Here is a 70,345-nt window from a genome sequence, read left to right on the forward strand (position 1 = left end):
TCCTGGGATGTAGTATTTGATGAGGGAAGCACAGCAGCAGGCCTAGATCGTGTCTGGATAGAAGAAGATCCTGCAGGCATGGTTAGTAAACCAGCAGACATAAGAGGGAATGCCCAAAAGGGCAATACGTCACACCTGGATACCATCAGGGCTTTGGGCATGGAAGGCCATGCTCACATGGAGTCTGATGATGGGGATCTCGAGTCTAGTGAGGGAGAGAGTGAAGATGTTGTCCATGAGGTCGAAATCAAGTCAAATGATGCACCTGATCACTCAGGATCAAAGGTAGATCATTCCCCACAGCACTCAGAGGGTAACATGCCAGGCAGTGGCCAGAGTCCTAAAAAAGCGCTTGAAACGGCCTCGAAACCATCAGTAAAGTGAGCTAGGACGATGCCGAAACCTACCATGCATAAAGCGACACCCCCACAGCCCTATCCAACTCCAATTCTGCCTCGAGAGACCCACAGGTCCACCAGAACATGAAAAGTGCCACCTAGAGATGATGATTATCGCTTTTTCATCAATTCCTATGACAGGAAAACCTTCCCTAGTCAACAGCTTGTGGCGCCAGAGGGTTCAGGTGCAGAGAGTGAGGGTGGAAGCCCTGTCGATGAAGTCGCTCGAGAGCGAGAGTGTGCGTGTGGCAACAGCAAGGCTGAGGTGGCTGAGATGAATGAGGAAGTGGCTTACAAAGCATCCACAACACATGACAATGAACCTCGCTCATTCAACAATCACTGCGGAAACGGGTTTTTAATCAGGTCTGGAGATAGTCGGGTCAATGACAATAACCGTCGTATATCCTGAGGGTAGCTACTCCTAATAATATGTCTGAATATAGTGCTGAAGTGTTCTTGTTTTGGAGCATAATCTGGTCGGATTTGCATGCCTATCACCATGATGATTTTTACCTTTGCGACAATAATCAGATCAGATTCAAATGTGACTATGAGCTATGTACACCGAGTTAAATCGTATAAATGCAATTGATCTTCCTGCCTTCAGTCATGTTTTTCAGGATAACCAGATCAGATTATATTTGATGAGTGCCTAGTACAACACGTGCTTCCAAAATGCCTACCCAGTGCCCCCAGCCATGCAAAAAAATCGCCCACATTTGCTTGCTCCCCTCCTTGGTGAATGGCAGGATATGATGCATTCACAGAGGCTCACAGGTGGCGCCCCACCGCTGATGCCTGGGTCCCAGTTGATGAGCCAGGAGGGAACTCATCGCAGTCATCACATACCACAGACCCAGACACACATGATGCCCTCCAGTTCCTTGCACCTTCAATGCCAAAGACTTCCGAGTGGTGGAGCGATACCTGGATCCCAGTCATTGAGCCAGAATATTAATAGCATCACGTGTGGACATCACGTACCACAGATGAACATGGCACCCTCAAACACCCTGCAGGGCACTCGCCTCCCTTCTGCGCCAGGCCTAGATGATCCATTTGGCCCTGGCCCTGCTCAGCGAAGAGACCACGGTGGACCATCGGTCAGTCAATACTAATCATTGTTGTCAGTTGATCGATCAACTCACCCTATCTGCCAAGCTCTTGTCACCCGAGTTCTCCTTTGATATGATGGAGCTGACCAGTGCCGTCGATTTGCAGGGATCGCAGGACGAGGTATCCTATCCACACCGAGGAAACCAACCAAGCCAACATCTTGGCTTCACTCCTTACCATGGGGGTGTCAACGGTCATGACGAAACGTCCTTCTCGTATGCTGGAAGACCTTCCCATAGTCAGTCAAATGGCAGAGGACGTAGTGAGATGCCAATGGAAGACTATCAGACTTTATATTCAGCATCCCGCTCTCGAACTGGATCTTACCAAGGAGACCAGCTTAGCTTGCATGCTACGGTTGCACAGCTCACGGCTCATGTCAAACACCTCAGCGAGGCCAACACCAGCATGGAAGAACAGCTTACCAGCATCAGGGAGGCAACTGAATCTCTCATTTTGTGCCTTGAAACTGTCGAGCAAATGCTTAGAGAACTGCAGGAGAAATGTGTGGATCAACAGAAGCATACTTCATCGAGAACAAATTCAAATGACCATTCTGTTCTCAAGGTATGTTATGCTATCGTTCAGTATCAGAGTGCACACTCACTGGGCACCAGTCTATTATCCAGCCGCTCTTCTCTCACATGTGTGGAATCAAGTGTGAAGGGACGAAAAGAAACCACATCGCAGCCCTTGCTGCTATCAAACCACTCGAGAATGACGAACCTTTCATATCAACGAGTGACAGCACACGTCTTTGGCGCCCCAACTGGCTCGGCAATGTAGACGACAAACTGAATGACATGTTCATTAAAGAAGTCGCCAAGCATGTCTTTAATAATGAAAAGGTATCATCTGGTAGTGCATGAATAATATGAGAATTGCAAGCGCTCACCTGACATGCAATAGAGCCAGAGGGAACAGCTCCAATTAAAAACCATACCCGACAAGTCTTTCAACCTCCAAATAATGAAAGATTGCGCGAAAACATACTTCTGCCTCCAACTTAACCCCACCAGTACCAACGTTAGCACCGAAGTTGACAATGCATGCTTGAGTTGCATGAAAGGTATCATTGCCAAGCTCTGGTGACATTGTCGTTAGGGAGATTTCTATGGTCTGGTGTATGGCCATGAGTGGAAGACACATGAATGGTAATTAGCCACACATACCACAGGGCCTTGGGAGTTTGGCTCGAAAGAGAGCATAATGTTTTGGACACTGGTTGGGACATGAAGTCAAAGGATGTGTGGCCTACGTTTGATGACTGTCGGGGGACCAACAAACTTGGTTTTGTTGGCTTGTGAGGTTGGAACCACCTGGTTAGCATCGATATGGAACTTTTGGAGGTGAGTAGATAGGCTGGAGGACTTGAGTACGACATACCTTGGATTGGTTCATGGTGTACATGGCAAACCGGTGAACTTGGAGACCAAGGAAAATTTTCGCAAAGTCCATTATTTTTTCTGAGGGGTGCAAGGGTGGCAAGAGCCACTCTTCCGATGGTATTATAGTTGGACTATGGCCGATGGAGTCGAGCATAGTCGGGGTGGGGAAATGCACGTGCGAGAGGTCAGGCTATTGGTGTATTGCCTATATTCGGATCTTGCCTATGTCGGATTGTTTGGATATGTTACTCAAAAATTGTTGAGTCGGACTTTACTCAGACTAATAGCTATATCTTACAAAAAAAAATCAAGGTCAGATTATCTACATTTGGAGAATCTGGTTATGCCCCCTGCTAAAATCTCATTTCTGCAGTGAATGCAATGCAATGCACCGATGCAGATCAGTGGTATGCTGCAATGATTGATGAATTACAGACCTTTAAGTCCATTGGACTGTATGAGGAAGTTGCCCTGCCCCCTGGCCATGAACTGATTGACTCGAAATGGGCCTACAAGATCAAGCAAGGGCCGACCAGTGAAATTGAGAGGTACAAGGCTCATTTGGTAGCCAAAGGCTTTACACAGGTACACGGGATTGACTACACAGAGATGTTTGCACCTGTAACCAAGTTCACAACCATCTGCATACTCCTGGCACTTGCCGCTAAGTATAATCTCGAAATTCATCAGATGGATGTTAAATCTGCATTCCTAAATGGACTGTTAGATGAAGAAATATACCTTCGCCCCCCTCCGGGCTTTCCTCCTGACAGCAACAAAGTCTGGTGGCTGCTATGAGCACTCTATGGCCTTAAACAGGCCCCCAAGTCATGGTACTCTCACCTTTGGACTGTTTTCGAATCCCTGGGTTTCACTCAAAGCCAGGCCGACCATAGCCTCTTCTTTAAAGTCGAGAATGGCATACTCATTGTTGTTGCTGTCTATGTAGATGACAAGCTAATACTCTCAAAGTGCTGCACAACCATTGAGCATGTCAAGGCTCAGCTCTCGCAGGAGTACAAGATGAAAGATCTGGGGGAGGCACATTGTATTTTAGGAATGGAGATACTTCATGACTGTGATAAAGGTATCATACAGCTCTCACAGAAGAGATATGTTGAGAGTATTCTCGAGTGCTTTGGAATGAGCAAGGGGCAAGCTGTCGCGACCCCCATTGAGCCTAACCTAAAGCTCAAAAAACTAGAAATTCCAGAGGCTGACACCAAGTCATACCAGGGCGCTCTCAGAGCCCTCATGTATGCAATGCTAGCAACGAGGCCTGACCTTGCCTTTACTGTAGGTGTGTTGAGCTGTCATGCTGCATGCCCTGGGCATGAACACTCTACTGCTCTAAAGTGTGTTTTTTGCTATCTGCAATGCACCCCCGATGTCCACCTTACCTATAAGTGAGACTCAAATGCATGCATGATTGGGTATGTAGATGCAGATTGGGCAGCAGATATCAATGACTGCTGCTCTGTTACTGGCTATATGTTCATCCTTTCTGGTGGAGCTGTTAGCTGGTCATTGAAAAAGCAATCATCTGTTGCTCTCTCAAGTACAGAAGCTGAGTACATGGCTGCATGCACTGCCATGAAGGAAGCTATCTGGATTTGTACCCTAGTCCTCGAACTCGAGACTGTGTCATCACATGAACCCACTCCCCTCCTCATCGACAATCAATCTGCTATCTCACTGGCTCGAAATGCGATGTTCCATGACTGCACGAAACATATTGCAATCCATCATCACTTCATATGAGAGAAGGTGGATTCTGGAGAAGTAGTCATCAACTATGTGTCTACCAATGACCAGGTGGCCAATGTACTGACTAAGGGTGTGTCTAGGGAGAAGCATGTTCGTTTCTCTGAAGCTATGGGTATTGTTTTCTTTTAATTCCTTCTTGACTATACTCGCTGAAGGGGCATGTTGGAGTTTATCACCTTTACCTTAGTTGTGGTTCACCGAGCACAGCATTATGTAATCCAAAAGCGGACACTTAGCAGTTTATTTTTCCTTACTGCACCTCAGCTTCAACCAACTTGAAGTCTGAGGTGGGACTCCTTCCATTCATTATATTGGAACACTTACTTACCTACCTACAGTATATTCCTCTCCATAGGTAGTTCATTGTTTAGCTTCAACCAACTTGAAGTCTGAGTATATTCCTCTCCATAGACTTGACAATCCTGCAGCATGTCATCCTCCAAAACCAACTAGCCTGAGAGACATGCCTAAGGAAAATTAGTAGTACCATAATCTTCCACATGCACCCTCACCTGGAGCATGCGTGTCCTTGCCTGCACTTAATGGAGGCATGTCTGATGCCATGGGTTTGCCTACAAAAAAAAATAGTAGCTTCACAGACCTGTACATGTGCTCTTGGCTGGAGCATGCATGTTGTTGCTTGTGCTCAGTGGAGGCACATCCAATGCTGTGGGCTTGCCTACAAAAAATTAGTAGCACCAAAATTGTATATATGCAGTCTTGCCTGGTGCATGAGCATTTTCATTGTTGGGTGTAGGGACACCCTCATCATTAGTCCAATTGAAGGTAAGCAGCAATGAGTTGGAATGAGTAGTTGGAGATGGCTCATTTGGCATGTCAATCTGCAGACTGTCACTAGCACTACCATCGCCCTCAGTCAGCAATTGAGACCCAAGAGGAAGTTTTGGCCATTTGGGTGTTGGTGATACCATGTTCTCTGCTGTTTCAGTCTTCATCTTGCACTTAGCAAAGCTGGCAACTTTCTCATCTGACCTGTTAGTGAACCAAGTCTGCTTAAAGGATGAGTAGTGTTTCTTTGCAAGCATATCACTCTTCCAGTGGTCTGCACATAAGTTGAGTTCTGGAAAAGACTGCATGATCTCAAGGTGGAATGCCTTCTTGAGTGTCAATGGCATCGAGGACCAAGTTGTCTGAGCATTGATGAGTCCATATTTATGGAACTCATGCCAGATACTTCGCATTGCCTGGAGGATGTTAGTGATCCTTGCAGCTGGAAGTGCTTCCCCATTCTTGTCCTCAAGAAACGACATCTGTGAGTTAGCACCTTGTCCTTCTGGAGTCATGCACCACCTTTTCCAGTCTTCCTCGGTCCAGCAACGAGTCTTGGCATAATCTGCATGGTCAAGCTGAGGGGGAGAGTGTGTATTTAAAAGCATTGGGGCACTGAGAGGGGGTGATTGTAGTGTGCTTTTGATAGCACCATCTGCTGACATAGTACTTGTATCTGACTTGTCAATGTACAGCCATGCAACCAATGTATTATATGCATTCCTGTAATCTGTAATTGAAGTACCATCATTACTCCGAAGACATCTTTAACTCAACTTACTGCATAGTGTTTCGTTCTACCTTGAGTGAAGCATTCTCAGTTTGAAGTTTGTTGATCATGTCTTTAAGGCACTGGATTTCTACCTGCATATATGTGCAGTAAATGTTATTCATTGGGCACAAAAAGTAAGATGATCACTTATGCTTGATGACATCTCTGAGATGCCTTGGTTGAACATTGGGGTATTATTGGACTGAATCTGTAAAAGATGTGATGAGAGTGATTATGTACATGGATTCAGTTGTGCCTGGTATGCAGGTCCATGTGACATATGCATATGCTGATTAGCACCCCATGACGAGGTATTGGATGCTAGACTTGGAGTCTGGCTATTGCTACAGGTAAAATAATTGTTGCTCAGAGAATTAAATGGGTCTTCTAGGGATCCTGAGCAAAACAGACACGAATTTTGGCCATCTGGAAGCAGTGGTAGGAACGATGAATGGGCGGAGGACATGGTGGGTGGAGGGAACGATCTGTTTGACATTGTTTGTCACTTCATGCTAAGATTTCTCCAAGTCCAAATTCCCAGCATATATCCTACTTGCATGTTGACATGTCCAACCCAAGCAACAACACAACTCTCAAAGTTCTGGAAAACATTATCATACTTGAGGTTGATAATATACTGGAAGGATGGCCAGCATACATGATCAATTTTACTCCAGAAGACACCAGTCCACACGTATGGATCATTACACTGTCTTGTTTGTTGCCTCACTGCTGCTCTACAGAAAATCATCTTACATCTCAAGAACCCATCAAAGTCTGTCACAATAGACTCAGACGATGGAAACAGTGATCCTGAAGGCCCTCCAAATGAATATAGTAAGTCACATACCACACATATACTCATGTTTTTGACCGAGACACAGTGAAGTTGACAACTAATCACAAAGCAAGCATTATGGTCCCAAAGCCACAGTAAGTTAGATCACACACACTTTCTCAAGCTTATGTTTTCAGCAACAATCTGGCACCTTATGAAAGTCCCAAGGAGTCTTCTGACAATGGTGATGAGATGTCTTCTGATGATGATGAGGTCCCCCCTACCACCATCAATGCAATCCCAGTCCATCTCTGTGGGGTCCCAAAGGATACCATCCCCATGAAGCACAAGAACAAATTTGACCCAAACTGGCCCCCTTGTAGGCCTCATGCATTCAAGGTGATCTTGCCAAACAGCTTGATTGTGTCATATGAAGCATTCATGATGTTCCCAGCAGCAGTCAAGTGTAAGGAAGATAGCTGCCATGGTCCAGAAGGGGAGAAGGAAAACCAGCATGCTGTTAAGAATTGACAGTTTCAGCTGCCCAGTGTCTTTTATTGTATGTAATTAACTGTGGACATACACTTCTCTTCTTGCTTGGTGTCATGTGTAGCTCATGTATTTTGAATGTTAACATGAAAACTTTACAAAGTTGTACAAAGTCTAGCAAAGCAATGTAAGTCATATGTAGGCCTACTCATCATCATTTTCCTCCAAGCCAAAATGTGCAATCTCCATGCCTGTCTTCTCAACTAAGAAGTACCTATCCTCCATGACTCCATGTACCACAGGACAGTGGGGAACCATTGCAACGACTGACTGAACCACAGAAATTTCTGGCAATCTGGCCATTGGGCAACTGAAGGCATGCCCAATGCTGTACCTTAGGTGTTTGGGGCAGTCTGAGATATGCTGCAATGACTCTTGCCTCTTCTCCTCGAAGTATAATTGGTTTTCTGTCATGTTTGGCAAGAAGGACAAAGCTGTTGCAAAGATCAGTGGATGCATGTGGGTTTTTATTCTTGGGGGGGTCAAGATGTGGGATCATGGCCTTCAAAGTGTTCACTTGACAGCATCGGATGCCCTGTTGTGCAAGGTTGGAGAAAGGATCAGATGGCTGATGAATCTCTTGGCCAAGATTGCCAATTGTCCTCTCCATGGTCCACTGAGAGGAATAAATTGGCAAGCCAACATGTGCCACTTCAGAAGCAAGATGGCAAGTAAGGTGGACACATGGACAGATAATTGGGATGTGGTCAATGTGCTGCTGATAAAATATCTGTTCAAACTCAGGTTCCCATTCATTGAGGAGTTGACAGGCAAGCCATAGTTGCATGGGGGTGATACTGTATTGGGACATGATGTGAAGTCCAGCAACAAATTTACAGAAGTTTCTCCAAGGGATTTTGGGTAACATGTTGTAAAGTAGGGCTGGGCATAAACCATATATCCAGGTGATGTATTCAGTTGCCTTGTACCAGGAGTTCAAGTGCAGACTTGGGTCATGAGGTGCGACGTCAAACAAACCAGGTAGATACATCAGTAGACCACTTTGTGAGCTGGTAGTCCTAGGGAATCTGTCCAGTGCTGGACAGCTCTGGACAGCTCTGGCCAACAAAAGTGATTTACTGATGTACATTTTACATGCAGCAACAGCACGACCATGGGCTTCCCAAGTAGCATTGTCCTTGAGGACAGCCCAGGTCCAAGTGCTTCGATTGTCACTCGTAGCACAGTCAAAGGTGCCATGCCAGAGATCGAGCCAGAGTGCAGCCATGTTTGCACTGCTCAAGTGCATCATTTTGGATGAAAAGACTTCCAGAATCCCTTGGATGAGCTCTGGCTGGAGGCCAAGCAAGATACTTGGACCCACAATGCCAGTCTCGATGCACCATCCTTCATACATACTCTGTGTCCATGAACCAAGGAGATATTTTAATTGTTCAGTATACCTCTGTGAATTGCCTGGCCCAATATTGCAAATATCAACATCAGGATGGTCACATCCCACTAAATTGTAGTTATCTGGCTTGAGTAGGACTGGGTAATACTGAGATGCACCAGGTTTACGATGACCTTTCATTGGGCAAAGCATTTGACAACTGTTTTTTCCTTGATGGCCAACAAAGTTACTTAATGTTAGCAGTCCTGGCCCATCAGTGCATGCAAGAAACAAAAAGAAATGCGAAGTAAAGTTGCAATCTCATGAGGCATCCCAGATACAAAGTCCCTCACACTGCACAGCAGACAGGTGATGTAAGCCTGGAAAAAGGAATGAGTTGATGATTTTTGGCTTTTTGGGGCCAGGGATAATCATGCCTGGAAGGACATGTTTCTTCTTGTAACAATTGTCAGGGGAAAGCTCTAGGATGATCCATATATAGATCCAACAATCAGATTCTTTGCTGTCATATAACTGTGCACCATCGATTGAAATCATAAGAAGGGTGTCATCTCACTGGATCCTGTTGTTGGCCACTGCATCCAGGTAGGAATAGCCACAAAACACATCATCATAAGTGTCGACCAGGCCATCATTCTTCTGGAGCTCCTGGAATATCTGTTGAGTTCATTTGTGCCAGTAGTGCATCTTCTGAGCACTCTCAGGATGTCACCAGAGTGACTGAAGTTGTGGTGCAATTGGGATCGTATGGAAAATGGCACAAGGATGCTTGATCCTGCCATTGCTTCTGTGGAGCTTGACTTGGTCATAGCACAGCTTGGAGCATTCTGGGCATATCTTGAGGTTGGACAGAGGACCTACATATGCAGCAGAAGAGTTGATACACATATGATTGGCTACAGAAGTGATGCCACTGAGATTGGCAAGGAGATGTTTTGTTTGGTGGAAGCTTGGGAGCCCTACATCAGGGAAACACTTCTGAATAGCCTGGCAAATCTTCTCATATGTACTTTCAGAAGAGTGTTCTAGGGCGATGAACATGGAAAGCACAAGTTCAGTGCACTGGTCATCTACTTGGAGGGGTTCTTTAGGCAGGTTGCAAAGTCAGTCAAGGTCTTCTCCTGTGAGAGTGACACCATTGTCAAGTGATGCATTTCAGATTGCTTGGATGAAGGCCATACTCCACTGGAGTTTGGGCAAGCATGCCATGTGTGCAAGCTCATCCAGGTTGAGGCCAGACAGAGGGTTGGGGGTTGTTGGAGGTGGTTGGTTGTTGTTGGGTGGATCTGCTTGCTGGTCATTGTCAACTGGGTCTGCTGGTGGGCTGATGCCAACTGGAGTTTCTGATTGGTTGTCATCAGGTGGATCTGCTGGTGGGCTGCTGTCAACTGGATCTGCTGACCAGTCATTGCTAACTGGATCTGCTGGCTGGCCTTTGTTGGCTGGGTTTACTAGGTAATAATTAATACATTAACATGGCTGCATACTGTTCTCTTGATCTGCAAAGCTATGATTGCTGCCAGTGTCCAGATAATCACCAGAATCTAAAGCTGCTGTTTTGTGTGGTTGTGATTGTGCTGTTGGGCCATCTTGCTCAGATTTACATTGTACAGTGCATCACTGACATACCTTCAGTGGAATCCTCTCTGGGTATCTAGGTAATCCCTGTAACTAGAATAAGTGCTATAAGCCAAGTATCCTTACTGGTGATCCACATGGATGCTTTGCAGCAGTGGTTTCACTGGGAACATTCCCATCTGCCTGCCTCTTAGAAGAGCTGGTAGACAAACCAGCTGCAGTGTGAAGAAACTTGCAAAAAGCATTGGATCTTGAAGCCAGCTGTATTGTGTCAACCTTGTCTGCCTCCACCTCATGCAGGTGGTGGCACCAGGTATTCAGTGTGTTAAGTTGGCAGTATGAACCCTTGCAATACTTCTGGCAAACACACCAGAGTTGAGACAGGTCTGGCACCATGGCTGTAGTGTGAGGAGGCTGGTATGACAATGTCTTACAGTGGATTTAGCAGCTTGTACACATTGACTGAATCATGTAGCATGGAATGGATTGCATTGTACAGAATAGTGCAATGGTGAAGTTGTTGAAATGTGATTGAACATTATCAAATGCTATGTGTAACTAGGGACACTGTAGTCACATAGTCACACATACCAATACATACAAATCATAGTTGCTCCATAGATGGGGCCAGGTCTAGCTAGCTCTGATTTTCACTGGGCATCACAGCCTTGTGGATTGGGTGGGATGACTGGGGAGGGTGCCAATGAACTGTGTTCATGTCCTGCCTACATTTATCTATTTTATCTGCCCTCCTAGCTAGTGCAAAGTGGTACAAGGTGGCTGTGTTAAAAATTATGCAGGGGTAGTATAAAAAGTTGCACAGGAGCAGTGCTGCAAAACTTGTGCAATCAGCTGTTTTATTTTTGTTTGTTTAATGTTACAGATGCAGCATCATAACATGATGGCATATGACAACATGAAAGCTTGGCGAGGCCATATGGTGCTCTGTTTGGGTAAAAAATAATGTGCGTGATACACAGAGTGTCGCAAATTTCTTGGGCACATGATAAGAACTTTATAATACATGTTAAGGGTGGCTGTTCACACTTCTGTTATAAGCCATGCCAATGCCACCCATGTGTCATTGAAAGATTGCCAAAAATGGGTATTTGTACATAATATTTCACACATTTGCACTATATCTTAGATAAAATATCACATATTTGCTATAATCTAGCCAAACCTGACCATTATAATGGCAAGTGGTCCATTACACACTGCTTACAATGGGGGCACGTGACAATGGACCAAATAAATTTGTGACAAGGTATGCGCAATACACAATATACGATGTGTGACACAGAATATACAATCACGACACAGGACATATAATGCACGATATGTGATAATGTACTCAGGGATGACACTTAACTTGTGCTTGTATTCAACTGATGCCATCCAGCAAAACAAGCCTACAGTATTTGCTAGTAGAATCTAGATTTTCCTGATGCAGAAACCACACAAACTCGGAGACATAATGTCGATTTATTGATTGCATGAGGGTACACATTGAACATGGAGTGAATACAATGGCAAAATTTATGGAAAGGCATATTTGCATGCATCCAAAGTGTGGATTCTGCATGGACTATGGCCTAGCAAATGATCTTCCTGAGGGAGGCCTCAAATGGACTCAAAGTTCGCAGCACCAATAATGGGTTAGGGTTAGGGTTTGACTTCTGACATGCCCACAGTATCATGATTCACCAAAGGCTTCCAACCATCGATGCAGTGATGTTCCCATTCCATTCCACCACAGTTAATGCCAGTCATCTCTGCAGCATGATTTATGATGTCCCATACTAACAGGAGGAACACATACAAAAATTCAGCAGTGGTTGTCAAGGAGTTCTTTCAGGTTGACTAGCACTTTGAAGTTCTAACATTTCAAATCATCCCATGGGTGCTTCATGGGATCATCAGTATGGTGTACCTCTCTTCCTATCAAAGTACCATAGAGTCCATGCTATGTAGTTACCTGCTAGTTCCATAAATCATCTAGACTGTCACTCCCCGCATTTACTTGGGATAGTTCACCTCCATAAATGGCCAACCATTCATGCACTCCTGACATTGCATGCCTTGCACCGCATATCCTGTGTTGTGCATTATCCTGTGACGTGCATTATCCTGTGACGTGCATTATCCTGTGACGTGCATTATCCTGTGACGCACATTATATATTGTGTTCCATCCTCGTCTCATGCATTTCGCTAGGATCTGTCCTGTCAGTGGTTGGGCTGGGCCGAGCATTAGCTCGGTGGAGGCGAGGCAGGCGGAGCCGCTCAGGAGGGCGGGTCACCTGCTCGCTCTGACAGGACTGCGTAGGCATAGCAGTAGCATTTCGAACAGTATGTAATCATTGGGCTAAGATTAGAATGGTGGCTGGGCTAATCTATGGCTGTGGCTATAGTGTGAAGAAGAGGGCATGGTGGGTGGGTGAAAGGAATGACAATTGGGCGAGGAGCTGGAGTGGGAGCAGTGACGGTCTGTTGGGGGGTGTTCATCTGATGCAGAAAGGCAGGGTGGCAGTGCTTCAGGCTTGTCACTCGGATGGATGTTTGCTACTGGAGGTAACCGGCATCTACACTATCCATCCTCGTCTCACGCATTTCGCTAGGATCTGTCCTGTCAGTGGTTGGGCTGGGCCGAGCGTTAGCTCGGCAGAGGCAAGGCAGGCGGAGCCACTCACCCATAGGCCGGAACCCTGCAGCTGTGTGCCTGCCAAATGCCCAACCCCGAGAGTGGAGGCCTCAGTTTCAGATACAGCATTAGCTAGGTGCTGGGACGCAATTTGCTCAAAGGCTCGTATATATACTTGATAGGCTAGTGATTTCCACCATCCGGCAATGTGAATGATTTCTGGGTTTACTTTCTTGGCAAGGAAGAAGGAGGCTCTGCCGATATGAAAGGAGTGGCCAAAGTGGTTCCCCCATCCCCACGCTGATAGGATGCTGTTGATGCACTCCATGGCACGGGATTTGACCATGGGATGGGGAAGACCTGAGGAGTCCCTCCATGAGAATAGTGGGTCTGAGGCTGATGCTGGTGTAACCATGGCCATGTTACGAAGGGCTACCAGAGGGCAGAGACTACCCTGTTCGTTCAGGAAAACTGACTGTGATTCTCCAGGTTTGGCTGTTTTGGCTGTGGGTAGGTCTAAACGGGCATAGGGGGAGCCTCTGAGGTCTGTCCCGAAGAAGGCATTGCCTCTTGTGAGATGATGGCTTGGATTGAAGGCTGCATGCGATACTACAGACACTTCACCAAAACGCATCATCCCAAAGAAGGCACATGTCGACATTGCCCAGATGCAGGCATCAAATGGGTCTGATAGGGTTAGTGAGGCTTTCAGGGCTGATAGCATAGCAATTGTGATAGGGGGATGAGGAGGGTGGTGGCAACACACTCCGAGGTTCTCGAGGCCATGGAGAGACCAATTGATGTGCTCGAGGTGGGAGTCATCAAGTGGAGCAGGCCATCCTTGTGCAATGTGCCATGCTTGGACTGCTGATAGGTACTTACGAGCAACAGATGGTGCTACAGGTTCGAATGGCACAGAGGTGCCCAAAATTCCCAATTCAGGTGATGTGGGGTCTGAAGCTGCCCATATGGCAAAGGAGTGTAGTAGTGAGAAGGATGCTGGGAGGTGCTCAGCTTCGGGGATGGAGAAAATGTCACAGAAAATGTGGAATTTGCAGATGCCTGATCCATATGCTGCAGCATCACATAGGGAGGCATGGGATGCAGTGGCTGCTATTTGCTGGATTATTGGATTGGCTATGGTGGCAGAGGGGGGAGTGTTGATGCCTCTCCACAGGAATAGTCGTTCTGCAGCTCTACATTCTGGATGAAGTGGGGATGGATTTAGCTGCAGTGCAGAGGTGTTTGTGGTAGGAGATAGCATCATTCCTATAAATATTCTAACATGTTGGCTAGGTAGGGGGGGATTGGGGGATAGACTTGGGTTGAGGCTGCTGGGAAGCCAGTGAGGAAACCCTTGATGTCGCCATGGGATAATGCATCAGCAATGTTGTCCCGACTGGGAACATGGATTGCCTGCACTGCTACGTCTAAGTCAGCTTGGAGAAGGTACAAGCAGCGGAGGACTTTGTTGATCTGATGGCTGCGGGAGCATCCCTTGTTGGTAACCATCACTACTCCTAAGTTGTTGGAGTGAACTAGTATATTGCGGTGATGTGAAAGTGCAGGTAGGCCAATGTGTATAGCCATTAAAAGGCCTAGCTCTATGGAGACTGCTTCAGCCCATCCTATGTTGAAGGCCTGGTCCGGACCGACCTGGAATCCTGGCTTCCATTTCCATATGGCCCAGTAGGATCCTATTGTAATTCCAATTCCAAAGGAGGAGCTTGCATCGCCCCACCAGTCGATGTCTATTGGGTCTGTATGACTCAGTGATATCTCGCTCTTTGATTGGGTTAATAAGGTATGTATCCATGGTAGATCACTCCGCACATAGTGTGGAGATGCTCGTCGAACATGCTGTGAGCAGAAGGATGTTGCGAAGATGGATAGTGAACGCAGGAAAGGGCGGATTAGTGGGAAGATGCAGGATGCATGGACAAGTTTTCCATGGAGGCTCTCGGTCTCTTTCTGAGTGTGCCGAGAGCCTGGGGCTAGCCAGCTCTCCAGTAGTTGGATGAGACGTGTCCGTTTTTCTGATGGTAGAGCTACAGTCTTTGTTTCGAGATCCCAGTCGAAAACAATATACCACTGGCATGAGGCTAGCGGGCGAGTCTTTCGTTCACTCCATGGCATGCCGGCAGCTGATGTTAGGTTTATGAAGTCGTGTTCTGTCCAGGTCTGGTCTGGTGTGTGGAAAACTATGAAATCGTCGACCCATTTTTTTATTAGGCGAAAGCCAGCTTCGTTGCAGATTGCAACTAGCATGTCTGCAACCGAGCCAAATACTCCGGCACTGGATGATAGGCCGAACATTAGCGCTCTGTCTACATACACGAGACCTTGCCATGCTATGCACAGAGCTGCTTGTTGTGATGGGCAGACCGGGACAATGCAGTAAGCTGATTCTATGTTGAAGGTGGCTGCTAAGGAGCCCGGTGGTAGAGAAAGGACCAATGCAGCTGTCTCTTCGAAGGTTCCCCAAGCCATTGGAAAAAGGTTTGCATTGATACCAGAATTGGTGGATGACGTCGATGGATCGTCTCTGGGAAATGACAGGTCCTGGATTATGCAGAATTTGTCTGAGTTCAGCTTTGGCACTACGCCTAGAGGTGAGGTGTGAAAAGGGCCAATTAGAGCTTCAAGCTCAAGGGGCAAGAAGCCTCATGAGTAGCGGCCAGCTCTCTGCTCTGAAGTAATGTATGCTTCGACTATAGTGGGGTGGGATAATGCTGAGCTGTGGTTGTCGAAATATACAGGTATGTGCAGGGGGTTCATGAATACCAACATCAAAGCCTGTCCGTAGGCCAGAAAGGATATGGGACCAGTCACTTAGGATATCGTATTTACATAGTAAATTCTCAATGCAGTTGGGTATCAGAGGAGTTGTGATGCAGCATGGATCAGATTCTGGGGCAGCAGGATGCAGCTCCATGGGATGACTTGCCACAGACTGAACAGCTGTGCACATTTCAACATTCAGGGCCAAATGAGCAGGAGGAGTGTGCGGCCCAGTTGAAGCAGAAGTGACAGCCATCGGGCGCAATAAGGGTATGTTTGCTCTTTCTATTTGATGCGAGGGTTGCAACTGGTTTGCCTGCTGCAGTGGATGAGGCTGTGCAGCTGGATGGTAAGTGCCCTGAGTGGCCGCAGCGAAAGCAACAACCATGATTGTTGCTGGGATGCACTGGCCTTTTACGGGGGAAGGAAGGAAGGTCATTCGGTGCTGTGCGCTTGGTGGTGGTGGCTATAGTCAAGCTCTGCGCAGCAAGGAGTGCACAGTTGTTTGCAATGGTTAAGGCCGCCATGTCAAGGCCCGTGAGGTCATGCTCTGGGTTTGCATGTGCAATCTCACGCTGTTGTGTATCATAGTGCATGGCCACTAGCCAGCTGTGTGATGCACTGATACCGGTGACCACTTGGTGGTGGGATGCCAGGGCATTGGCACATTCTTCCCCATGGTGGAAGCGAGTATGCTCTTCTGCAGTGCGTGCAGCATTTATCCAATCTGCAGCAGATATGGACAGTTCATTCGCCCGATCGAGTGACTTTGTCGCAAAGCCCTCCGGTGTGAGGATATAAGCTGCATCCTCGCCTTTCATGTTCACTTTGGCACGGGCCGAAAGGGTTAAGAGGGAGTATGGTACATAACGGTACATTTTGAATGCTTCTTCAACTCTAGACGAGATTGCTGTGGAGCGCCAGTCAGACTGTGCTCGGTAGGTTCAGAGGTAACAATGGGCAAGGTCGTGGCAGTGTAGCAAAGTGGCAGCACGGTGGAAACAGTATTACAGTGAGCAGAAAACGGTTACAGTGTACGGTGACGGTTAAACGGTGTGGTGGCACGAAGGTGATAACCAATCCATTGTTTACGAATAGCATGGGCACAAGGTCAAGACTTACGAAGGCTTAGAGGGCTGACTTTGAGGCCCGGTCGAATTGGTGGGAGGACAATTCGTTTGGCATCCTCCTTGCGGGAGGTGGCGGCTTCGCGAATTCGCTCTAGGGTCATTGCATCGGCCACTAATGGTGTCTGAGTTCCAGCGTTATGGTTGCCTGGGGGAGTGGGCTGCTCCTGGTCGCGTCGGTTGTTGAGCTGATCCATTAAGGCTGCTATAATGGCTTCGTATGTTGCTGGTGTTGGGGGGTCCAGGTTTGTTGTCGTGTGATCGGCCGGTGGGTTGGGGATATTGGCTTGGCTGGTTGACTGCGCTGGTGCGGTCAGCTGGACTTGTGGCTGTGCAGCCTGCGCTGCGTGGGGCTGAGTTGTCACTGAGTCCGATGACTCAGATTGGGTTGGTTGTTGGATGAGCGGCGGAGGGGGTGGTGCTTGGGACTGATTCCTGGTGGTTTGTCTGGTCTGCGGGCGCCCTGGCTGCGACGGCTGAAGGGTCTGATGGGGCGCTACTGCATCAGTTCCGGACACTGTAGTAGAAGATGGTGCACTGCTCGAAGGGTTTAGTTGGAGGCCTAGGTGTTGATGCATTGGGTTATTGTAGGAATAAAAGGAACGACGAGTGAATCGAAAGGAATGATAATTGGGCGAGGAGCTGGAGTGGGAGCAGCGACGGTCTGTTGGGGGGTGTTCGTCTGATGCAGAAAGGCAGGGTGGCAGTGCTTCAGGCTTGTCGCTCGGATGGACGTTTGCTACCGGAGGTAACCGGCATCTACACTAACCGCGCAGACCTGTGTGTATCACGTGCATTATTTTTTACCCAAATGGAGCGCCATGAGGCCATGGACCCACAGCCACACAGCACGTCGCAAGGTTCACACCCGCTGAGCGAAAACTGGTTATCACACTGTGACCTAGCTGACGAGATATGACCGGGACCAATTGAGGGAAGACTGGGAAGTATGACGCGGTCATACCATGTTGAAATGCTAGTGGTAAAATGAGATGGAGGCGTTGCATACTGAGACTACGAAGTTCTTCCCAAGTTCGTCTACGTACGAGTTACTGACAGTCGGCTCACAGGAGGCTACAATACTATGGGAGTGTGCTCAGCGCGAGCAAATGGCGACGATGGTGTTGAGAAGCCACGCGCACGAGAGGCCGTGCCGGGGCGACGTCAGCACGTTCAAGTCACACGCAGCCGCAGAATTCACTCGGGAAGACGACGAGCAAAAGTAGCGGCTTAGGCAGCGTCAACGGATCAGCAGAAGCGCTACGTTTCGAGATGAAGGAGGATTCTTTAGGTACAAGCGAACTACTGACCACGAAGTTACAGGAAACGGCGAGGTTCGAGCAAGTCGAACCAGCGGCGGTAGAAGAGCCACTCACGACGAAAGCACCACTCGAGTTCGAGATGAATGATGATACGCAAGGGGATTTTCCATGTTATTTTTACCAGGTTTCCCTACCGGCTATTGATATATTGTTACAGGAGGCCCACCTAAGAGATCGAGGCATCGAAGGAGGTGTCGTCGAAGCTCTCGCAGTCAGCATAGACGTACATCGATTGTTAGACGAGTGGTTCATATCGAAAGTTCCACTCGAGTTCGAAGTGGTAAGACTTGAAGAGCTTACGAAGTCTGCAAGGGTAGAAGACAAGGCAGTCGCAACGCTCGTGAGCAGCGTCGAGGCAGAGAAGTTGGTATACGAGGGGAGTACTGACTCACAGTATGTTACAAAGTAGGCTACACGTCCAGATCGCGGTTGTTGCGAAGAGGATTAGAGACGAGAGGCCACCGAGGTTTATCACGCGAAGGAAGCCGCCCGAAAGGTACTTACAGGACGAAGTCAACAGACGACGAACGGCGAAGTTCAGCGCCATTGTATTCGAAGTCCGGGCAAGTCACTGCGACCGTAGGACACTCGCAATAAATGTTTTATTCAAGAATTTGCCGAGAGTATCGACACACACCCTTGGTATTGGGACCTGCAAAGAAAGTCCAGCGAGTTTGACTAAGCAAAGGTCACGTGACCGCCATGTGCTTCAAGGACGTGCGTGCACAAGTACTACGCACTGACAAGACTCGCGTTACAAGTCAACTACGCAAGATCGTTACAATCGAAGAATACGACGAATGGGGCAAACAAGCGCGAACGACGACAACGCTCGATAAGATCGAAGGCCGTGCGAGGCAAGAACGGCCGTCCAATGGAAACGAAACGCAATGGAGACCGCCGAGCTTGAATGCTCGAAATTTCACCTAGATTTCAGAACGTTGTACTTAAAAGTACGTTGCTCTAGGGAAAAATGGTTGCGACGAAGTGCACCCGACATCCATACGATCGCGGTACCAGAAGCCACAACGACGTACGAGGGTGCTACTACGAGTGGGGCGAGTGGCCAGGGCAAGCCGAAGGCATAGAGGCGATGCTGGCAAGAATAGGCTATCAGTTCGGACATACGGTATAGGATCATTTGGGACGAGTACGACAACTTTCGTTGGGACCACAGTGTCGACCTTCGAGGATACGAGGGGACGCACGACGTGCGAGAGACATCGGGGCCACGCCAAATGGGCTCGACTTCCCAAGGTTTAGCCTTTTCCTTGAAACATTTTACTTACAACTACCACGTTTTAGGGGATACGAACTTTTACAGGGTATCGACGAGGTTCCAAGCTACGAAACGCCGACAGTACGAAGGTTCGGATCAAGACGATCCACAATCGAGTCCCTCCAGAAAGATATTTACCTTGTCATCGGTGCAAGCGGTTTTGGAAGTCGACATATTGTCGAGCACCTGGCAAGAGCAGACGCTATCTCCGTGTTAGATGTCGTACAGAGACACCGTGATGTCTCGTTTTATATGGGAGACACTACAGGCAGACGGGACGTGTTGGATGTATTGAAAAAGTCGGGCGCTACATGTATCGTACGTGCTGCCTTACTGCAGCACAGCGCAAAGGACCCCTCCGTCTACTACAAGGTCAACGTCGAAGGCACCCGAACTATCATCGTCGCAGCCATTGCAGCTGGAGTCCTGTATCAGCACAGTCGAACCCGCATCCAGATCGGTGACAACAATGATATGTTCGATTATACCTACATCGGGAACATCACCTCAGCCCGCCTATAAACAGCCTTGCGCCTCTACCACGTCGAGCGAATCCAAACTAGAGTCCGAAAGTGCTACAGCAAAACTCAACGAATCTCTACACTGTGCTCTCCCTCCCATATTTGTCACAACTGAATATCACCGCACACCACACAGCTCTGCGCAGCCGCTCGGTCCCTATGTCACACCACCTGACGCCGGATCCATCCTACCTGCGTTCAACTCCCCGTTCGACCCACATGAACTCGAGCATCCCACTATCCGTTCTCAAGTTGATGGAAAAGCGTTCTTCATCGCAAATGGAGAGTCGGATTACTTCTGGGACGTTACAAGAATATGCGACGAAGGCGAGCGAAGACAATCGTGTTTAAAAGTACAAGGGATATACGAACGACTACAGAGACGACAGGAGCACGAGCGACAGCGCAACCGTTCCCCGCAGAACGATGGTCGTTTGAAGCAAGAGCAGACGTTCGATGGAGCAGAGGCATAGTAGATCCACGCGTTGAGCCTGATAGCTCATTCTTTTTCTTTTCTTTTGTGCCGTTTTACTTACAACTACGCTGCTCTAGGTAAAACAAGTATCTATGATGGGGTGTAACCAATGCTCGAGCGGAAAGGATATAAGAATCTATGACAACGTACCAAGAGAGACGGTGGACCGCCCATGCGAGGCTACGGGACGTGGTCCAACGGTGTTATTACGAGTAGGGCGAAGGGGCCATACAAAGCGAGAAGGCGAAGTTTAGAAGTGAAGGATCAGCTGGACAAGAGTCGGGATGGACTCAACGCCCGTCGAAACCACTCAACGACCGGTTTCGGGCGGTTGTGCAATGTACACAGCGACATCTGAACAGTTTGAGTAGGACGGCGCCATGTTTCGATGTCAAGCGACAACGTTTCGAGTCGGACGATCTTGGTAGCCGCACTCAGCGGCTCAAGTTTCTGCTTTGATTTCGTACTGTTGCGCTTACGCCTACGTTGTTTTAGACTATTCGACAACTACTACCAAGGACAATCGCATTTGCAAGTACGAAGGCAACATTCGAGCAAACACAAGATCGCGCGAAGGATGCTGGATAGTGTCACGAAGATTGGAGAGAGGCGACACCAGCTAGTACGACGAAGCCCTGCACGGCGAATTCAAGGGAACACAGATTCATGCGTAGGGCCTGAGCGCCCTTCGTTTCCTGTCATTCTTACGATGATTCGCTCACGGCTATATTTTTCTAGAGTATACACCAAGAGGCACGCGTCTGTGTTCGCAACGAAGCAACAGCCGCAAGGGCGACGAGGTCTCATGCAAGACACGCAAAGAGGCGCGAGGATCTACCGGCTCAAGGTGAAGCATTTTACTATAGTCCGAGCACGTACAACGTTGAAACACGTCGTTTCTTGCCTCAAGAAAGTAATCAACGAAGACAGGGGACTCGAGGTCGCACAGTAGCACCTAGCACAAGAGCTTCGGCCGCCGGGCTCGACACCAGACAAGATACGAGAAACCAAGGATGCACATGTGCATATAGCGCCGACACCATGAGATCGGAGGGGATGGGCAGGACGAAATCCCCGGTGAGCGTATCAATAATTAGCTTTTTTTAATACATTTTTTGCCATCGTGCGTCGTCGTTCAACCGAGTCGCACCAAGCTTGGGTGGTTCTACTCAGCCCAACACTTGTATTCGAAATATCTTTTGCTCACTTTTGTACTAGAGCGTCTTAAGGACGAAAAGGAGTCGAGAGTGCGACACGTGCGTGGATGGTGAATACACAACTGATAGAGGTTTGTGGGTACATATGATCACCTTAGAGTTAGTTCGTAAAGGCCAAGGGTGCCAGCTGCTGCGCTGTGTAATTACTCCGTGCCGTTTCGCGCCGTCTACTGCGTTTCGAAGAGCAGCCACCCCCCTGCTTCGTACTCGCTTCATCACTCACTTGTTTGCTTTGACCGGAGTCACCTCCGTCGTCATGCGTTCTGGGTTCAGAGGGTTGAGGGCGTCTTTTGCGAGAAGGGCGAGGAGTTTGGAAGGCCAGAGGGTGTTTTGTGAGAGCAAAGGATATGTTGTGAGGTCAAAGTGTGTGGGGTCGAGAGAGCGTTGGCCCCCAGGACCTTGCATGACAGTTTCCGGACCGTATTCCAACCATGGAAGGATGCTCTGATATTATGTCTCTTCTTTAATTCCATACTTCTAAGTCATATGTATTCTGGGAGTGTGTAATATCCATCATGTGACAGTTTCCAACCCATGGACAGATGCTCTGATATTATGTTCATCAGGAAATTAACCAATGTCTATCCATGCCTATCTGTACTTTTACATGTGTGGATAGGCAAAAATGTCTAGATAGTCACCAGGACTATTTCTAGTAGATTTAATTTCTATTTTGACTATCCATACTATTTTTCTGACTATCTGTACTATTCTTCTGACTATCCATACTATTTTTTGGACTATGCATCAACTATCTTTGACTATCCCTACTATTTGTTTTGACTATCCATACCATTTTTGACTATCCTGACTTGTCACAAAGGGGACCTTTTTGACAATCATGTAGCTTGCAAATCATTGCATCACCAAATGTCATTCATTCACTGGCACAAACATAGTATGAAAAACATTAAACAAGCACATATCTTGATCCAAAACAGAGGCAGGGACTAGTCATCTTGAGTTGAAGTGAAGGTGGAAAAAAATGTGCAAAATGAACAAGATGATTATTAAATGTTCATACTAATGAGTGAAGTTTGAGGGTGCAAAGGCAGGGTAGGAGAGCATGCAGAATATGTATGGAATGATTTCTATGCCACACAATGTAGAAGATTGCAATTGGGGGATGTTCAGTCTGAGTCCATCCTGTCAACTCATCAGTGTGATACTCAGTGGAGCATACACAGGGTCTTACAGATGTTTTGGCATAGATCAGTACTGACAGAAAGATAAAACTCATCATCCATCAGGTTACCATGAAAACTGCCATCATCCAGTGACATCTCCAATGAGGGCATGATGAGGGCTTGAGCCATTGCAATGATCTCACTCAGTGCAGCATCATCACATTTAGAAATTGATGTGAAATAGTTGTGAGTGCTCATGCCCCAATTCTGTTTGGAGAATGCTAGTGTGCTCAATGATTCCTTCCTGGACACCTTGTTGAGCTTGGGTGGAGTTTTTGCTGTTGCCTTCATACTGCAAGAGCTGATCTGATTGTCAACTTGCACCTCCCCTGTTTGGAATAGATGAATGGCATGCTCAAGCTGAGATAGTAGTTGTACTACAGTTCAATGACCAAAGAAAGTAAAGTTACACACCATTGTAGGAAAAGTCCAAGTAGCTGTAAAATACAAGCTAGATGGCTTAGGTAACAACAATAAAATGAAGGGAACAAATTGCTCATCCCAAGGGATTCTGGACTGTTGAGACTAGAAGGCAGGACTCAGCACTATGTAGCAGTAATGATTTGTGATGTGCACAGCATGGTCCACAGTGTAGTACTGGTGGTGTGAGTGTTGTGAGTGGTATATGTAGTTCATGCATGGCAGTATGCAAGACATGCAGTGTAGATGAAGTGAAAAAGAAACTTGTAGTGACCTTCTGAGTGCCAAGAGGTCTCCTTCTGTACCTAAGTACAGGGCTCTATAGTCTGTGCAAACCTGGAACCTAAGTAAGACAGGGTACAAGTAAAGGAAAGCCATGCAACAGTGCATACATACAAGACAGGCCAGAACAGAGGCCAAGGGTATACTACTAGTGTAAAGGGAACAGAGACCATGGTAAAAGAAAAGAGTCTGAAAGAAGGAATGCAACTGGAGCATAGCAGCCACAGGTATAGTATTGCACAAGAGGGTGCAAGGGTGCAGGAAGGTAGTGAGGTAGGCAGGAAGCTAGCATGTGAACAACAGTGGATGTGAGTGGTCTGGAGATGTAATGACAGTCATGGAACAGTTGATGACAGGGGCTTATGTGTCCAAGGAATGTGGATTCCTTACACCTGTGGGGGACTTAGATGCTGACCATCCCTGGTCAGCCATGTGGCACAGAGGATGTAAATAACTTTGCCACATGGTGATGGCAAAGGTGTGGTGCTGAGAATTTGAGAACACCAGAGGATTCTGCATAGAAGTGAGGGAAGCATGGTGCTGAGGAATGCAAGAAGGCCATTGAATGCCACATAAAAGCATCTGGACTGATGACATAAGTGCCTCATGGCTGCTAAGTATATAGGTGTTAGTGCACAGCTCAAACCTTCACATTGATTCAATTCTTCCCCCCCCTCATCAATTCCTCTCTCTCATATCACTATGTCTGTGAACCATGTCCACTGACTCTCCCAGCTCATATGTGCACTGACCCTGGACCCTGCAGAGGCAGAGAAGGCTTCCTTGAAAGAGCAGATTACAGTTGCATCAGCAGGGCTCATGGCAGAGGCAAAATGTGTGCCTGACAACTGGGAGGATATGTGAGAGGAGAAGACAACCTGGCCAAGGTGCTGGGAGGAGAAGATGGTAAGTGTTTTGCTTGGTGACATGGTCATGCAATATTGATGAGTGTGCTGCAGGTGGTATTGATGCCATTGGTCGAGCAAGGGAAGGCACTTAGGGTCTCTGTGTGGGTTGACACAGAGGATGCTCCTGTGCTGGCTGAGGCTGATGATCTCCATGAATGGTGGGCCATGGAGGAAGCTGACGCATGTGTGAAGGCTGAGCAGGATGTTCAGATGGGGGAGGAGACTGTGGTGGAGCTCAGTGATGACAGTGTGGTGAAGATGTCCCACATGGAAGTCCTGCAGCTGGCTTGCAAGGTAAGTCACTGCTGGTGCATCATGTAGTCTGATTGACACTGTGACCACACAGTGATCTTGACAGGTGATCACTGAAAGCAATGATGATGAGAGGCCCAAGGTATCCATCCCCCCCAGGTCAGTACTGCACACAGTGCCCTGTGCATGGTGCACCATCAAGGGAATGCCATGCATTGGGCCAAGCCACAAGACATGCAATGGGTGTGCAAGGATGAAGCAGGGCTGCAAGTAGTCCAGCAAGCTTTTATGTGGCATTCAACAGCCTTCTCATATTCCTCAACACCATGCTTCCCTCACTTCTATGCAGAATCCTCTGGTGTTCTCAAATTCTCAGCACCACACCTTTGCCATCACCATGTGGCAAAGTTGTTTACATCCTCTGTGCCATGTGGCTGACCAGGGATGGTCAGCATCCAAGTCCCCCACAGGTGTAAGGAATCCACATTCCTTGGACACATAAGCCCCTGTCATCAACTGTTCCATGACTGTCATTACATCTCCAGACCACTCACATCCACTGTTGTTCACATGCTAGCTTCCTGCCTACCTCACTACCTTCCTGCACCCTTGCACCCTCTTGTGCAATACTATACCTGTGGCTGCTGTGCTCCAGTTGCATTCCTTCTTTCAGACTCTTTTCTTTTACCATGGTCTCTGTTCCCTTTACACTAGTAGTATACCCTTGGCCTCTGTTCTGGCCTGTCTTGTATGTATGCACTGTTGCATAGCTTTCCTTTACTTGTACCCTGTCCTACTTAGGTTCCAGGTTTGCCCAGACTATAAAGCCCTGTACTTGACCCCATGTAGTCCATTTAGTCACAACATATAGGTAGCCTGTGTGCCAAAATGCCAACACTTATATAGATCCTGTGATGGGCCCATCTAAATAGATTAGCCATGACACATGGACAGGCCTGAGGGCCTATAGTGAGAGCAACATATGTACAGGCCCATAAGCACAATTCCACAACATATGGGAGGGCCTGTGGAGGGTAAGGATGCTGCAACGTTTAGACAGGCCTGTGACCAAGTAAGTATGCTGAGCTACTGTAAGACATGGATGGGCCCATCCATGGTAGTGTGCACCCCAGTCACAATATCAGGACAGGCCTGCCTATTGTATCATGAAGAAGGTTGCAACATATGGATGGGCCTGCCCATCATATGTTTTATAGGGTCACAACATAAAGAGTGATAGATTACAGAGTTGGCAACATGTGGAAGGGCCCATCTTTGGGATAATATACCCCTGTCACAACATATAGATGGGCCTGTCCTTAGCAAGATGTATGCCTGTTGCAACATAAGGGCAGGCCCATCAGTAATATCATTGACAGCATCACAACACATAGACAGGCCTGTCTAGTAAGATGCATCCCTGCCACAACATAAAGATGGGCCTGTCAATAATATCATTTATAACATCAAAACATGTGGACAGGCCCTTCCATAATATCATTTATACCATTACAACACATGGGTGGGCCTGTCCATAGTAAGATGTACCTGTCACAACATAAAGATGGGCCCTTCAATATATATCATTTACAGGGTCACAACACATGGATGGGCCTGTCTAGTAAGATACACCCCTGTTGCAACATAAAGACAGGCCTGTCAGTAATGTCATTTATAGTGTCACAACATATGGACAGGCCCTTCCATAATACCATTTATACCATCACAACACATGGGCAGACCTGTCCATAGTAAGATGTACCTGTCACAACATAAAGACAGGCCCTTCAATATATATCATTTACAGGGTCACAACACATGGATGGGCCAATCTAGTAAGATGCACCCATGTCACAACATAAAGATGGGCCTTTCAGCAATATCAATTACATGGTCACAACACATGGATGGGCCTGTCAATAGCAACATGTATGCCTGTTGCAACATAAAGACAGGCCCATCTAGTAAGATACACCCCTGTTGCAACATAAGGATGGGCCTGTCAGTAATATCATTTACAGTGTCACAACACATAGACAGGTCTGTCTAGTAAGATGCACCCCTGTCACAACATAAAGATGGGCCCATCAGTAATGTCATTTATAGTGTCACAACATATGGAAGGGCCCTCCAGCAGTATCATTTATGTGGTCACAACATAAGGACAGGCCCTTCAGCAGTATTATTTATATGGTCATAACATATGGACAGGCCCTTCAGTAATATCTTTTATATCACCATAAAACAAGGACAGGTCCATCTAGTAAGATCCACCCCTTTTGCAACATAAGACAGGCCCAACATTAATAGCATGTATAGTGTCACAACATATTGATCAGATCACAGTAAAGTATTGAGGCAAGCATCCTGACATGCCATAATTTTCCAACAAGCAGCAAGTGGCTTGCCTGCTATACAACTCCAACCTCATCCACCCCAATCATGAACACTATGCAAGACATGTCTAAAACCCCCCACAGATGGTGAATGGAACTAACAGACTGCATTGCATCATACATGAAAGCCAGATTTCAAGAGGAGGTATTCAGCAGACCTTGCACCCTTCCAGATATATCAATTCCATTTCTGGTGTTATGTGAAGTGGATCACATATTGTCAGTAATCTCACAGGCCTGTCATCACCCAAGTAAGTCCATCATAATGGTGTGATGGAAGTTTTTATCTTTCTGCAGTCAATGTCAGGAAAAATCAGGGTGGAAAAACCTGCAATGCATAAGCTGCTGAGAGATACATGGAAGTGACTGAGCCATCCATTCTGGTGACCAACTTAAACACCATCCATGTATGGTATTTGCCAGATGCTCTCAGCTCAAAAAGAAGGGTAAGGAAATGCAGAATCTCATATTCTACTGACTTAATGGAATGGAAGGCTGATGTATGGAACTGCCTTCGTCTTCTGAGGGAACCACTGTGGGAGAGCATAAAGGCTTCCCCACAGGCATGGCAGATGGACAAGTCATATTTCTGTGATAATGCTGAGTTGAAAGGCACCATCAACCTGTCACCTGCATGGTTTCAACAGGGTCATGGGGTGGGTGATCATTTCTTGCCTTGTGAATAAAGTGCTCATCCATCTTGAAGCCCCAAAATGGCTTCCCAGAAGCCTCATGGCTGCTCAAATCCAGGACAGAAAACACTTCTACAAGGGAATGGGTTGACCAAATGTCTGACACCAATGCCCTGTTATCTGTGATCCTGCATGTCATCCATCTGTGAATGTATGCAGATGGCAGGGAAGCATTGATCCACCTTGGTGAACAGGCAGAACAATGGGCAGATTTGGATATGAGCTCCATACTGCCAATATGAAGCTCCACATATAGCAGCATGTCTGTGATGGTGAATTGGGCAACTTGTTACCACAGGGATATCAATGGATGGGATCCATGGTATGACATGCTGGTAACTGTGGGTGACTACCTTCCCTTGGACTTTATCATTCCAATGTTGAATCTGTGGCTGCACTACAACCCAGGGATGATCATTGCATTTTCAGGTTCAGCATTGGAGCATGGGGTGGGAGCTGTAGACAGTGACAGAGCATGCCTGGCATACTACATGTGTGCCAATGTACATCAGTCAGTGCATGTTCCCATGTGTCAATCACTGTGGATGGATGACCTACTACCTAGACCAGTTGCAACTGGAGAACTGTTGATATGAAGCTGCAAAACTTAATGTAAGATTTAGTAGGCAATGCAGATCTTGTATTTTATTAGGATATGCTGGCTCTTGAACTTTGGACAGGCAGTGTTGCCAAGATTTTGCAAATGGGTGGGTGCTTAGACATCATAGATTGGGTGGGTACTCAGAGCTAAAGGATTTGTATCATAAACTGCAACAAAAGTAAAGCTACTCAGGCCATCATGCAGATGGGTGGTGTCACACACCAAAGGTGTTTGGTGAGGTGGACATGGATACAGCTGATGAATGGAGATGAAGACAATAGCCCTCATGTGAAGAAGGACAGCCAGAAATGTTGGCAGTCATCCCTCACACAAGAACAAGTCATCAGTGCCAGAGAAAAAGAAAGGGAGTGAGTTAAGCACTGGCTAAAATTCTTAAGTGCCTGTGTACAGCATTCTGGTTTTTGGCATGTCTCCACTGTTTCTGCAGATACAGAGACCATTCCCACACTCACTTGTAGTGCTCATCCACGCAATCTTACCTTCCAAAATTGGAAAGGATTTGCACACTCCACATGTTTCTACAGCACTCCCTCCAAAAGATGCTCATTTCGCTAACTACTTCTGATATGGCTGCCTCTACATCAATCATTTTGCTTGTCCCCTTTGCTAGGGACCATGGCTACATATATCTACCAGGAGTTCCTACCAGCTTCTGTCCTGAAGCATCCTGGTACATCCCACCCTTGTCTGTGCCCTCTCAGCCCATCCAGCTTGGACAGCATGTTCTTTTTGTCAGTATGACCTCTAGGAGGATGTTCTTTGGTCACCTCAGGTCTGTCATTTGCTTGGAAAGGTCTTATGTGGTCATTTCAGTCTCACCAGTCCAAGAAGCATATGGATCCTTCCTCCCTGCTCCCTGCAATGTCTTCATACCAGTCTTGTCCATCATTCTTCCAAGATTGCAACAGCTACAGTATAATCTACTGTTCCCCACTCTCCCTGATTGCATCCATGATGAGTATGATGCACATCTTGCCTCCTTGTTGCAAGATACAACAGAAGACACTCCCCCTTCATCCCCTCTTCCAACAGAGCCTTGTTCATGAAGATTTTATTTGCTTCACTGAGAGGATGGTTTGGGGGGGAAGGTTGTGATCCCCTATGCTCCTGTCACCCCCCAGACCCCCAAAGCTTGACCCCTGTTGACATCTGACTCACCCTGTCCACTTTTGGATGTACTATATTGGCATCAGATCAGCACTGCCTCTCTGTCATCCCACCTTGGCCTAGAAGCAATCTCTTTGAGATGTGACATGCACAGCCTCCCCCTAATGTGATTCCAGTGCACTTTCCCAGTTCCTGACATTACTTGACTCATACTTTGATGTTCTGACTGTCTTTGACTCACCTGTTGCCAATACTTACCAATCTTTTGACTTTGCTTACTGATTCTTCACTTTTTGGCTTGCTAATCCTTACCAATGCTTACCCATGCTTTCCAAGATGATTACCCATTGCTTACATTCCTTACTCATCAGTTACCAATCACTTGCCAGGTGTTTGCACCTTTTTTTCCAAGGGCAACACCCCTGTACTGTATATAAATCACTGTACTTAGATAGCAAAAAAAAGAGAAGACATCAGAGAGCCCCTCTTGCTCGCATTTTTATCATCACTCAGTAATTCATTCAGCAGCTTTGATAGTTGAGACTTTATTAAGGGTCTAACTATTGTCTACTTCACTTATCCTTGTCTATCATCAATATACTTTGCTCCAAGCCCTCCCTGAGCTCAGTGCAGCTTAGGACATTGAATTAAGTTGTCATCCATCCTTCTGTAGGCTGACAGCAGTCTACCCTATCACATTCTCTCGCATTCCTGCTTCTTTTTTGTCAGGAGCACCCCCATCCCTCAGCACTTGTCTTTGAGTGTTGTAGCTCACAAAAACCCTCCCAAAGAACAGGTTCTACCATCTAGGTACCACATAGGCACACCACCACTTGCTCTTTTTGTCTTTTGTGTTGGTTTTGGTTGGTTTTCACCACTGAACCACACTTTGACTCACAGTGGATTGTCAGACATCATGTGGATGGGCAGGGGTTCAGAAATCATGTGAATGGGTGGTATCTCATACATGATCAACATTCACAGCAATGTATATACAACCAACTCCACAGTCAAAAACATGTAAACTATTGAAGTGGCATGCTCAACAACCCATGCAGTGCCCACCACCTAGCATAGAAATGGTCGATTTGTCAACCCAAACCATTGACAACATTGGCATATTTCTGAATATTTTTGATGCAGTAATTTATCTGCTCTTTGATATGGCTATCAAGATGGTCTGTGATTGGCACCTCAGGCAATGGCCATAAGCCCTGGGCCATCATCAACTATTTGCAGTGACAAGAATAAGCAGCATACCTTAAAAAAATCCCAGGCTGTGGAAAACAATCCCTTGCCTTGCAATCTTTGGGAATCTGCTGCATATTCCTTGGAATGATATAGCCACCAAGGGAATGCAAAGCTGGAATTGGTATCAGCTGCATGTGGGGTCCAATGTGGGATGATGGCACTGATATTGTTGATTATGCAAAATGTGCTAAGGAGAATTAGCTGCATTTGATTGCAGAAGCTAACCTCATCATCTTGGTGTCTGAGGTACACATGGTAGCATGCTGGGATGGGAGGAGTGTAACTGGCATGCAACACCATCACCAGAATCAAGCTATTAAGCTGATTCTGAAGGAATTATGTATCAGTCCCACATTGTGAAAAATTGATGTAAAACCTACCAAGTCCATTGCTAGGTTTGCAAACCAATGTGTGGGCCATCCTGCAATAATTGGCAGTCTGTTTCAGATGTACAGAGGCCACCTTGATCTGGCATGCCAAGTAGAGGATACCCATCTCTACCACAGACTGGTGAGATGGGTGTGGTTGGCTGGTGATGAATGGCTCAGGACAATTTTCAAAGGCAGAGTGCAAATAACAAACAACTTCCATCAAATTGAGCATATTGATGAGTTGAAGGCCCTGAGAGGCTGCACCATACTAGTCCCTTGCAGCTGTTCCCGATTCTCTTGCAATGACATTTGCAGCCCATACAAGGTGCCTATTGAGGGTGGTATTGAACAGCATGCTGCTGGGAGTGGTGTTTCCATGGTAGTGAGATACTGCAGCATGTAAGGCATGCAGGACTAAAATTATCAATGTCAATGGTGTATCAGATTAAGCTCATGCCCATACCTTGATTGCAATGGAGAACAGGTGCCAATCCCCATTGTTCCATTTGAAGAGATATCACTGATCACATGAATAGAATCAATTAAATGCTCACCATTGCATATTTCTTTGAAAAGATCCCTCATCTCTGATCATTCAGGCATGCCAAAAGTCAAATGGTTTGTGCCATTGTCCTCATCTGCTGCCAAGTCAAAAGATTTGACAGGTACATTTGAAATGAGCAGGGGAGGTGTTGGTTCCCTCATATCCTGCAATTGAGCAAGCAGGTTAGTTGGAGAATCAGGTTGAGGAGATCAGTCCCTCAGATTTGATGATTTGCAGGTGATGGGCAGAGGAGATGGTTCCTGCACATCCTGCAAGTCTGCCAGAAAATTGACCTGCATAGTGACATCTTGTGCAGGTGTTGAAGACCCATCCATCCTGTTTAATTTCTCATCTGTGACTGGCAGTGCCAATGGTTCCTGCACATTCAGCAATTGCTCAAGTAGATCCACATTCATACCATCTGCTTGGGGAGTAGTTGGTTCCCATTCATTCAGGAACCAATTCATCAAGTTGTTGTGTGGATCCATTACTAGAAAATTAGTTTGTTTGTTGGCTTGAAGGGCAATCATGCCAACTCACTGGCTGCAATTCCACCCTCTGCCAGAGCAGTTGGCTCCCTTTCCTGCAGGAACTGATCCAGCAAGCTTTTGCATGAATCTATAGTGAAAGAATGTTTGTTGTTGGGCTTGGAGAGAAATCATGTTCACTCACTGGCCACAATATCCATGTTTGACCCTGCCATATCCACCCTTCCACTTGAGACAATTGGTGGAGGGGTTGGCTCTCACAACTCACACAGTTGTACTAGCATCTCCTCCAGATTTTTGGACTGCTTCACATGGGAGCTAGATTGCCTTGGCTCAATTGGTCTTACATTAGCTGTGGATGGCTTAGGTTGCTGGATCCAACAATGAAGACAACCTCACCTTGATGATGGAAACAAACTTGGCAGGACTGTTCAATGGACATATTTGACAATGATGGGTTCACTGATAGCTCAATGATCAATCAAGATTTAAACATGTAGGAACAATGGCAAGAATATCATTCACACTGTGGGAAGCAAGGTTGGACAATGGTGGACAGAGCCAAATTTTGGGTAACAGCAATACATGGGAGATGAGCAGCAATATCTTCCTACATAGATAGCTACCAGTCACTTCCACATGGTCAATATGTAGACCTGTCCCACTCAGCTCTCTGCTCAATTGTCCTGCTCAACTGTCATATCCATGACTCTCAGACTCAATCCTGGTCCAGTCCAGACCCTTAGCCCCTATCTCTGGTCAAGCCCAGTCCTAGTCCAGCCTAGAAAACCCAACTCCAGCCTGAATAACTCAAGTCCAGTGTTTTACCCCTATCTCCAGTCCACTCTGGCCTCTTGGCCTTGCACTGCTCCACCCCAGTCCTCCCAGGTCTATGTCTGGGTCACCTGGACATAACTCCAGTCTGTTTTCCTTTGTTTGTACTATATTTAGTCTAGTCACCTTTGCTGATCTTTGTTTACTGTACAAACCTGTGTCTGACTCCAGTCATGCCAGTCACCTGGACTTTAACTATTAGTCTTGGCACAGCCTCCATGGCTGTCCACTCCTTGCTAATCATCTCACTAATAGCTTATTAACAAGTCTGGCTCTATGTTCATTACCCCAGACTGGCCTCATGTATTTAACCCCTGTACATACTTCATAGCACCCTCAGTCAAAATATCAATTTAGTATTACCCGCAACTCTGTACTACACCCCAAGTCTACTCTATAGCTAAGGCCAAGCCTTAAGCTATCCCCAGCCCCTGTCCTGGACCTCTCCCCAGCTTGCATAAGGGTACAGCACATAAGCTGAGACCAAGGGAGGTAGATCCAACCCTGGACTGGCTTCCCCCTGTGTGCACTCCAAGACCAGCTGCTTTCCCATGCTACTGGCCCCAAGTCTGGTCCTCCAGACTTGGCCCCTGACCTCCAGCCTTAACTCCAGTCCAACTGGACTTGGCCCCTGTCTCCTGGCCTTGACTTTGGCCACCTGGACTTAGACCCTGTCACCCAGTCTTGAAGCCCAGTCACCCAAGGGTAAACCTGTACTTGACAGTATATTCTGACTCACACTTGTGCAAGCCATTGCATCATGTCTAGGTCCTGCTCTAGACCCCTACCCATGACCTTGCCTATTGGGACCCATCAGGCTATCTCTCATCTGACTCTGGAGCCCAACCTGGAGATCTCTGCTGAAGCAGAGAGGTAACCAGTGAGCCTCAGCACTCTGCACACCCCTGGGTCGCATTAACCTCAGCACTATGTTCCTAGCAGTCGAAACCTAATGCATCCATTCCCTTACTCCTGATCCCTGCCCACCACTCATTTCTTCCTGACTCCAGACTGGCCATGTCAGCCCCTGAGCTGGACTTACAATCCAGACTCACCACCAACCCCAGCTCATGCCTGAGCCCACTTCCAAGTTGGAATTACCCTCCAGACTTGCCCCTGAGCTGCCCTCAACAACCAGACTCACTTCTGTCAGCTCCCCCAAGCTACCTCTGACCTCTGACTGGTCACCTTGGTCCTTACCTCAGTCATCCCAGTACTCTATCCCAGCTGTCTTTGTCCAGTTCTACTGTACTGAACACTGGGATCACATCACTCATTTGACCTCCTGACTCCCCAATGTTGGTCTTTGGACCTCTGTGCACCACTGGTGCGGCCCCCAGGCCTGGACTTAGCCAGTCCTGGTCCTCAACACCTTCCCTGTTCCCCATTGGCACTTGGCTTCAGCAGTTTTTGGGCCCAGTCTCCACCCTTTGCCTTTGCTACACCAGCCTTGGAGCCCTGGACCCCTTTCCAGTCTCTGGACTGTCTGTTACTGGCCTGTCTGGCCTTAGGTTGGCTTGTCCACACTCACCCAGACTTGTCTGAAGCTGGTCTGCCACTTCTCTCAGCCTCCTGCCCTTTGTTACTGGCCATCCTGGCCCTGGTTTGATTCAAACACCTCACCTGGACTTGTCTAGACCTGTTACTAGGTCTTGGACCAGTCCTGGCTTTCCTCAGACTCTCCTATCCCTTGTCCTGGTCCTACACTAGTCTCCTCAGCCTCAGGATGGTGCTTGTCCTTTGAACTTGCACCAGACCTCAGCTCTGGTGGTCTTTAGATAGTGCATGACACCTCCATTTCAGTCTAGGACCAGTCTGCCAGCCCTCTGGCCCTTAGCCCAGTCCCTGACCTCTCTTCTGGCCTCTCTTTTCACTTGGAGGCACCCCCTGGGCATGCTAGTCCTGTGGACTTGCTCCTGGCCCCTGATTTTTGGTCTAGGACTGGTCTGCTGATCCTCTGGTCCCTATTCCGGTCCCTGACCTCATTTCCAGCCCTTTCCCTGTCCTCTGTCCACCCTGGGATCCTAACCAGGTTAACAAGTTGGTAACTCTGCACTCTGGAAGCCAAAACCGGTGGTCTCGGTTGAGACAAAACATTAGAGTCTACCCCAGGATCCTAACTGGGTCAACAAGTTGGTACTCTGGTACACCAGAAGCCAAACTGGTGGTCTTGGTAGAGACAATCAATTAGTGCATTACTCTGTTCCCCTTAGCAGTCCTCCTGGCTCATCCTGCCAGGCCCCAGACTTCCCTTGGCCTCAACCTGGCTTTGTAGCCTTGGACTATGCATGCCTGTATAGTTCCCTCCTCATTGTTCCACCCAGCCATACACACTATGCACATTCCACAATACCACCACATCTCCATTGCAAAGTTTTGGACATACTTGTACCCATACTTGGCTGCATTTCTGGGGATCAGAATAAGTTGAAGACTGGGAAGTTGACCTCATACAATCACACCTTGCTTTTGTCTCTGGTGTGGGGCCTTCCTGCCCATTCCACCTTTCTGCTATATCTTCAGCTGTGGCCAATTGTTCCTCTGTCAGGTCATCCTGAATAAAAGCTGTCAATGCATTCTGATACTGTTGGATCTGCTTGCTTCCATGGGTATTGCCTTCTTCTACTTTCATTTTTGCAAGCTTCTCCTGTATTTGCTCTTGGTACAATTTGCAGACCACTGCCCACACAGAGTATTTGTAACTGGATCTAAGGGTAATGTGGGGCTTCTTTGAATGGAGGGGCTTCTTCAACCAATCTTGTATTAGCTACAAGGGTGCTTTGAATTGTGAGCATCCAAATCAGAACTTCTAGAGCATACCTTGCACTTGGTCTGGACTTTGCTCCCTCTCAACTCCTTGTTCCTGTCCAATTTCTGCATCTCCTCCCATATGGATAGCAGAACTGCAGGTTTCTTCTTCTTCTTCCCTGCTTGGCTCCATTCCTGGCATTGGCAACCAAGGATCTCCAACTCTTCCACTTCAAACATTTCTTCCTCCCTTTCCCCCACATCTGATGGTTCTATATCTCACTCACCATCAGCATTATCTCTTTCCATCTGATCCCAGGTGTCTGATTCATACTGGGACTCCATGGAGTATGATGTGGTATGATGTATAATGGTGTACAATAGATGGTTGGCTACTAAGTTTTTTTGCACCCTTGTTTGGTCTCAATGCATTTCAGTACTAGTGCAGTCAGGCCAAGGAATTCATTCAGACCTCCATGAAGCAGTTGAAATATCCAATCAGGCTGATATCTTTGACAGGAGCTCCATGAAGTGACTAAAATATCCAATCAGGCTGATCTCTTTGACAGGATCCCACCCAAAGGCAGATTAGCTCCCAGTTTGCATCTGGGCTGTCAGTTGGCTTGCCCAATCATATCCATACTTATATTGATACTGAAAATCTTGTTTCACCTTCATCAGCTAATATAGCATCCAAATTCACCATCATAATCCAGGCAAAGCACCCAGGTAATGTTGCAGCAGGAAGGGAATGTGCAGGCAGGGATTGAGTAGTAATAAGGCAGTGCTATGCATTGTGCAAGGCTAGTGTAGTTGCATTTGTATTTATGCCCTGACATGTGTTAAGGTACCAATGTTGATAGAGCTAAATGATAAAGTGACTTGCACTAGCGGTAGCATTTCTAACAACTGACCTCATACTGTGAAATCAGCAACCTCCAGATGGCCAAGGGAAGCACTCAAAAGGGCATGAGAATGATTGGTCCTACCCTGGGCCATTGGGTGAAGCAGCTGGAAGTCAAGACTCAGAGAACTGGAGGTAGATATAGATCACAATTGGTAGAAGTCACAATCAAACAGCCAGATCCAACAACCCCTGTCCATTCTCCCCAATCCTCACCATCCAAGCATTCAAGGTCTTGCTCCCACAAGTACTTTGATGCATTGGTGGATTCAGCCTTTGACAGACATGAAAGCATGAGCCCACTGGTGCAGCAACTGATGTTACTGTGGAAAAAGGTATGCAGCAGCTGCCAACCCAAAAGCAGACTTCACATGGTGTGTCAGACACAGAACAATTACATCCATGAATGGGTTCCACAGAAGGGGGAGTTCTTGAAGATACTCCTGGAGCTGGAAGCCTCCCCAGAGCCAAGGAACTGCACCTGGTGTGGCAATGATGGGGTATACAGATGTCTGGATTGCTTGCATCAGCCCCTATTCTGCACAGAATGTTGCCAGAAGAGTCATGAGAGCCTGCCTTTCCACAGGATCCAACAGTGGACAGGGGACTTCTATGAGGAATCCACCCTCCACATGGTGAGAGATCAGTTGGTTGCCCAGAATTACATTCACATCAAGACCCACAGACTGGCATTCAGTTGCACCTGGGACATGGCAGAACACCCTGTCCCCATTCAATTGCACAAGCCCAGCAAGCAGCAGGTGAACCTCTGCCCATGGATGATTAAGAGTGGGAAGATGTGGAAGATATTGAAGAAAACCCAAAGCACCTCTGTCCTCCAGCAGGGTCAAGATATCTCACCATTGTGGATGTCACAGGTGTTCATTTCATCATAGTGAATTGGTGTGAATGTGAGACTGCAGAAACCCAATACATACAGTTACTCAGAGCCAAACTATTTCCCTCAATGTTTGAGAAGCCAAGCACCACATTCACATTCACAGTTTTGGATGACTTCCTGAGGGACAACCTGGAATGTGGAATGTCTGGTATGAACTAAGTTTGTTTCCACACCTTGTTCCAGTAAGATTTGGTATCTTGGTTCCAAGTGTTGGAATGTCTGAAGGGTCAATCAGGATAGATACCATGAGCTTCTATGGGTTGCATGGAAGTGGCAATACCTCAAGCTACTTAAATGGAATGGATTCTGTGGGACAACCATGTCAGCAGAGAAAGGCAGACTAGCATTATTTTATGCAGTATGCCCCCAGCCTGGAATAAATGTTGATACCAATGAGGATTTGGACCAGTAAGCAGCTCCAATAATGCAATCCTCATATGCTGACCTTCTCCAGCTGGTGGTTCACCTGCACAGTAGTAATGGATGGAAACTTTAAAGCAGAACACATGCATGAGCAGAAATCTGAAGATCAAGTGTGGTTGATGGATGGACTAGGTTATATGGTGACCAATCCACACTACACAGACTATTTGAAGGCCACTCCACATATTGCAGAGGTATGAATTCATTCAACCCATGCAAAACATGATCTGAGCTCAGGCACAGAAATCCACCTGCAACAACCACAGAGCTATCAGTCAGGCAAATGCAGCCCAGGGAAAGCTTCATGTGACTGGAATTGGGGCAACTGCATGCACACAGCATGGATGCTTTTATCCACATTGTGTTGTTGACTTCCAAACAGGAGAAAGGTATGAGGTTGAATCATTGATTTTGACACCCACTGATGGTGCTGAAGACAGTTGAACATGGACAACTCTTTGGCAAATGCATTGGGATACAATATGGAAGGGATCAATCAAGTGGTTTGCTTCTATGACATTAACTGCTCCTACATGACAAATCTGCAGAAGTGTGTGGGTCAAAGTGAGATGATTGATATCCTGTTGTCACTTCAGATTGTCCCTGGCATTGGCATATGGCATGGGCATGGGCACAAAAAGGAATGTTATGCATGGTATGCCCTGCTGTTCATCAAGGGGGCCAGATGGGTAGACAGAAATCATTGAAACATTGCAGTCTGTCCTTAACATGGCATCTGCATCTGCACACAGGATGACCTCATCACACTGCCAAGAACTGCTGGATTTCCAGATGAATGATTCCAACTTCATGAAGATGATTCAGATTTGTGAGTCTGAGGATCCACTTGCAGTGTACTCTCTGACATCCAAGATTAAGCAGATAGCCTATTGTGGAAGCTCAAAGTGGCTTGAGCAGCAGCACCATTGGTGAGGCAGGCATATGTATATAAAGCTAAATGAAGCCTTGACTGCAAAGCAGTGAAACAGCTGGCAAATGCAAGAGATTCATGCACTGCATGATTGCATCAACAACCCATCTGTCATGGACATCTTTGAAGTTCAATTAAGGGCAGGTATGGTGTCTGCCTTTTTGGATAAATGCAAAGTACTTACATATCACAAGAAGCACCAACAGTGCATGCCATCAAACTAGCATTATTGGAGGAACCAAGACCCAGTGGAAGCCTACATGGAGCAGCTAGTTGGCTAGCACATGGTTTATGCTTAGAAGAGGCCATAACCTCACTTCACATGGACAGAAAGGACATTGGGGAATGGGCATCAGAATTGAAAAAATTGGCTATTGCATGCTGTGCTGATTGCATTGCATCTGAACAATTGGGTTTTATCATGGATGCTGCAATTTACTTGACATTGCACCTTGAAGTAGGCTCCAACACTTCTGCCAGTGAATCCATACAGCAGACTGCATTTCTTGATGCAAATTCAGAGCAGGATTATGCTTCAGATGATGGTTGGCTGGATGATGTGGGGGATGAGTTTCCCACTACAGATGGAACCCTGGCAGGACCGCAGGACAAATTGCTGCTTCCATCCACTCTTGGCATTGACACATGTTGAGCTTGAGGGCTTCAAAATCTTGTAGAAATGGCACTGAAGCTTCAAACAGGTCAAGCTAATGATGTGCTACATGGCCTCTGTCTTACATTGGCAGACAAGGTGGCTGTCTTTCAGGGGGTGGTGCACACAGCTAAGAGCTATTCTACAAAAACTTGTGCCTGGGATATGATCTGCACTAGCCTTCTCCCAAAATGCACAGGAGCACCATGGAACCCATCTTCCATGGTTTTGGTCAATTGACATCCCACAAGACACAGAATCAAAGAGTTGGATGTCTGAATGTATGTTGACCTTACTGTTCAATAGTGCTTTAAGGTTGATGAACTTTCTTCAATTAGTTTATCACATTCATTGGCTGTGAGCAAAATCCATCAAAGATCATTGGGAAGAAGAGGAAGAGCTCATAATATCAGAATTTCAATGGGCTATAAGTTTCTTCAGATTTTGAGCAAAAGAATGGCATAAGATACAGATGGGAAGCAGCACTATTGGAGCTCCTGGGGTGTGGTGTTATGTGGCGAGGCAGAGGATGATGTATTTGAGGTTGGCTGAGCATGCCAAATGCAAATGGCAGGCCATGAATGTGACTGATATTCAGTTTGTCCTGGAGAAAGATTTGTAGTTAAATGTTAGCTCAATGTGAACCTGCAGTTTCTGTCCCCTGCCCTTGCATTCCACCCTGTAGCTGATGGGTGGGTCAGCAGGTACTTTGCAGGAGACATCCAGTGGCAAGCTACCCCATTCATTCACCTTTCACATCTTTTATTTCCATTGTGGATATGTCTGGTATGGCATGAGTATGTATATCATCCCCTGCCCTTGCATTCCACCCTGTAGCTGATGGGCAGGTCAGTGGGTACTTTGCAGGAGACATCCAGTGGCAAGCTAGGCCATTCATTCACCTTTCACATCTTTTATTTCCATTGTGGATATGTCTGGTATGACATGAGTATGTATATTGTTTGTCTTGAAAGGCTCATGCATCCATGGGCTGAGATGAAGGGCAACAAACCATTGTTGGGAAACAGAATACTCATTTCTCACTACAGAGGGTGAATTGGACACTAGTGACTAGCTGAATGCCCTGGGTTGTATTTCCATCTGTGGAGAAATATTTATCTGCTCATTTGCCAGGCTTCTGCCTATTGAAATACATTGGCTCCTGCAATAGCAGAATGCAACATTTTCCCTGAATTGAACCTTGTGAATCTCACAATCCACTTGTTTGCACATGTCCCACCTGTGGGCATACCTTGGATCCTATGTTAGTGCAATGAGAATATTGCTTTGCATTTGCATCCGATGACCAATTGCTCTCAGCCTTGCATCTTGCACAGTCCACTCATTTTGAAGGGTTCCATCTATCAGGATCCATCAAATGCTGTGTTAGCAGGTCAAGACAGTCCATATCAACCTTGCATATTGCACAGGCCACTTATTTGGAAGGGTTCCATCTATTGGGATCCATGGAATGCTGTTTTCACAGGCTGACATCTTTCTTTGCATCATTATCCTATTATTAGCCATTATCTTGTTTTATAACTGTCAAGTGAACACTGTAAATAGCATAGCCTGCTCATTCACTAGGTGTCTGTCTATTTGGATTCATCAGCGGCCATATTAGCAGACTGAGACTATCCCACTATCTCATTTTTTAAGTTTCAAGTTAACTATTCTATGTCAAAAAGCCATGCATTTGCTAAGCTTCCACCTATTGGGATACATTAGCAGTTGTTTTAGTAGAATGAGATTATCCTTTGCAATTCTGTTGGCTGTCTAGCCATTATTGTCTTTTTCTCACTCTTAAATAAAGGTTGAATATGCAATGCAGCATGAGTGGTCAATTAAAATGGAAATACAAAATGACATCATATGTACTGCAGAGGAGTAAAATGATAGATGGCCTCGTTCACCCTGCTGTCCTATCTGCCCTTGTCTCATCTGCCAGAGGCCCTACAAGATCAATGAGATTGTCACCCAATGCTTGTCCATATACCTGAATATGAAGAGCCTCCAGCACATGAGCCATCCTGTCCAGCATCTGCATGGTTTCATCATGTTGTATTTGGAAACCATACATTCAATCCTTGTAGTATTGGCAGTGGGCCTCAGCATTGTGGAGTTGACATTCCAAATCTTTGATTCACTCTTCAATTGTGTTGGACATTTGTGACACCTTGGCAATTGGGGCACAGACAGGTGACGGTGTGCTGGGAGTTGCAGCAGTTGTGAGTTGGACAGGTGCTGCTGTTGTTGATGGGCAGGTGTCTGCTTTGAATACAAGGGTTAACTGCAATAATTAGCATAAATGTGGAGTGATTAAACATACCTGCTACTGTAAATTCCTCTACCTCCTGCACAACAGATGGGCCAGCCTTGATGATCAAATCCACTCATACAGCAGCTGGGATTGGGCAGGAATCCCTGTGTTTGAAGGCAGGAATATGAATCTCTGAATAAAATTTGAGTCAGCATAAATACATGAAATTGTGAACATACTGAGTGAAGATCCCTTGGGGATCATCTCTCCCCTGGTTGGAGGGCCCAACCCCAGCATTGATGGCTTTGGAAGCCATTGAAACATGTCGCTTTGGGGGACATTCCTTTGGGCTTTGGGATTATTGGGCCTCCATCCTTGGGGACAGACTTCAAGCTTGCTTTTTTCCCCTGGCTCACAATGGATTCTGTCAAGTTGGAGTGGCAATCCCACCTTTGGCATGGCTACATCGAATCTTGCAACCATTGCATGGGAAGCAGGACTTCCCAGGGTTCTTGTAGCATTGGACCTTGCATCTGTGGCATGACAGGCAGGAATGGGGGTTGGGGGAGCAGGAATGGGGGTCAGGGGAAGGCATCCTTCTGGCAGCTACAGCAGCATGACTGTATAGTCCATCCAATGGTGGATGAGGCTTGCATGTCGATTGGCCTTGAGTGGGAATGTCATCTTCATTGTTGGTTTCCACTGTTGCCTTCCTAGAGCAGGATTGATGTCTGGATTGATGGGATGTCATTTTTGCAAAAGCTTTGCACTTTTGCCTGCCTCATGCTGGTTCTTCCTCATCACCCTCCTTCTCTGGCACCTCATCTTCACCCTCATCATCCACCTCCATCCTGTGTGAGCTCTCTGCTATCATTTGCTCCACCTCTGCCTCAGTCACTTTCCATTTTCCTTTGTTGCTCATAGGCATTTTGGTCTCTTGAGCAGGTGGTGCTGGTGTTGGCACCACATGGAGCATAGGGAGGCCCAACCAGTGGTAGTCATATCAACACTTGACAATGTTGAGCCACTTGTGGTTGGTGACATTGGTTTTGGAAGGGGATAGGGCAGTCATCCACTCAGTCCATGGGTGCTCAATCGAGCTGAGGTCTTCATGCCACTTTAAGAATGTGTCAATGCTGATGAGGGTCATCAGAATCTCATCTGTCCTAGCAATGAGGTTCCATACAGTGTCCTGAATGCATCAGTTAGTGAAAAAATGTGATGATGCTATGATGCACTAGTTCATCATTTATTGCCTTGATGGCACCTCTCCACTTCACAATCTTGTCTGCCTTTCCCAGCTTGCTGCTTTCTGTGATATCCTTGAAGTAAATTTGAAGGATGCAGTTGGCTGCAGCATCAAGCTCAGGCACTTTCTTGAAGAGCTTGTGAGACAACAATGATGACATGTTTCTAACAGTGAGAGTGGTGATGGTGATTGGAGAGTGGAAGAGTCAGAGGTTAAAGACAGATGATGAAATATGCAGATGTCACATTTTTTATCCCACCTATGAATGATTCCCACAGCATGATGGCAATACCAGTACAAGTCAATAATCCTGAATGCATATATGAAGCAGAGGCTCAGATAAAAATATGATGCATTGTTCTGGAATAGCACTTGCTGTTTGTTTCACATGTTTCCCATCTGCTCCAATGGTGGAGTCCTGGCTTGCAGCTACATAGACCAGCACCTGAGATTCCAACTGAATAGGCAAATCATCCAATGTGAAACACAATTTATAGTGGGAAATTCAGATACTCTATAGTGTGAGAGGTTCCACTTTCTTCATTTCTTGTCTTCCTGGGCCCATCTTATATTGTGACAGGGGGATAACCCAATTATGGATTGGCCCATCTTATGCAGTGCCAAGGGTTTGTAATCCTGTGATGGATGGATTGGCCTGTCTTCTGTTGTAACACTGGTTTTTGTTTTCCCTTATCTGCTGCCTGAGAATACCATGGATGGGCCTGTCCTTATGTAGATCCCTTTGATCTCCCTTTCTGCTGCCTGAGAATGCCTTACATGGACTGTCCTTATGTAGATAGCTTGGATCTCCCCTTCTGCTGCCTAAGAATACCATACATGGACTTGTCCTTATGTTGCAACAGGGGTGCATCTTGCTAGATGGGCCCATCCATTTGTTGTGACAATATACATGATACTACTGAAGGGCCTGTCCTTATGTTGTGATGCTATTAGATGATATTGCTGACAGGCCCATCCATATGTTGTGACAATAAAAACAATACTACTGAAGGGCCTGTCCTTATGTTGTGATGCAATTAAACAACATTACTGATGGGCCCATCTTTGTGTTTCAACAGGGTACATCTTACTGGGGCTGGGCCTGCCCATATGTTGTGACAATATAAATAATACTACTGAAGGGCCTGTCCATATGTTGTGATACTATACATGAGATTGCTGATGGGCCCATCTTTATGTTTTGTCAGAGGTACATCTTACTGTCAACAGGCCTGTCCATATGCTGTGACAATATAAATAATATACTGAAGTGCCTGTCCATATGTTGTGACTCTATTAAATGATATTAGTGATGGGCCTGTCTTTATGTTTTGACAGGGTACATCTTACTGGGGCCAGGCCCACCCATATGTTGTGATGATATAAATAAAACTACTGAAGGGCCCATCCATATGTTGTGATGCTGTACATGAGATTACTGACAGGCCCATCTTTATGTCTCATCAGAGGTACATCTTACTGTGGATGGGCCCATCCATATGTTGCATAATACTACTGATGGTCCCAACCTTATGTTGTGACTCTATTAAATGATACTAATGATAGGCCTGTCTAGATGTTGCAATGCCATAGATGATATTACTCCTGGGCCTGTCCATATGTTGCCAACTTTGTATTCTAATCATACATATGTTGCTCTCACTTTAGTCCCTTGGGCCTGTCCATGTGTACCAGCTAATCTATTTAGGCAGTGTAAGTAACTGTTCTCTGATGGCCAAGAACTCTGACTCCAGAAGAGGTAGGTTCTGTTTCAAGTTGGGTTGACCCTGGAGGGGCTTCAGTCTGGATACAGGATAAGTACTTTAGATGAACAAAAGGGAACTTGCCCAAGAGGAAATTTTCTAGACTGTAAAGAAGAACTTGACAAAAAGGAGCTGAAGTGGTGATTTTTCTTCTCCAAAGCAAGACACAGAGAAGACAGTGATGCCTAGTACAGTATTCTTGTCCATGCTGTACCCTAGTCTCCAAGTGATGTGGTACATGCCATAACTACCTGTGTGCTTAGTCAGCTCTCTATCTTTCGACACCAATTTCTTTTGGCCACAACCCCTAAGTCCAAATCCTCTTTGACCCTCACCTACACTCTCCACCCTCAAACCTTCCCTTCGACACAACAGAGGTGCAACTTCTTGTAGGGAAAAGGTTTGCATTCCCTACATCCAAGGGGGGGGTTTAGATGCTGACCATCCTCAGTCATCCCCCTTCCATGTGTAGACAACCTTGGCTTTGTACCCACCCTCACTAACGTCTTCTTCACACCCACACCCTCTGACTCTCCTCGCCTTTCCCCTCACTTGCTTTGCCCCATGCTACCTTCTACCCCACACTCAACTCCCTCTTCCTCCAATAACACATCTCTTCAATCTCAAACCCACACTGCACTCCTCAAACCTCTCCCTTACTCTCACCAACATCCCCAAGACTCCTCATAGCCAACTCTCCTGTACCTCCTCCATCACCTCACACCGTCAACTTTCCACACCTCCAAAGCCAACCTCTTGCCTGAGTGACAATCAAAGCCCTTTGAATGCATGAACAAGTGAGTAATAAATCGAGCATGGAGCGAGGCAGGAACAGCTTGTCAAAGTGCAGCTGGTGGTAGAGTTGTGACAGGGCATTTACACAGCACAGTGGCTGGGGGTAGTGACCCTCTGCATATACAACCCAGCTCAAAGATTATTATATACCTGTAAAACCCTCTATCAGCAATGTATTTGCAATCCTATGAGAGTGCTTTGTGCACTCTCAACTCTGTTTCATCCTTAAGATGACTTAGCAGAAATGAAACCAAGAAAAACAAAAACTTGAACCCCCAGGAGACTTCTTCTGCCCAATACTGCATTCTTTTTATGGTACACCAGCCCCCCTCTCAACTCCTGGATTTGCACTTTGTGCACAGGGATGACTTTTGTCTAGCAAATGACATGAGGAGCACAGTCTCATGCCTTTTAGCTTGGTCCTATGGTGCATAATGATACCAGCAGCCTTCAACTTGCATTTCTAGTATCCCTGTTTCTTCATATGTACCTGTAGACTCCACTGATGACACATTTTTTCTATTTACCTCTGAGAGCTTTTTGTTTCCACTCTCTGCCTTTTCCAATGCTGAAAAAACACTTCAATGTAGTATACATCCAAACCACAATAGAATACTTCACCTTGAACTTGTAGCTTCTTGGGTCTACTTCAAAGATAGGTCTTTTCCCCCAATGGGCACAAATACAGGTTCTTGCTCAACCTTGGATGTTCACCCTGTTGTATATTCTGTCTTTCACATTATACTTTCATCTGCATCTCACTTAGAATTATGGTATGCATTTAGCCATATTACATAATCATGTTCATTTTCATACTCAAGTAGCATACTCACACCTCAGTTGGCTACTTGACCCAACTGAGTATATAATCTACAGGTTATGAGCCCTGGTGCTCACTAACTGGGAACTCATAGCAACATGTCATTCACATCCAAGCTTGGAGATGATTTCCTTAAGGTCCCAAAGCTCTTGGCAGATGGAGAGAACTGGGTGACATACAAGGACAGGCTAATGTGGTCTTTGGATGCTTGTGGGCTGCTCAGGTACATAGATGATACTGAGACAATGCCAGTTGACCCCAAGACACTACCAAACTGAAGTGAGAGCTGGACACCTATCTCTGCAGAGGAGAAAAAGGAAGTGACAAACTACCAAGCTACCCTAAAAGAATGGAGGCTCAGCCAAGCCATTGTCAAGCAACAAATTGCTGGCAAGATCCCTGACACACTGTTCATCCAAATAAAGAGTCTTGCTACCACACTTGACATCTGGACATACCTATCCAACCTCTTCAAGAAGCACTCTCATGTTGTATTGGTTGAACTGCTGAAGAAGCTCCAAACTATAAAATGCATGGAGAAAGGAAATGTCAGGGAACACTTTGACAAAATGCAGCAAATACAAAAACAACTTGCCTCAATGGGCCAAGTCCTGACAGACAAAAGCTACATGGCTATGGTCATGACATCCCTCCCAAGCTCTTATGACTCTGTCATCAGAGCAATGTCTGCACTTGCAAAAGTTTCCACTTCCACTACCCTAACAACTGCAACTCTCATGTATGCAGTACAAGATGAGTATGACCACCATGCCACAAAGCAGAAGAAGTCTAGCAATGCAGATGATGCAGCATACTCAGCTAGAGGAAAGTAGAAGAAGTTCACTGGAACTTGTTACAAATGTGGAAAACATGGGCACTGAGCTTGCAAATGCAGGTCAAGTGGGGATGACTCACAAAGTGGAGGGAAGTCTCTGAACAAATGGAAGCAAAAAGAGTGTGCAGTGGTGGCCAAGGATGACAGTAGCAATGACCCAGATGGGGTATGGCTTGCACATATCAATGACAGCTATGAAGCCAAGGTTGATGAAGCTCAACCATCCCCAGAGACATTTGCTACTATTGTGTACATGAGACCACTGAGCTACACTACTTTATATGACTCTGGGGCCTCTTGTCACATCTTGTTGTACAAGGAAAACTTTGTCAACTATAAGCCCATCACTCCAAAACCCATCACTGCAGTGGACAAATGAACCTTCAAAGCCATTGGAAAAGGAGATGTGTACATATCCCTACCAAATGGCAACTCACCAACTTGTATCCTCTTGAAGGATGTTCTGCATACACCTAAGATTGGCATGACCCTGGTATCCATTAGCTGCCTGGACACAAGTGGATATGCCATACTCTTCCATGACTTGTGCTGCAAGATCTTTAATGGACAAAAGAAACTCCTTGGGGAAGTACCAGTCAGCGGTGGCCTCTATACATCCAAAGCCACACAGAAGGTTTATGCAGGCTTGGCAAACTCAAGAGTAACCCTTACCATGGAAGACATCCATGCATGGCTTGGCCATATATCACCAGACACTATTAAACAAATGCTAAAGGATGGCATTGTAACTGGAATAAGCCTAGACCCTTCCCATGCAACAATTGAATCTTGTGATGCATGTGAGAATGCCAAGGCAACCTGAAAACCCATAGGAAAAATCTGAGACCCCCATGCTGAGACAAGGTTGGTGACAAAATCCATACAGACTTATGGGGACCATCCCCTGTCCAAACAAATGCAAGGAGTCAGTATTTTGTGTCATACACTGATGACCATACTTGCTTTACAAGCCTGTACCTCCTGAAGTCAAAGGACAAAACCTTTGAGTCCTACCAGAAGTATGAAGCCTAGCTACAGACACAGTTCAACATGAAGGTTAAAAGGCTTCACTCAGACCAGGGTGGGGAATTCCTAAGCAAAGAGTTTTTGTGTTATCTCAGGCTAAAAGGAACAGAGAGGATGCTCACAGTGCATGATACACCACAGAATAATGGTGTCACTGAAAGGCTGAACCACACACTTGTTGAATGTGCACATGCCATGCTAAATGCAAGTGGTCTCCCAAAGTCACTATGGGGAGAAGCCATTATGCATGTGAACTGGTTAAAGAACCAAACCTCCACCCATGCACTCAACAAAATGACACCCTATGAAATGCTGTATAAAAAGCAACCAGATCTATCTAATCCACTGATCTGGGGCTGCCATGTCAAGGTCCACACAGCTGATGGTTTGAAACTAGACATGCACATGAAAGATGGCTGCTGGGTGGGCTTTGATAAGGACACAATGTGCACAGAATTTATTTTGAGGACTCACAATGTGCAGGTGTTGAACAAAATGTCCAATTCAGCTTGCAGGAGGTCACCATTCCTATTGGCAGGTAGCCTGAGGGAGAGAAATGCATCACAGATGATGAGGGAGCATCATCCACCTCACACATAGCTGGTAAAAGCAATCAGCATGCCATATGAACCACAGAAAGTGCCCTTATGACAACAAGTACTCCCATTGACCACCTTGGACCAAGGTTTGAACCTGCAGCACCCACCCATCACTCTGGTTGCACACACATCATGTCAGCATATGTATGGCACCTGCATGAGGGTGAGGGTACATATGATGGATGAATCCCACTGCCTACACTACCACTACCTTGAGGAATACAACCAGGCTTGCAACAAGAGGAGAATAGAGAGACAGCAAACCTGGGCATGATGGGGGTGATGGACAAAGATGATGAAGAAGTTTTCACCTTGGTTGCTGGGACTGTGGAGCTAGAAGGGACAGATCCAATCATGATCAAAGATGCTCATGTGAGACCTGATCGGTCAAAGTGGGAGGAAGCAATTAATAAAGAACTTACCTCATTGGACAAAGCACAAATGTGGAGTATTGTTGAGAGACTGCAAGGTGTCAACATGGTTGGCTGTAAATGGGTATTCCATATCAAACAAAACACAGAGGGAGAAATTGAAAAATACAAAGCATGACTTGTAGCAAAAGGCTACTTGCAGGTCCATGGCATTGACTACTATGATACCTATGCACCCATTGCATGCATGGCATCTATCTGCACCATGCTTGCTATTGCAGTGCAGAATGACTGAAATGTTGATGTTTTTGACTTCCAGAGCACTTTCCTAAATGGGAAGTTGGATGACAATGAAGAAATCTACATGCAACTGCCACCCAGACTCTCAGCTAATAGCAAATATGAAAACCCTGTCACCTGACTGCACATAGCACTTTACAGATCAAAGCAAGGAGCATTGAAGTGGTATGAGTGGCTGTGCACTGCACTAGCTATGCTTGGTATGTGTTGTGCTGAAGCTGACTGGGGCATTTTCTTCATGCACACAAGCCAGGACATCCTACTCCTCACATTGCATGTTGATGACTGCACCATTACTGGCAATAACCCTAGCTTAATCAAAAGGTTCAAATCCAAAGTGGCTGCAAACTTCAAATTAACAGATTTAGGCCCCATCTTGTCCCTACTCAGAATAAAAGTTGTGCATAATTGCTTGGCACACACACACTCACTCTCACAGGCATCCTACATTGATTCTGTGCTGTTAAAATATAATTTTGTAGATCTACGGCCTGTTGCAATGCCTATGGACCCCTCAGTCCAATTCTCAACTTCACAGAGCCCAAAAACACACACTGTGGCTGTGTGCATGAAAAATGTGCCATATCACGAAGCCATCAGCTCACTGATGCACCTAGTGGTCGCCACACACCCCAATGTGGCTTTTGCTGTTGTGACATTGTCACAATTCTGCAATAATCCTGGGTTAGCACATTGGGAGGGCATAAAAAGGATATTTAGACACCTTTTAGGCATGAAAGGGCTCACATTGATGTTCAGAGGTGATAGGTATGGCCTTGAGGGCTATATGGATGCAGATGGCACCTTGCAGGAGCACAGGCATGCCATTTCTGGCTACACCTTCCTGCTCAATGGCAGAGCAATCTCCTGGGCCTTGAAGAAACAAGAACTCATCAAAGCCAAGTACATTGCCACCACTCATGCAGCAAAAGAAGCCATCTGGCTTCATCACCTCATCCAAGAATTGTTCTGCCCACTTTCACTCCCAACCACAATTCATTGCAACAATCAATCTGCAATCACACTTCCTCCCTCTGTAAAACCATGTCTCTAAACTGAGGGAACTGTGTGAGGGACCTTCTAGGTCATGGTGAGATTTGGATTTTCTTTTCTGTCTCTGGATCTATAAACTTGAGAGTCTGTTGCCCATTCCTGAAGTCTTGTGTCCTAGCCTGAATTGCACATAGGAATGGCCTGCCAGGAGGATATCAAAGGGAGCCAACTTGATGACTTGAATCAGCACTTGCACTTCTGCTGGACCAATCTTGAGTGAAGCATCTTGCACCAGGCCCAGCATTTTGTCCTTTGACTGGTTCACAGCTTCCATAATGATTTGGCTATCTCTCTCAATGGAGAGACACAGGACTTCAGCTATCTCCTGTCACAAAGCCACTATCTGTGAACTGCTGTCAAGGATCCCTTCAAGCATGACCTTCCCAGCCAGCTTGACCTCTGCCATTGTAAGTGGCATCAAATCCATCTGTGCGAACCTCTCTTCTCCTATACTGCACTCAAAAGCCCTCATGTCATTCAACTGTGCTGACCCTTCCAACATTCCTGACATGCCCAAGAAGGTAGCACTGAGCACTACTTGCTTGATCATTGCTTGGTCCTTGAACTCCCTCCAAACATCTGGACTTATAGCAAGTGGATCTCTTCCTGGAATCATAACAGTCTGGTCCAAGTACTGGTTCAAAACCCTTGTTGCTGCTGTAGGGTCTTTGAACAGACTCATATACCTATAAACTTTCCTTCCCATGTCTTGATCTTCCATGCCACCCTGTTGGTTTTTGGGCATGGAGGTAGGTCCTAGCAACCTGCCAGCACTTCTGTCTGGTTGCTTTCCCTTATCCTTCAAACTTGCTTCAGGAGCATCTGTCAAGCCAGACTGACTAGGTCCTGCCTGCTCTGCTGTCATGGTCACTGTACATCTCTCTTTTCCAGGTACTGCTACTCCATCAAACTTTGGGGCCTTTCACTGCAGCTTATTTTCTTCCCTTTGTGCTGCTGTGAACAATTGCTCTACTTAAGCCATTTGGGCTTCATACTCTGTTTCCAAGATGACCTCCTCAGCTGTATCCTCTCCTTCCAAAGCATACTCTTTGATCCTAGCTCTCTCAACATATTGGAAGGTGTTGTGTGCTGCTATGAACATATTCACATTTGTTGGAGGTTCCTCTTCATGCTCAATATGAACAATGGGTGCTTGCTGCTCTTCTCTCCTCCTCCTGTCTCTTGCCATCCACTCATCTATCAGCTGTGTGATACCTTTCCAACATGTGAAAAGTCCTTGTGCAGTGTCCTTGAAGGAAACAGAAAAAGCAAATTATTTCTCAAGGCAGTTCACATGCTCCTTTGACAACATTTCTGGCCTGTGCAGGTGCTGCCCTTTGCTGGGCCTGTGCTTCTGCCTGAACCTGAGCCTGCCTCTGGACTAACTTGCATGCTATCCTCCTGGCTTCCTCCCTGGGTGATAACTGAATGACACCCCTCCTTGCAGCATGGCTTCTCATCATATGGTACCTGTGCCTCAGCAACTCTTTTATTTCTCATATGACCTTGTTCATAGGCTAGGGGTCATCCAAATCATGCAAGCCATTTCTAAACTTCAAGTTCTCAAGTGTATCTTTCTGGAGATCCAGGTCCAGGCCCTCCAAGAAGTAGCCATTGTAATCTTCCTGGGTGAGCTTATAGTGTCTGTCGAGGTAGCCTGTGATGATCTCATACTGCTGAAAGTACTCTCCAAGGTCTTCTTCTGTCGCTATGATCTTTCTGGATTGCACTTGAATGAGATCAATCAGGTCTGCTTTAACATATCTCTTCTCTTGTTCTCCTGCACCTGGGTACACATTTGCCAGTGCCTCTATGAACTTGTCCCATCTTCCTGTTGTTCCTTCCAGGAGTTGCATCCACAGGTTTGCCATATCATTGTCCAAATACCAGATAGCCCACTTCAGCCACTCATACTCATCTGTACACCCTGCCTCCTTGCACAGGTGGTGGATTTACTTCCAGATAACAAACCAGACCAGCTGTTTTCCCTGAAAACTTGGGTGCTTTATCTGAAGACCTAGAGTGCATTTTCTTGAGTGGTTTGGGTTTGTTGGATGCCAGGGTGCCTTGTTTGAGAAGCTGAAGGATACATTGCCCTTCAGACAATTCTTCTTGCTGGGCTGTTCTCCTCCTCAGCTCCCATGCTTCTGTAGATGGAGATCTATACCTTGAGTGACATTCCTTCTCACACCTGTAATACCTTCTTCTTCTTTCCTCTTCCTTGCTTGAGTCACTCGATGAACTGTCCATGGAGTAGGACCTCCTATGGCAACTACTTCTTGACTTGTCCAATATTCTATGTCTGTGGTGATGGGACTTCAACCTGTACCTTGTTCTGTAACTCAACCTGGAAGTCAATCTGTACCTGTGCTTGTGTCTTGACCTTGACCTCAAGGTTGACTTCTCCCTATGTTCCAACCTATGTCTTGACTTCACCCTCATCCTTGACCTTGAGGGCAACCTTTCTCTGGTCTGCCCTTGGTGGACTGCAGCTTTTGGGTCATTGACATAGATTCTGTCAGGTGGCTGCTCTGTCACCCTTTCCTTTCCTTTGTCCCAGTAGGTTGTAAATGGCAGTAATTCTTCTTCCTTTTCCTTCTTAGGCATTGTGAACTTTGACAAGCTTTCTGGTCACCTGTCATCCCAGATTGCTTTGTACATGTCCTCTAAGCTGGTAGTGTCAACTTTTGCTCCTGTAAACATAGGAATGGAAAACAGAATGTCTTTGGGCTCCTCTATGAATACTGTGAGGGGTAATTCTGTGAGCAGTGAAGGTGGTTCTTGTAGGAGTTTTGTGGCTTCTTCTGTTGAACCAAAGGATGTTTCTGAGTTTGATCTGATAATTGGCACTGGTGTTTGGTATTCTGTGAAGCTGGGTTCTCAGTTCTGTTTCAGCTCTTCTGGTTCTGGGGATTCTGGAAGAGGAACTTCAGTGGGGAGCTTCCCAAGAGATGACTTAGCTAAACAGGGAGGCATTTCTTTCTTCCTTGCTTTGAGTGCTTCTTTCACTTTCTTATGTCTCTCTTTGTGGGCAACCCTAGCTGCTGTTTGCCTGAGGTTGTACTTTACTTCCTGGTTGTTGGTTGAAGCCCCTTGTGGTGGGCTCCAAGTGTAAGATAGTGTTTTCTGACAGCCAAGAACTCTGACTCCAGAAGAGGTAGGTTCTGCTTGAGTCAGGTTGACCCTGAAGGGGCTTTGGTCTGGATGCAGGTTAAGTACTTTAGATGAATGAAAAGGGAACTTGCCCAAGAAAATATTTCTTGACTCTGGGGAAGAACTTTGGCAGAAAGGAGCTGAAGTGGTGATTTTTGCTCTCCCTGAAGCAAGACACAGAGAAGACAGTGATCCTTGTACAGTATTCTTGTCTGTGCTGTACTGTAGTCTCTAAGTGATGTGGCATGCACCATGACCACCTGCATGCTTAGTCAGCTCTCTATCTTTCGACACCAATTCCTTTTCATCCACAACCCCTAAGTCCAAATCCTCTTCGACCCTCACCTACACTCTCCACCCTCAAACCTTCCCTTCAACACAACAGAAGCACAACTTCTCATAGGGAAAAGGTTCATGTTCCCTACACTGATAGCCTAGATAAGAATACATGCCAATCACTTCTTTGGTCTATCTTCCATGGTGGATGTGGTCTTTCAAGTTGGTTGGTGCCTCTTCCTTGGGAGCTGCATGATGTGGGGTTGACTGCTAGTGAGATGAAGGTGGCATTTCCATATCTGAACAAGTTCTGTCAGTTGCTATCTGCATGGACAGGAGCACCCTTTCATTTGAAGTCCCCAATCAAGCTGGATGGCTCTGGCAACCAAGCAGCATATGAAGCCTTCATCTTGGCTTGTGAATTCTACATCCAAACTGCATTTGATTATCTTGGGCATCAACCATCCCTCCCCCACATTTTTACCTTTGTCTGACATCCTCTGCCACATATACTTTTGTTTTCTGTCCAAATTTGTGTAGTGTGAGTATGTACCATGTCATAAAGCAGGCTGAATCAATTTGATGATTTGGAATGTTGCCTGTGACTGAACCTTAATCTCACACTTTGTGCTCACTGCTTTTTTTTTGTTGATAGCAATGTGTTACTCACTGACACTCCCACTGCCAGGCAAGGAATGTTCCCATCCCACTTCACTGCTATTGATACTTTATCTGCATCAAGGTCTGCACCATTCAATTCTTTGAGACTTGTTCTGCTTGGTATGTATGACATCTTGATGATGGGGTTTCTGCTCACTGCTACATATGTTGATAGTGACTTTTGTTTTTAACTGCTCAAGACTTGTGCTCTGGTAAGTAGGATCCTACTTGGCTGTATGTGGTGATCTGATGAATTTTCTGCATAGTTTTTCCCTTCCAGAGATTCATCATCTGGTCAAAATCCCCTTGGACTGACACCCCCTGCTGACTTTGTGATGTGCTTTCCACCACCTGTTGACTTTGTGTCATGGTTTCCAGAATGATCTGAGATAGCTGTTCACCATCCAAAGCCTCAGAGGCATTGCAATGCTTCACCTTCTATGAGTAATTCTAATATTGTGAGTTTTCCCTGTCTTCAAGCCTCATGTTGTGCTCATCATTTCTTTACAGGCCTCCTCTGCTTCATCTGTCCAAACTGGTCTGCTACCCAGTGTACTCACTGACCATCCTTCATCTTTGTCTGGTAATGAGCCATCACTTTGTACTTCTGGCCCTTTGGTGTGTGCAATTTCATTATGGTATTCTTCATATCATCTTAGCTCCCCTATAGGTCTTATCAATGTTGTCTGCCTCAGCCAACTGGCTGCCTGACATAGCCACTCCATCATCAAACAACCAAGTGTCACTTGGTATACCCACCCCTTCAGTATGTTCTGATCCTATGTCTAAGAGGTTATACATGTTTATCTTTGTGTAGAATATGACACAGTCATTGTTTGTCCCTCCTCCCCTATCTTGTCAACACTGCCCTTTTGGTATGAAAGTGCTGTACCTCCCTGCACCTCCACCTGTCTTTGTACTTCCAGGCTGCCAACACCATGCTCAAGCTACTGCTGCAATGCCACATCACCCTCAGCACCAACCTGTTGATGTCTTCAATGCTGTGAATGAGCTCAAACTCAGCAAGGTTGGCTTGCCTTCATGTCCAAGTGATTCACAGAAGTGCAAGAACCAATGGCAACAGTGGTCACAAGATATCATTCCAGCACTTCTCAAGCCCTACATGTGCTATCTTGAGGCATCCCAATCCCTTTGCATGACAGTAGACCCCTCAGTCATCCATTGATGTTGCACTTGCACAGTGTATCAACTCACTGTTTGCTGTCTCTTCTTTGACCATATGTGACCATTTTGTTGTTTGCTCATGTGATGCTCATGTATACCCAGGTTTGGAGGATGTTGGGATAAGCTACTGTGCATGCACCCCAGCTCCTATATGCCTCATGGGCCATGGGTTATTTGCATCATCTCCTGTGGTACCTACTCTGGCAGTTGACCTTTGTGTACTGGAGTTTGTAAAGAAGCTCTTTGTCTGGCTAACCCCAAACACAACTGCATGGTGTGAAGCACTAGAAAGCTTCCTGGATGGTCAAGGGTATAGACTGCAGTTCAAGGTATGTTCTTCTCCAAACACCATCACTAGATCTCTGCCTTTGTCTTCACATCCACCCTGTATGCTACTTCTTGTATCAGTATATCATCATGGTTTGAATGTACATGTACCCACACAAATATCTCTGTTGTAATGATGGGTGCTTATTCAAATGATCAGGACAATCTCTGGCAGTGTTTCAGTAATGATTATCATTGGTATACTGTATTGACAATATATGTGGAGGACTGTATTTCTGCTATGGTTCAGTCCTTTTGCCCAAACTCCATGCCACAGCAAGATAGCCCCTGGCCAAGTGACTACCTATGTGCTCACTGTCCTCTTTGCTTTGGGGGAGGTGACTTACAGAGCTATAACCCTCCTCAGGATGATTGAGTCAATGACAAGTTCATTGTTGCTGACTAGATGACTGAGACCCAATAGCTTTGATTGCATTGTCTGCTCAGATGCATGTTTCACTCGGTTCTGAACAGTTGGCACATGTTCTTGTTCTGGAGAAAACAGTTGAGGACTATCAGTGCCATGTGGATTAGTTGGAGAAGGATCTTGCTGATGATCATGTCAAAGACATTGTTGACTACAATCTACAACTTGCTGCAACAAAAGGGTCACTGTCAAAGGCAGCCCAGGCCCTCAAGAAGAAAAAGGCTTCATTGGGACTTTCTGCCCAAACTGACCTTCATCTGCTGAGGAACAAGTGACTCCAAATACAAACAAATGCACAAGCACTTAAGGTTTGGATAAGGGAGCAACTTCATCAGTGCAAGTTTGAGTTCCAGTGACTACAATGGTCATATGGGACCTCTTCCAGTAGTGAGCAAAATTTTATTTCTGGCTGCTATTTTCAATAACATCATGTAGAAAACCATTTACAGTCACATGTAGAGTCATCCATAAAATGATGAGAGCCTACCATCCTGAAACTTGTCACCAGATACAATAATCTCTGTGGTGAACTGCAGAGTATGATATGACTGTGTAAGGCATCACCTGGTGCCATCCCTCCCAATCCCATACCTGCTAAAGGTATCTTTTAGCTGGATGTTGATAGTGATGTTTGGCAGGATGGTCTTGAGGAGCTTAGTGCTAGCACCCCACATTGGCTTGCTGATGAGAGTGTGCCCAAGGGAATCAGGCTGATGTTGGAAGATGATTGCTGTAATGAAGAAGAAAGAAGGTTGTCAAGAGAGCAATCTATCATACAGGAATGGATTTCCATGGAGTGGCTGAGTGTATGGTCTGCTCTGGACAATGTGGCAGGTGAGTGCAAATACCATGTTTATGTCCCATCTCATAGGGAGTTAGATGAATATTACAAGTATCACCTGCATGCCTACAGGGATTCCATTGTTGCAGTATATGTCAAATGGGAGGCCAAGCTTTGACATATGCCATATGCATGGGCTGCATCTAGGCCATGGGGACCTACAGCAGAAGACATCAGGGATTGCCTTGCTGCCACACATAATCCTGGTGGAACCCATGCTTCAGAGGATCTAACAGCACCAGTATTTGAAGAGAATGGCTCTGATGAAGGGGATGTAGTGTCAGAAGGAGATGATGAGCTGTTGATGGCCATTGAAGAGATGGCACTGGAAGAGGAATGTCCCACTGAGCAAGCAAATGAAGGGGAATTTACAGAGGATGAGGATTGGTTGGAGGACATTGGAACTGGTTATTTGCCCCCATTACCATTGCAGGTGCCATCAAAAAGGCATAGATACTAGGATGCATACCTAAGCTTCATCAATAAATAGTTTGTGCCCAGAGAAAAGATATATATGAGTGATTTACATTCAATATTACTATAAGGCACTCTGTTTTATGGTGACCTGCAGCACCTTTGAGGACAACTCCTACACAGTGTTCCCCACACTACTGCTGTGAGTCAAAGTGTAGTTCAGTGGTGAAAACCAACCAAAACCAACACAAAAGACAAAAAGAGCAAGTGGTGGTGTGCCTATGCAGTACCTAGATGGTAGAACCTGTTCTTTGGGAGGGTTTTTGCAAGCTACAACACTCAAAGACAAGTGCTGAGGGTTGGGGGTGCTCCTGATGAAGAAGGAGCAGGAATGTGAGAGAATGCAATAGGGTAGACTGCTGTCAGCCTACAGAAGGATGGATGATGACTTAATTTGATGTCCTAAGCTGCACTGAGCTCAGGGAGGGCTTGGAGCAAAGTATATTGATGATAGACAAGGATAAGTGAAGTAGACAATAGTTAGACCCTTAATAAAGTCTCAACTATCAAAGCTGCTGAATGAATTACTGAGTGATGATAAAATGTGAGCAAGAGGGGCTCTCTGATGTCTTCTTTTTTTTTTGCTATCTAAGTACAGTGATTTATATACAGTACAGGGGTGTTGCCCTTGGAAAACAAGGTGCAAACACTTGGTAAGTGATTGGTAACTGATGAGTAAGGAATGTAAGCAATGGGTAATCATCTTGGAAAGCAATGGTAAGGATTAGCAAGCCAAAAAGCGAAGAATCAGTAAGCAAAGTCAAAAGATTGGTAAGTATTGGCAATAGGTGACTCAAAGACAGTCAGAACATCAAAGTATGAGTCAAGTGATGTCAGGAACTGGGAAAGCACACTGGATTCACATTAGGGGGAGGCTGTGCATGTCACATCTCAAAGAGATTGCTTCTAGGCCAAGGTGGGATGACAGAGAGGCAGCACTGATCTGATGCCAATATAGTACATCCAAAAGTGGACAGGGTGAGTCAGATGTCAACAGGGGTCAAGCTTTGGGGGTCTGTAGGGTGACAGGAGCATAGGGGATTGCAACTTTCCCCCCCAAACCATCCTTTCAGTGAAGCAAATAAAAACTTCATGAATGAGGCTCTGTTGGAAGAGAGGATGAATGGGGAGTGTCTTCTGCTGTATCTTGCAACAAGGAGGCAAGATGTGCATCATACTCATCATGGATGTGATCAGGGAGAGTGAGGAACAGTAGATTATACTGTAGCTGTCACAATCTTGGAAGAATGATGGACAAGACTGGTATGAAGACATTGCAGGGAGCAGGGAGGAAGGATCCATATGCTTCTTGGACTGGAGAGACTGAAACAACCACATAAGACCTTTCCAAGCAAATGACAGACCTGAGGTGACCAACAAATGTCCTCCTAGAGGTCATACTGACAAAAAGAACACACTGTCCAAGCTGGATGGGCTGAAAGGGCACAGATGAGGGTGGGATGTACCAGGATGCTTCAGGACAGAAGCTGGTAGGAACTCCTGGTAGATATATGTAGCCATGGTCCCTAGCAAAGGGGACAAGCAAAATGACTGATGTAGAGGCAGCCATATCAGAAGAATTTAGCGAAATGAGCATCTTTTGGAGGGAGTGCTGTAGAAATGTGTGGAGTGCACAAATCCTTTCCAATTTTGGAAGGTAAGATTGCATGGCTGAGCACTACAAGCAAGTGTGGGAATGGTCTTGGTATCTGCAGAAATGGCAGAGATATGTCAAAAACTGGAATGCCATACATGGGTGCTTGAGAATTTTAGCCAGTGCTTAACTTGCTCCCTTTCTCTTTCTCTGGCACTGATGACTTGTTCTTGTGTGAGGGATGACTGCCAACATTCCTGGCTGTCCTTCTTGACATGAGGGCTATGGTCTTCATCTCCATTCATCAGCTGTATCCATGTCCACCTCACCAAACACCTTTGGTGTGCAACACTGGTCCCAGGGGAGTTCAGCACACAAAGACTATGCATGTTCATAGCAAGAGAAGGAACACAACTACATGTGGATCAACAAGAATACCTGGCACAACTACAAAGCATGGAAACAGAACAAGATGTACCAGAAGGGACAGGAGAAGGAATGTGGATGGAGGAAGCAAATCAGATGGTGAAAGGAGTGAAGAGGATGATGAGACAGACACTGACAACAATGGTTGTGAAGGGTGAGCACCTGGAAGAGAGGAAGAGGCAGCATTGGGAGCAGTCGAACAGGGAAGAACAGACAGCATGCAGGAAGAGTTGGGTGGCAAGCTAACAGACAATGAGGATGTTGTCATGTTTAAAGGGGGGCACATGGAGTAGGGGAGGCAGGACAGGGGTGTAGGACACAGCCATAGATGATTGGTCAGCAGGGACAGGGTGTGGGCATGGAGTGGCAGTAGAGACATAAGGTTGGGGAAAAACACTGTACAAGAATGAACATGATAGGATGCAGGGAAAGAGTTCCACACTGTTCAAAGGTGGATACATCCATAAGAATATATGAACCTAATAGGTCCCCTGGGGGGGGGGGGGTGACTGAAGTGGAGGTAGATGGCAATGCAGACATCTAACATATCTGCAAAGATTGAATTGACAAACCACTGGAAGGTGGCCAGGGCATTGGTAAGATTGAAAGGCATCACCAACCACTCATATGACCCATAGCACATGCTGAAGGCTGTTTTCCACTTATCACCAGGTGCAATCCAGATGAGGTGGTATGCATGCCTCAGGTTGATTTTAGTGTATATTTTGGTGTGACTAGGGGAATTGAGGAGATCAGATATCAGTGGTAAGGGATACTGGTCTTTCCTGGTGAGCTTGTTAAGGCCCAAAAAGTCAACACATAACTGGAGTGAGCTGTCCTTCTTCTTTACACAAAGGACTGGTGCAGCATAGGGGGGAAAAGTGGGCCAGATGAAACCAGTAGTCAAGTTTTTGTCAATGAATGCCTGGAGAGCTTGCAGCTTGACTGGGGATAGTGAGTAGATAGTTCCAATGGGTGGTGTATAACCCTCTTCCAGTTCAATCTTAAGGTTGTACTCCTGGTGTGGAGGGAGAGTAGATGCCTTGGCTTTGCTAAAGACATCAGCAAAGTCATGGTAGTCCTTTGGTACACCAGCCAAGTCTGGTGGAGGGCTGGTAGAGGTAGACCAGGCTAGGTCCAGGTCCAGTGGGCATAGATGAAGCTGGAATTGGGTAGATCCCTCTAGCTTGTAAGCATGTACATATGCAGCTGCATTGATCAGGGCTATAAGGGGAGCTTTCATGGGGCTGTGAGTTGACAGATGGTACAGATGGAACAGGGCCAGGGTTGGGTTGGTCAGGCAGACCAGGACTGGGAAGGCTGGTTAGGGCCAGGGTTGCAGGGGTTTTGACAGCATTGGCATTCCTCCTGTAGATGTCTGGAAAGTTAGACTGCTCAATACCCAATCAATTGATGGATTGTAGCAGGTGAGCCAGTCATGTCCAAGGACTATCTTACATTCAGAATCCAACAGGGCTAAAAACAGGGTTACTGGGGTGACATCACCAGTCAAAAATTGAACCAAAAGATCTGCTGCTTGGGTGATAATGAAACTTGATGACCCATCAAAGAGCCAGAGTTGGATAGGGGACACAGAGTAAGGGGAAAATGAGTGTTGATTGGCAAATTCTTTATCTATGAAGCCATGTGTGGAACCAGAGTCCACCAGTGTACAGAGCTGGGGCAAATCATGACTGACAGTAGAAATGTAGGGAGTTAATGAATTGGGATTAGAAAGAGCTGACATGTTGAAACAAGCCTTTGTGAGTGCACAGCCAGAGTCAATGCAGCCCTCAGTCTGTGCAGAGTCCTGAGAACTGCTACCTATTTTTTTGCCTTGGGGTCAGAGCCTGAGGTTGAGGCTGGTGTTGCCTCAGAGGTAGCCACAGCATGAGCTTTGGCTTTCTTGGGACACTTATCTGTGAAATGTCCAGTGCCCCCACAAAACATGCCAAGGTTGTTGTCTCTATGATACTTGCACTCCTCCAGTGTCAGCTTGCTGTCTTTTCTCAAGTCTGGCTTGGACATGTTAGAGCTGGTCTGACCAATTGAGGCAGGTTTAGACAAAGACTGGCTACTGGAGTTGCCATTTCTGGAATTACTGCTGGTCTTGGATTTCTCCTGACCAGGCTTGGACTGGGTGTTGTGACCAGGGTTTGAAGTTGACTTGTTGCCAGAGGACAACCCCTGGTGCTTGCTGGACCACTGAACCTCCTCTTTGTGTTCCCACTAGCATGCATCAATCTCCTGGGCTAAGTGGTGAAGCTTGTGCAGGGTTCTAGGTTTACCAACCTGGCAGACCTCATCTTTGATATGGTCAGGGAGACCAGTGTAGAAGAAGTGGCACAGAGGACCATCACTGTGTCCCCAGACTTGAGAGGCCAACCAGTTGAACTCAACTATGTACTTATTGACCCAGTGATTATCTTTCATTTGGGGGTGGTTTAGCTGGCTTTCAGCATCAGCCACCAGGTCATGGGGTCCAAAGGTGGTTTGGAGTTCTATGCTGAACTCTTTCCACAAGTCCATCCAGTAGGGCCAGTCTTCCAGGTCTTCAATCCCAAGTAAATCCAGTTCAAACCACTTGAGAGCCATCCCTTTCAGGAATGACTGCACAAAAGTGACCTTGGCTTGATCACTTTGAAAGGCTTGGGGCCAGTCCCAGAAGTTAAGTTTGCATTGGATGAGGAATTCACACAGCTTCTTTGGGTCTGTCCCATTCAAGGTGTCTGGTTTGTGCAACTTGGTCCTGGAAGATGATTCAGAGCTGGTACAGGCATTGTGTGTGAGAACCTCTATGGCTTTAGCAAGGTGGTCAAGCAAGGTTACCCCAGGCTTGACATCATCTTCTGGGAGAGGGTCTTCTTTGTCATTATCCAGGTCATCTCCTGGCCCATTGTCACCAGGACCATCATCACCAGGGTCATCACCACCAGGGTTATTGTCATCTGGTTTGTCTGGGTCCAGTTCATCATTTGGATAGTTGGTGGGTGCAGGAGGTTGACTAGGAGTGGGTGTGGTAGACTTGCAGGCTGAGAAGCCCCTGAGATTACCAACCTCACTGGGTGACCTTCTGGCTGTCCCTAAGGACACCAGGGCAGCAGCATGGTGCAAGTCAACAGCTGAGGTGGATTCTGGATTGGTGGTAGCACATACCTGTGCTGCTTGGGTTCTAGTCTGGGTAGGCATGCCAAGGATGTGTTGCTGAGGTTTTGACAGAAGGGTAGTGACCCACACAAGTGTGAGTCTGAAACACTGTTAAGTCTGGTTCATCACTAGTCCAAGGCCAGCCTGGAGTCTGGTCAGGGGTCAGAGAAGTAGATAAGATACCAGAGGGTTGGACTATTGAACTTAGTGACTGAAGGGCAGCACTATTCCCTTGTGTGGGCCATAGTCTGGCCAAGAGGCAGAAACAGAGGAGACTGGGTTAGATGAGACTTGATTGATTTCAGACTGAGGCTAAACAATTGTTCCTATGGCTTAAATACTAAAGGCAAGGTAAGTGTAACATAGCACTGGAGACCAGTACAGTGATGATTGGTAAACCGATTGGTAAGTACAACATTACAAAGAATATTATCAAGCAAGGTATGAACAAAAGGTTTACCAGGAACTGGGGCAGGATTAGCAATGGGGCCAGGTATCATGCCAGTCCAGTCTCAACTGAGTGAACAACTTGATTGGGCACTGCCTTGCAGTAGTGCCTCATGAGCTAACACATTTCTGGGCTGAAGTACCAAGGCTGGGACCAGGGCAAGGGCAGAATGAGACCAGGGTAGAGCTGGTCTAGGGTAGTCTAGACATGGTTGTGACATGGAGAAGCAACAGAAACCACAAAGCTGATCCAGGAACATGAGTTCACCAAGAGTATGAATGGTCAAGTTGATCCAATGATGATGTTGTGAGAGCAGAACATTCCAATCATCTGGAGTGACCATCTCCACATGAGCATCCCAGACAAATTGTGTCTTGTACATTGGGAAGTGTTTGAACAATAGAGCTGTTAAATAATGATCTTCTCTGAGATGAAGCAGGTTCTTCATGTGTAAGGTATTGACACAATTCTGGGAATAATCTTGGGCAAGTTGGTTAGAAACAAGATGGGGCTTGTGCATGTCTGGTGTGTGCAGACAGAACAGGGTGAAACAGCCAGGCAAGCCAGTGACCAAGCCAAACAGACTCTCAAATGCCTTGGCCATGTGATGGGAGATGAAGTACTCATACACCTAATGAACCAGCCTCAGCCCTCACACCAACAAAAAAATTGCAGGGACTATATGCACCTGCATCATCATCAAAACCCACTGTTTGGCATTGGCAAGGGATATTTCACCACACCCACCAAGGACTTTCTTGTCAAGAATCATCATATGGCCACTCAGCTTCCTTGATTCCCCTGGTACCAAGCAGTATGACATGACTTCTGCAGAATGAGGTGGTTAAGTGTGTACAGCTCTGCAGTCATATCTGCATCAACAGTAAATAGATACTCATAAAATGTCAGGTTGATTCCAATGATGTTCTTGATCTGGTGATACATCTAGAGCTCAAAGGGATTCATCAGTGTATTGTAATGCACTTAAAAACCTGCTGTTGGTGCCAAACAATTCATGTAAATGTGAACCAACATACCTTGTTCAAGAAATGCATGACTGCCATCTGTGAATCATGCTTACCACAATTTCCAGGATGTGACCTCTCTGTCAGTTTCTGGACCTTGCTGACCACAAGGTAAGGCATGACATGTCCAGCACACTCATACAGACATAAGTACACTTTGGCCATATTATGCTGTGAGGCACTCTTGCCAATCAATACAAACTGAGTGGTTCATGGTCCAAGTTTGGGTCAGCACCCAGAATATCAAGCATGATACATGGTTGTCATGACCATGACACCAGCATAAGCCCCTAACACCTACTCTGCCCTCTTCTCACATGTTCCCACATTTCTCTGCCCTCTTCCAATGCATTCCTGTGCTCCTCTGACCCTTCTGACATATCTCCACACCTCTCCAAGGTCCCCTGTCCATATTCTGACCAACTCTGCCCACCTCTGCTCTCAGGCCAGTCATGTGAAGGCCAGACCTTTGCCTGTGCCTCCTCTGAGACCTTGGTTGGCTTGGTGGGATGTCAGACTTGCAGCCCTGCATTCCAGATAGGGTTCTGCCCTTGTGTCAGTTTTTTCTCCATTCTTCCACTCCTTCAGTATTTACCCTCTCTCCCTCATTGTAGTAGTTCCCTTGTCTCAGTTAAGGCCCCCATCATCCCCATCCTCTATCCCTTGTGTTGGAGGTACTGCTAACCTGTTATACATTTATTGGCTTGCATTCTACACTGCCCCACCCTTGACCTACATTGTATATAAGGCTGCATAGTACTCCAATGTAATGAGTACAAATATCAAATAAAGTCCCCACTTCCAACTCCCTCTCAGTTCCCTCCAGAGTTTTGTCTCCACTCCCTCTGAGTCTGCTCTACCTCTGAAATACAAGGGCTGAGCTTGTGCAAGGGGGCAGCACACTAGCTGAACCCAACACCCTCTCATCTGACCTCTGACCTCTGACTCTGACCTCTGTCTCCGAAACTTTCCTCCATACCCCTCCACTCACTGTTTGTTGAATATCTCACCATCCAGTGGTTGGATTCACTTCAGACTTTGACTGCTGTACTCTGCAGCCCAACCCACTCCTACTCCACCCTAAGAGGAAGTCAGGGGTGTTGTGTGACCTTGACAGTATGCATTGGAAATGATTTGGCAAGCTGGGATAACTCCTTGAGGGGAACCAAACAAACTGAGCATCGACATTTACTCTTCATGCCTCAAATTAGGCTCATCATGCATCTAATGTCAACATAATTATCAGTATGTCCAATATGCACTTGTAGTGCCCTCAACTTACTGTTCTTCATAGTCAGCAGATATGTAAGATGAGAATCAATGGAAAGAGCCACCAAGTGATCTTGTCATAGCACTCATATTTGTATCCTAGCTTCAAGAGTTCAGTGAGTCTATTAATGATACAAAGGAATGCTTCATGCCAAATAACATGTTTGTAATTGGTGTATCCAGTCTTCCCCTCTTCTTTGGCAGACTTGGGAACCTTGCATAATATACATATTTCCCTAGCCTGGAATACAATGTTTCATGACCATGCAAAGCACATTGCTATCTGGTACCACTTTATTCAAGAGAAGCTTGACTTGGGTGAAATCTCTGTTGAGTTTGTTCCTACTACTGAGCAGAGTGCATATGTCCTAACCAAGGGTCTGTCTTGTGAGAGACATCTCACATGTTCTAGTGGCATGGGTATTGCTTTTGAGGACTTGTTTTGCTCAGTGGGCATGTTGTGGCACATTCTGTCTTCATTATTCAGTGACACAGCCTTATGTAATATGCTCATGCTTGTGTTAGTTTTTGCCTTTCAAACACACCTCAGTCTTGACATACTCAAGCTGAGGTGAGATACCTTTTTTCTAAAGTCATCACTCTATGATATCTGACCCTACTAGTTACACTCCTTTTTCTAGTCTTCATAGCTTCCTCTGTTTGAACTGTCCTACAAGAGACCTCATGGACTCTGTCTTGTATGGAAAGCCAGACAGTCATGCTCAGAAAGGTGGTGGGTGAGGCACCTGTAAATACTAGACTTGGTAATTGACTCCCTTGGGACCCAAGACACTGCAAACTTGCCCAAGATGTAATTTAACAGCTTTGCATATATTAAAATGAATCATGAAAAATGGCCATGGAAATGTAGATACAAGCCTGACATACTACTCCATGTACATCAACACTCCACTAGTAATGAAAGAAAGGATGCATGCACTAGTGTATGGATTCAGTGGGATAGAAGTGAGAGAGTTGTGTGATGAAGGCTAAAGGGGAATGGGCAAAAACCTGAAGGGTGTTCTGGTGTGGAAGAGCTACTGGATCTAAGGGCAAAGAGTGAGCTGTGAGGGTGGGATGGGTACTGAACAGGTCTACTCTTCACTTGAGAAACTTAGATGCCAATGGTCTGCCTGTGGGCAAAAATGGGGGGAAAAGGCTTATTGGACCTGAGAGAGGGAGAGGAGGGTGGGTGCAAAAAAGGAGTAGTGTGTACTGAATGGAGGGCTGGATGTGCAAGTTCTGCCCCTGGCAAAGTGTGCTGAAGCAAGACATGTGGGCCACTTCACTTAGCTCATACATGGACTCTATTCTATGTCATGCTTTGTGACTCAGCTTACATAGAAAACTAATAGTATCTACCACTTGTCTAGGAATAGGTCATCATCATCATCACTTTCTTCATCAGAAAACACCCTACACTGTATTTTTTGAAGCTTCACTCTCAGCCACTGTTGAGAACAGTGGAACTTCAATTGTGGCTGCTTGTCGAAAGCTGAGACTGAAGCCTCACATTATGTAATTGTGTAGCCACACCTCTCATGGAGTGCTGCCCGCCCTTGCCAGTCTGCCATAGATAATTCCATAGCCACTGACAAGTTAAAAATGCTGCTGGCCCACCACTACTCCCAACCCATGTCCGCATTTGGTATATATTGAGATTTCCCACCCTACTGCCCTGTAGTCCCCTGGGTCAGCTCCCTTGTCATACTGGGCTCTATCCTCTGCTGGCATGCATCATATATGATCATTAACATGAAGTATAAGTATATTAGAGCATAATTGAACACTTAGTTGAGTATATTAGTGGCCCTGAATAGCTTAGAAATGAGATAGGGGTAAAAAGCCAAAAAGCGGACCAGTGGCTATAGAATTATCTACAGCAGGTGGCAAGGGTGGGCAGTGCTCCATGAGAGGTGGCTACACAATTACATAATGTGAAGCTTCAGTCTCAGCTTTCGACAAGCAGCTGCAATTGAAGTTCCAGAGTGTGCTCAACAGCTGCCAAGATACTGAAGGTTCATTTTCACAGTACTGCCTGGCAATTGATATGATCATCAATGCCCTGAATAGCAGTGATTCTGAGCACACTTTTGCACTGATGCTCTCCCAGCAAGGCATGGTATTAGTGGAAGGCAAGTACCTGTGGTACTTGATACATTATGTAGTACTATGGTAACTAGAATGTCATCACTTGGACTTGACCTCGGCAGAGTCTGCATAAATATCTATAAACACCCATGTGTATTTTTCTGGGGCTGTCCCAGGTCCCAAGGTGGCCAACTACCAAATGCAGTAGATGTACAGCACATCCCCAACCATGTACCTGAGTGTGACTGTCTGGCTTTCCATAGTCTTGGACATCTGGTGGGATGTCTGGCAACTGCATGATGCCAGGGTGCAGTTGCCATTGCTCTAGCCAGTCCTTGGCTTGGCATACTGGCTGTAGCTCAGCAGGTTTTGGGGTCAGGTTGGTTGGGTATGGGAGAATGACAGTGCATTTAGGGGGTAGTCATGGTTGATGAGAGGTTGGTATAGCAGTGATGTCATTGAAATGAATGTTGAATTGCAAGATTGCTGGCATGTAGGTCATCAATGTCAAAGACAAGATGGCTTTGTGCTGACACCCCACTACCTGTCTAAACTTCTAGCTATGAGGCCAACAATGTGCCTGCTGTGCAAAATGGCCCTATCCTCATGTACTAGTTGGCAGAAAATTTGTATATCAATTTCAATGCACTGCAACCAATTGCAATGCCCACAATTAAACTTCTAATTGAAATGAGATTGTAATCAAATTGAATCTAAGGCTCCTTCCAAGGCCCCAACGATCTCTTGCAGGACATTTCTTGTGTCGGAGAATGAAGCTTCGAGCACTATGTGCCGAAGTCAATCCTACCTAGGCATCAAACTTTACTGTATCACGCGCGCGTAAGGGAAACAAAAAATCACCATTGTTGATCCAACGTACAGCTATCGAAAGGGGTAGAGGAGTGGGGGAGGGGATTTACAATGTTCGTGCAAGTTATCTTGGGGGAGGGGAATACAGTAGTACGCGATTATGTTATAAGAGAAAACCAGATGCTACTTTACGAGGCTAATCCAATGTCCGAACATGCTTCGAAACGGACCTAAACAAGATCGAGACGTCTCCATTGCAGGTCGACGTCGCGACGCCTAAGCCATGGTAGGGTAGAGATGGGCGTTGGGGAATTTGGCCTTGATACGCTCCAAGAGCCATTCGAAAGGAGTTCCGTAGGTAATATCGGTAGATTGCGTCCGGCCGGATCCACCGGTGAGCAGGGCGGCGACACGTCCCTTCCCGTCGACGATAATGGCACCAGAGTCACCTCGGGCGGAGAACGCAGCGGTTCTATCATTCCCGAGAATCGCAAACTCCATCGACGTTTGCTCAGTGCCGTCTGAAGAATAGTCGCGCACGAACGATTTGATGCCAGTGCCACGGCCAATGGTCGTGCCCGTCGCGGCGCCGTTTTTGATGAGAAGAAGGCATGGCTCGCCGTTTGCGTCATGCATTCGCGGGCGAGCGAGCTCATCTTCCGGGACGACGCCCTGAATCGGAAAGAGTCTGTCGTACGGATAATTAAACGAGGGGGCCGAGGGGTCGGGGTCCATCATCGACGTAAATTTGCCTGGCGTAATCTCCGTGCCTGGGTAGAGCAATGAGCATAGACGGACTTCATGAAATAGACTAAAACGTACCCAAGTCGATCACGTTGCCCTTGAAGTTGGCCCAGCCGATCTTGTTGCGGTCGAGCTCGATCAGGGCCCAGTCCTCGGTGTAGCGCTTGCTGCCGGCGCCGACAGTAATAGGAGGAGCATAAAGGACGTGGCCGATGACACGATGATTCTCTTGGCTCCAGACCTTGGTGACATCGCTATGGAATTTGTTGATCACCTTGATCGATGCCTTCGCCTCCCTCAATCTAGGCTCGACCACCGCCCGTTCTGCCTCGACGCCGTCCGTGTCCCCACTCTCCTCCCTGTTCTTCAGTACGTCAAGCTGGTTTTGGTAACAGTCCACCATGATGGTGTCATCGGCGATCTTGACCATAGCAGACGTGAGCACGCCCTGGAAGGCCATGGGACCGGGGAGCATGATTTCAATACGGCGCTGACTGTTGTGCGTACGGTGATAGAGCTTGTTCTGAATATCTTTGGGTGGCAAGACAACGTGGCGGGCCGTAAGAACGTAGACCGTCTCGCTGTGGCAGCCTGTGGAGAGGTAGAG

The 70,345-nt window shown here is 46.4% G+C and overlaps 14 protein-coding genes across 14 annotated transcripts in view; 8 read left to right on the forward strand and 6 right to left on the reverse strand.

Moving 5' to 3' along the window:
• Positions 1-5,361: 5,361 nt before the first annotated feature.
• F5J12DRAFT_893423 (uncharacterized protein) lies at positions 5,362-6,126 on the reverse strand (the record flags this gene model as incomplete). The annotated part of the gene is made up of 1 exon (XM_051747650.1): positions 5,362-6,126. One exon carries the CDS (start codon positions 6,124-6,126, stop codon positions 5,362-5,364), a length of 765 nt encoding a protein of 254 aa, XP_051599086.1.
• A 410-nt stretch (positions 6,127-6,536) lies between these two features.
• On the forward strand, positions 6,537-7,542 carry F5J12DRAFT_783342 (uncharacterized protein; the record flags this gene model as incomplete). Its single annotated transcript, XM_051742834.1, has 6 exons — positions 6,537-6,583; positions 6,625-6,700; positions 6,751-6,927; positions 6,977-7,070; positions 7,118-7,166; positions 7,209-7,542. The coding sequence occupies 6 exons, from the start codon at positions 6,537-6,539 to the stop codon at positions 7,540-7,542; spliced, it is 777 nt and encodes a 258-aa protein (XP_051599087.1).
• Positions 7,543-7,774: 232 nt separating this feature from the next.
• Positions 7,775-8,809, reverse strand: F5J12DRAFT_722158 (uncharacterized protein; the record flags this gene model as incomplete). Its single annotated transcript, XM_051741346.1, has 2 exons — positions 7,775-8,561; positions 8,649-8,809. The coding sequence occupies 2 exons, from the start codon at positions 8,807-8,809 to the stop codon at positions 7,775-7,777; spliced, it is 948 nt and encodes a 315-aa protein (XP_051599088.1).
• An 813-nt stretch (positions 8,810-9,622) lies between these two features.
• F5J12DRAFT_722183 (uncharacterized protein) lies at positions 9,623-10,018 on the reverse strand (the record flags this gene model as incomplete). Its single annotated transcript, XM_051741350.1, has 1 exon — positions 9,623-10,018. A coding segment is annotated over one exon (396 nt), but the record flags the coding sequence as incomplete, so codon positions are not given.
• Positions 10,019-10,069: 51 nt separating this feature from the next.
• Positions 10,070-10,888, reverse strand: F5J12DRAFT_783343 (uncharacterized protein; the record flags this gene model as incomplete). Its single annotated transcript, XM_051742835.1, has 5 exons — positions 10,070-10,365; positions 10,402-10,491; positions 10,544-10,568; positions 10,619-10,691; positions 10,863-10,888. The coding sequence occupies 5 exons, from the start codon at positions 10,886-10,888 to the stop codon at positions 10,070-10,072; spliced, it is 510 nt and encodes a 169-aa protein (XP_051599090.1).
• A 7,427-nt stretch (positions 10,889-18,315) lies between these two features.
• F5J12DRAFT_893426 (uncharacterized protein) lies at positions 18,316-20,638 on the forward strand (the record flags this gene model as incomplete). The annotated part of the gene is made up of 3 exons (XM_051747651.1): positions 18,316-18,758; positions 19,671-19,962; positions 20,030-20,638. The coding sequence occupies 3 exons, from the start codon at positions 18,316-18,318 to the stop codon at positions 20,636-20,638; spliced, it is 1,344 nt and encodes a 447-aa protein (XP_051599091.1).
• Positions 20,639-20,816: 178 nt separating this feature from the next.
• F5J12DRAFT_141422 (uncharacterized protein) lies at positions 20,817-21,767 on the forward strand. The gene has a single exon (XM_051738110.1). It carries the CDS (start codon positions 21,029-21,031, stop codon positions 21,590-21,592), a length of 564 nt encoding a protein of 187 aa, XP_051599092.1. The 5' UTR covers positions 20,817-21,028; the 3' UTR covers positions 21,593-21,767.
• On the forward strand, positions 21,307-22,394 carry F5J12DRAFT_141438 (uncharacterized protein). The gene is made up of 3 exons (XM_051738111.1): positions 21,307-21,487; positions 21,555-21,717; positions 21,859-22,394. The coding sequence occupies exons 2-3, from the start codon at positions 21,682-21,684 to the stop codon at positions 22,303-22,305; spliced, it is 483 nt and encodes a 160-aa protein (XP_051599093.1). The 5' UTR covers positions 21,307-21,487; positions 21,555-21,681; the 3' UTR covers positions 22,306-22,394.
• Positions 22,395-22,880: 486 nt separating this feature from the next.
• F5J12DRAFT_783345 (uncharacterized protein) lies at positions 22,881-23,461 on the reverse strand (the record flags this gene model as incomplete). The annotated part of the gene is made up of 3 exons (XM_051742836.1): positions 22,881-23,003; positions 23,081-23,404; positions 23,459-23,461. 3 exons carry the CDS (start codon positions 23,459-23,461, stop codon positions 22,881-22,883), a joined length of 450 nt encoding a protein of 149 aa, XP_051599094.1.
• A 1,104-nt stretch (positions 23,462-24,565) lies between these two features.
• On the forward strand, positions 24,566-25,180 carry F5J12DRAFT_783346 (uncharacterized protein; the record flags this gene model as incomplete). Its single annotated transcript, XM_051742837.1, has 5 exons — positions 24,566-24,606; positions 24,634-24,652; positions 24,706-24,948; positions 25,013-25,065; positions 25,159-25,180. 5 exons carry the CDS (start codon positions 24,566-24,568, stop codon positions 25,178-25,180), a joined length of 378 nt encoding a protein of 125 aa, XP_051599095.1.
• A 3,065-nt stretch (positions 25,181-28,245) lies between these two features.
• F5J12DRAFT_722278 (uncharacterized protein) lies at positions 28,246-28,590 on the forward strand (the record flags this gene model as incomplete). Its single annotated transcript, XM_051741361.1, has 1 exon — positions 28,246-28,590. A coding segment is annotated over one exon (345 nt), but the record flags the coding sequence as incomplete, so codon positions are not given.
• A 27,409-nt stretch (positions 28,591-55,999) lies between these two features.
• On the forward strand, positions 56,000-56,444 carry F5J12DRAFT_685875 (uncharacterized protein; the record flags this gene model as incomplete). The annotated part of the gene is made up of 2 exons (XM_051740308.1): positions 56,000-56,104; positions 56,133-56,444. Coding segments are annotated over 2 exons (417 nt in total), but the record flags the coding sequence as incomplete, so codon positions are not given.
• A 1,036-nt stretch (positions 56,445-57,480) lies between these two features.
• F5J12DRAFT_722364 (uncharacterized protein) lies at positions 57,481-57,828 on the forward strand (the record flags this gene model as incomplete). Its single annotated transcript, XM_051741368.1, has 1 exon — positions 57,481-57,828. A coding segment is annotated over one exon (348 nt), but the record flags the coding sequence as incomplete, so codon positions are not given.
• An 11,197-nt stretch (positions 57,829-69,025) lies between these two features.
• F5J12DRAFT_927835 (uncharacterized protein) overlaps positions 69,026-70,345 on the reverse strand; it is a gene marked incomplete at its 5' end in the record, with an annotated part of 2,429 nt that continues 1,109 nt past the window's right edge. Inside the window, 2 exons of the mRNA XM_051749418.1 lie at positions 69,026-69,764; positions 69,817-70,345. The exon at positions 69,817-70,345 is cut by the window's right edge and continues 680 nt beyond it. Coding sequence (XP_051599099.1) covers positions 69,271-69,764; positions 69,817-70,345 — 1,023 coding nt within the window. The 3' untranslated portion in view covers positions 69,026-69,270. The remainder of the gene's footprint in view (positions 69,765-69,816) is intronic.

Source organism: Pisolithus orientalis, assembly GCF_024613125.1.
Source record: "Pisolithus orientalis strain OTSU chromosome Unknown F5J12scaffold_17, whole genome shotgun sequence".
In the NCBI taxonomy this organism is placed as follows: domain Eukaryota; kingdom Fungi; phylum Basidiomycota; class Agaricomycetes; order Boletales; family Pisolithaceae; genus Pisolithus; species Pisolithus orientalis.

Bases quoted from the DNA above. Each gene is read 5' to 3' on its own strand.
- F5J12DRAFT_141438 (XM_051738111.1), top strand. From the start codon at position 21,682: ATGAGATCGGAGGGGATGGGCAGGACGAAATCCCCG. The intron at 21,718-21,858 runs GTGAGCGTATCA...CTTTTGTACTAG, and splicing joins TGGGCAGGACGAAATCCCCG to AGCGTCTTAAGGACGAAAAG.
- F5J12DRAFT_141422 (XM_051738110.1), top strand. From the start codon at position 21,029: ATGTCAAGCGACAACGTTTCGAGTCGGACGATCTTGGTAGCCGCACTC.